The sequence below is a fragment of the Mya arenaria genome, chromosome 6 (genome assembly GCF_026914265.1).
Source record: "Mya arenaria isolate MELC-2E11 chromosome 6, ASM2691426v1".
NCBI lineage: Eukaryota > Metazoa > Mollusca > Bivalvia > Myida > Myidae > Mya > Mya arenaria.
The window spans coordinates 67,817,185-67,889,273 of record NC_069127.1 but is presented as its reverse complement, the minus strand read 5'-3'; the positions used below and the strand labels follow the sequence as shown (position 1 = coordinate 67,889,273).

Genomic DNA, 72,089 nt, shown 5'->3' with positions numbered 1-72,089 from the left:
GACGGACGGACGGACAGACAGACAGACAGATAAACCGAAAGACAGGCGGACAGACAGATAGACGGACAGACTGACCAACAGTTAGGAAAAACAGACAGTAAGCGAGTGTTCTTTGTTGGAGAAACACAATGCTCACAGTCTGCAACAAAGTGTATAATTAGAAAGGTTCCTGTTTGTCGTTATATAACGCCTTACAGAAAATTAAATGTATTCGCAATATACTATGGCTAAACTCATACGCAAATATATAATACATCTTTAGTATGTAACAGCAATCCCTGATTGGTTGAGAGTGTTAATTTTCCTTCTCAACAGTGTGTGTGTGTGTGTGTGTGTGTGTGTGTGTGTGTGTGTGCGTGCGTGCGTGCGCGCGCGCGTGTGTGTGTGGATAGAAATACCAACCAAATTAAAGTCAAAATGTGTCGGTACTTTAGCAAAAAATCTTCGCACTGTATTCAACAACCCAAATCTTAAAATCATATCAATATGTTCGTGTCATTTTGAAGAAAGTTTGTTAAAGGTAGTAACCAAAGTCATTTCCCTTCTCAAACTAAGTGTTTGTTCGTCAAACACACATCTATTTATAAAAGGAAATTTAAATATTGAACATTGGCAAATTGAGTCTTGAGAAAGTTACTTGTATACATAAATATGGCTTTAGTTCGAGCATTTGTTATCATTTTTCTGAAAAGACTTCAGGCTATATAAAGAAAATGTTGAATGCGATGCATTTTTAACTTAACATTATACTTGTAGTCTGTAGTGAGTTGAGCAAGTTGGCACGCACTGTACACTATTCAAAAGTGTATTCTTTGTTTTCATATGCATTTACTATCATATTGGAAAAGTAGCTTCTAGTTCCGTCCATTATGTATCGTGTGGATACATTACAACGCTATAAGCTGGGGATAGTGTGTTAGCTTATTTATACTTGCACTGTCCGTGCCCATTCGGCGAGTGCTCCGATCAGATTGTTAGTCATTTTTTTTTTTTTTGCATAGTGCACAGACAAATGTAACCGAGGTTAGCGCTACTCGGTTATTTGAAGTGCACCAGCGTATAGCACTGTCACACGGGACCCCAATTTAACGTCCCTTCCGGAAGACGATGAGTGGTGCGGCAGGAAATCGACCCTGCGACCCCTGTATTGACAGTCAAGTGTGTTACCACTAGACCACGGATCCGCCCCTATAAGCTGAAACACACGGTGCGTATTTCACGGTAAGCTGAACAATATGGTTCAAAACAGATATTGCATCTACAACAATAATTAACACTACGTGATTAAACGTATTGAAGGAACTCACGCTTCACGCTCGCAGGTAATCTCAATATTGTGTGTAATATCAATAATTATTACTCGTGTAGTGAGTGCAGTAACTAATATTCAAATAGCATCATATGAGGTTAAACGTATCATAATGGGCAGTTAAGTAAATATACCGTTTTCGTTATAAGTAAGCATCATTACGTCTGTCGACGTTTAAAACACAGATCAGATTGTCCTACCACGGCACTGGTATCCGAGCTACAAAGCGTTTCCAAAATATGCGCTTTTAGGAATTAATAGTTGTTTATATTGTTTTGATAAATAAAGAATAAAGTAAGTCATATACTATAGCATATTTAGACTTGTAATATTTCTATAGATTATGTAAGACAGATGATTATGTATGAAGTTGTTTTCATGAAGATATCAGTTTTTGTATAAACTTAACATGTACAAATAGAATAGTTCTGTGGCTTCTCCCTATTTCCTCCCAGAATTGAAATTGTCCCAGACATTTTAAGGTGAAACTCGGGTCAGGAATCAAAAGCCGAGCAAATCCGTATGAAAGCCAAGTGTTACAAATATACATAACTTAATAACTTGTGCAAATCAGGTTATAATAGACTTTGTTAATATTTGGAAAAGGATTACTACAGGTTTTATTTGACTTTTTCACTTTCGGTAGTGTTAAGATGAGGTCAACATTTTCATGCTATAGGAGGTTCGACAGTGTTTTGCTTTCCTTTAAACGTATCAACGAGGTTGATAGTACTTCATATATGCCTTGTGGTGATTTGTAGACATCTAAAAGTGAGAATAAAATGGGTTTTTTCACAGTTTTAAACGTTTAAATAGTGATTTGATATTTTTCACTGTTTTGAAATTTGAGCCCACTCTCACTTCCGAATACAACGTCAGCGTGCAACGGAATGGTACGCAGTTTTAAGGATGTCATTTTTAAATGACGTTACGATAGCATACAAATTGATGAGCTCCTTCTAAAAAACTACTGTTACCTGCCATTATATTTAATTTTTAGGCATGTATTAAACAGAAACAGGTGTTAGTTTCCGTGTTAGATCGCTATATATTTTACCTCGTGAACACCAAAAGGTAATATTTCCCTCGTGGCAAAGCCGTTAGTGAATATATATTACTATCTTACACAGAAAATGATACGTATCTTCTTTTTATTTTATAAGCACAGAGTTTCTGCAAGATGATGCTGGATCCGATGAGGATGATGAGTTGAATATTGCTCTGGTGGGAGAAGAGTGGGGTTGAGATATCGTAAATGGTTTAACCCCCAGTGTCCTCCTGTGTTCACTGATTGTTCAAATGTGGTAACCCCATTTATTGAAAATAAACCGCCATAGTTCTTTATTTTTCACCGAAACAAACGGCAATATATTAAGAAAAGTTGAAGTGGGCACTTGACGATTATATGGTGATAGTAACACTTTATGGCCGGGCCTCACTTTACCATTCAGTCCACTTAATACCCAGCATGGCTAATTAACTTATATAAGAATATTATAAGGAATTATGCATTTTCCGTGTCATGGAACTGAATACCAAAGAATAGGCTTACTTTCGCTTGACCAGGCGTCCCCTTGCTTTCTGGCAGAAACATATTGCTGAAAGTGTATAAATCACACTGATTTAACGTCAATTGTTGTGTGATTGTCATTTTGTGGACCAAGTTATTCTGTCGTTTAAAATAAGAGTTCCAGATTAAGGAACATGCAATTCCAAAAAGTCTGGAAATAATAACAATAACAAGTATTTTTGCATTCAACTATGATACATTGTGTTTAAGAGAATTTATACTGAAGTCAAGTACATGTTTGTCGATGTCAAGGGTGGAAATATCAAAATGATGAATAATTTTAACGCCAAACAAACTCAAGATTAAAATGCCTTTAAACGGCTAAAACATAACAAACATTTCAATATTTCATATTTATCATAGAAGTATTTGTTATACATTAATCCGATGGTTTGGCTTTTGGCGGAACAACCCTTTTGAAGTCGGCAATTGCGCCATTAATATGAATATCAGATAACCCGCTAGTTGACTCTTCTCAGTCCGTGTTTGTGGTTTAGAAATATATGAATCCGAGGGACAAATGTGTGTGGGTCATAGCCCTAAAGTCTCCAGAGAAATATGGGCATTAATAATGATATTTTGATTTAAACGCTTAAAGTGACACTCCTATTCAAAACCAATGCATACACATGTATACAAAACGTAAATTTTGAGTGATAAACCTTTAACTACTTACTAAATAATGCATTTATGGAAAAATGTTAATTACTGATAACAGGATTGTGTCCGTGTATTTAATAGCTTGAAACGCAAAAATATTAAATGATTGTTTTTTCGACATTTATTCATCATTTTTTTGTAAATTAAAGCATTTGTTTTAATTGTGGAAAATCTTATTTGGGGGAAAGAGTGCATCTTTCAACACTTAATTTTCTCCGGTTTCCCCCACAACACAAGACCACACCCTCGCGTAAAATCGGACCAACGAGAGTGATTAATATAATGTTGTAATAAATTGTTTCACAATCGTTGTAAAATAAATATGTTTAAACTATGTAGGTGGTGTGTAAATGAATTTCGTTAAATTGGATTAGTACAAATCATAAAATTTGTTCAGATTCATTTGAATGAAATGTTTTGAAATTTTTGTTTCATGTCAATGAAGCGGTGGATTTACACTTGAAGATAATGAAACAAAGTATTTCTTATCTACCGGATTTTTCTAAAACCTATCCTAATCTATTTAAGAAAATGCGTAAACCAAACGGTCACATACCGGGTGGTCAAATACACAACGAATGCTTGGCCTCAAATGAAACATGCATACAGTTATAAATACCAGATACATTAATACATAAATTAGCATGCAGTCGAACCCCGTTGGCTCGAATTCAAAGTGATCGGCGAAAATACCTCGAGCCTCGAAATATTCGAGCCAAGCCGGATTGTTTACCGTCAGTCTTAAGAAAACGGTCCTTTAAATCTAATTCGAGCCAACGAGGAGCTCGAGCAAAGCGAGGTTCGACTGTATGTGCAATGTTGATTATTACATTATATCGTGCTGCTTTTTGTTTATTCCATGCTTAAAATGTAAATCAGATAAAAACAACAACTTTAACAATATAATCAATAACGTATAATGGAAGGTGGTGAAATCGAATTAAACCTTTTAAGCATATATACCATAACAAAAGTACTAAACGTTTTTATTAAAAATAACCCTTTAATGTTTCTGTGGTCACACGGTCAGATTAGGAATTGATTTGCTCAGATTAATTACAAGTATTATGCAAAATCGTTTTCAAGTATTTAACCTTTACATTTTAATGTATTCTTTGAAGTAGTTAGTATATGGTTTTAAACATGTAAGTACAAAAGCCGATTGACTTATTTTGTCGCTGATGACTTGTTAATCTGCCAAGTGTTGTGTTTTAACGCCAAGACTTAAGAAGCTTAATATTAAACACAACGTTATAGCAGACCTTTTAAAGTCCATAAAAACAGAACCAATAGAGGATCAAAACTAAATTACTTTTACTTATGGCACCTGAATACATTATATCAATAAATCAACGGACACTACTGCGAACAGAACAGCCAGAACGTCTAGTAAAATCCATTTTCATATTCTTATATGAGAAATAAACGATGTGCCATTGTACTGGTTCTTTTCCCTTATATAATGGCTGATTTCGGTCGCTGCGTTTTTTTTCGCAGATGTAGGGAGAAAATGCGAAAACACAACCAGGGCGGGACGAAAATGCGCAAAATGCCGGGGTGAAAATGCGAGATGGCAGAAATCAGCAACCATACCATTCCTTGTTGATTCTGGTGTTTCGACGAATCATGCAAACAATATGGTCAACTTTAATCTATGATACCGCAGACCAACGCTTGTATCCTAGAATACTCTTAATGGCACCAACCCGTCAAGGCCGTGAGCTAACCCGACATAATTAACAGTTGTATTTGAACAAACGCATAGATCTTTATAGGGGCTGAAACTAAGAGAATCGATCCTATGATACGTCAATGAAGGTATGATTCGAGCAAGTTTCATAGCTGTTGTTCAAGAGGAAACGTCGTTAACGGCAGTTATTGGAAAACACACATAAAGCACGACAGACACCTTGTCTATCAGGCATGTTTGGGTTTTCGTCTTTGGAAAGTTTCTTGTAATAGCAGTAAGACAATATTGTATCACTTATCAATATGAAATTGAGGAGGAGGTCAATTGTAACCTTACGGATCATCTACAATTGATGAGAGCGGTATAAACTTATAGTAACGACCCTGGAATAGTAACATTTAAGCACATACTGGGGCGAATTTTAGGAGCTGAATGTTAACTTCATCTTTGTTGACATGTGTGATCTGCGGTATTTCTTATAAGATTTGAGACAACTGTTTCCGCTGTACATGCTTTATTTAAATATGTCCGAACATTATAAACTAGATCACCTTTTAGTATTTCAGATCGATACCAATAACAACGTTGTTAACTTAAACTTGTTTGATATAATTATATCCTAGCCCCTTAAATTAGTTCACCTTAAGAAGTTAACGACGATGTCATAAAGAACGTTGTTAACTTAAACAATGTTATGCACAACCGGCCTAATCTTGTGTTTTAAAACATGGATACTTGTGTAGTAATACTAATCGAGTAGAAAACGTCTACAGCTATATTCCTTTCTAAAACCCATGATGTCATCGCGTAACAGCGTGTGAAGGAGGAAGTGCTCAACAGTGTAATAAGAGGTTTCAATTAAACGTCGCTAACTCCGTCCAAAACTTCACACGAAACCAAGGTACTCGAAGCTAGGTCGTCGGACAAAACTTCCCTTATTCACCAGCTGCCAAACAGTCCTTGTTACAACCAAAGCCACCCGGACGAGGATTGTTAGGCGAAGCCAAGGAAGCTAAGTGCTTACAAATAGCCCTCTGCGGGACTACCCAGGGAGACAACATTGTCCCGTATTTATTTTGCTCAAATTGAGCCGAGCCGAAGTCAATCGCGACCGGCCGGTTTTAGAAATGCAAACCACTCGAGAAGTAATTAAAGAAAATAAAGTTAACTGACGTTGATAATTAGAGGTATCCGATTTGTTTGTTCAGTGAAATATCTGGCCTCTGAACTGGTGAATGTCAACACAAGATGACTGCAAGACTAACATTTGATACTGCTCTGCAAAAAAGGGCACGACTTCTGTCGGGTAAGTAGCCAGACAATTTGACCTCAAACAATTACTGCTTTGGTTAAACAACCATGACATATATACATATGTTAATTTGCCTTCTTGTCAACAGCCGTGGTCTTACTCCGATATTTAAGGGTTGTGCCTTGACTAAAAAATGGTTCTGGTGGAGGTCGAGCTCTCTTGGGTTACCACATCAAGTGATAATTTCGAATTCATCTCATGTAATCTATAAGATTTGATACCTTTAACCACTTTAAATATAGCTAGACAAACAATGAACTGGAATGCATTGAAAGTACAAGATCAACTCGTTTAATCACAAAGTTTACAATTGCTCTTTGTCTTTGATAAGTTAGAAAATAAATTTGCCCATCGTCAGACAGTTTCTAAGCACTTGTTATTTGTGTCCTCCTGCTAAGGGGCCGATAAAATATGCATGATCCTTTCCTGAACGTAGCGGATTACCTTGTCTGAGGCCTTTTGAAGAGGCAAAAGTGATTTGCACAATAGCTAAACAACTGACATTTATTCTTTTTCATTTGCCTTATCAGTTAATTGAGGTAATCAGAACAGACCGGTGTTTATTTGAGAACTTGTCAGTGTGTCACAACACAGTTCTACACAAGTGACATAAATGTTCTTTTTTGTTAAATCCCGGATTTATCACTGTCTTTGAGTACACAAACATTACAAGAACGTTGTGGTGGGTTTCGTACTTTTTGTTTCTTATTTCTGTCGTGAAAATCAGATCTCGACCAGCGTTTGATACATACACGAATCAGATAATCACTTTACAGGGATTGATGTAAAAGATATATGTTATAAATGAGAGCTTAAATTTACTTAGGGATTATCTGTTGAAAGTGAATGAAGAACTTTTATATGACACAGCCAAGTCTGACAAAGAGATGGTTAGGAATGATGACAACAAATGACTGATAAGACATTGGTAGAATGTCGTAAACTTGTTCATTTAATGACTTAGCAAGTGAACAGTACTTATATGTAAAATGGGTAATCGTTATAGAAATAAATTGCATTAAAATTGTCTGATGTGAAAGCGATGTCTCCATTTACATAGTCTAAAACGGGGTAGCACATGGATATGGAAGTGTGGTATTCATATGAAAAATATTATATGGGTAATTGTTACAGTGTGCTTAGCACGGTAATGAATGCAAGATTGAATACCCAGGGCGAATTCGGTCAAGTATTAACATACACCGCGTATAGTGGTTGCCCTGGACATAGTTGGATTATGAACATTTTAATAGTAAAAAGACCCATTTCGTCGGTAAAAAAAAATGTTTCAAAGTAATGTACATGTTCTTTTTATCTGATCCTTATCTGGCCCAACAGTAATTCGTTTGTCAGATTAAGTATTAAAAACGTAATAAATGAATACATACATGTTTGAACAACGTATATTTCGATAATATTTTTACCAATAGTTTTACAAATATAATAACATAATGCGAGAATGAATATCCAGTACGAATCTGGTCAAGTATTTACATATACCGCATATGGTGGGTCCCGCGTACATGATTGGTTTATGAAATAGTACACAAAAGACACATTTCGTCTGTAAAAAAAATGTTTCATGGAAATGTTCATGTTTTTATCTAATCCCTATCAAGCCTAACAGTAAGTCTTATGTCAGATGAAGTATTAGAAAAGATAAAAAAAAAAATTATCATTAAGTTTATTAATACACACATGTATAAACGACGTATACTTCGATGATACCTTTCTACCAATAGTTTTACGATAATAATAATGCAATGAAATCAGTTCAAACCAGCCGTGTTGGTCATTGAAAAAAAACATTACGACGCAAAGAGTGATTTGAACATCTGTGTGACCAGTACTAATTAGCTTACATTTAAAACGCAGGTGTTCATAATGTATTATATACTAAGTAAATCTAATTCCCATTTCTAGCCCTTGACACCTTTCAAGTTGTGGAGTCTATATAAACAACCTAAGCCATTGAGTCTAACAATGTCAAGATTGCATCCACTTCAACTATGGTCAGATGCCCTCCCATGCACTTGAGTAACAAATCTCTCCACATCAGCTTTTTAAACTGACCACTGTCCAGTCGCTCAGTGTGGTCCAGGGCATTTCTTCTTCACTGACCTTCAGCTTGGTTCATTAGGACCAGTACGGTTTTTCGGTCGACAACGGGTACTTTAGGGTCTGTAAAAAGCGTATTATAATGCTGAGCAAGATACCGATAAACGCGCAAACGATCTCTTATCTCTTTCTCATTGAATGAATTGGAGTCTCTGAAAGAACATATCTTCAGGCAATCTCTAAATGTGACATATGATCCGACCGATTCAAAAAATCAGTTCAATTAAAAGAAGTAATTAATGTAAGATGTCTGCATATTTGAAAGAAAGTCAAAATTCATAAGCTAATCGTGAGGCTACGAATGGTAAAATGCTTGAAAGTTAATTTACACAGGGAATCTTGTAATATGATCAGATCTTCAATTTAAACTTTCTGATTTTACGCCAAACAAATATTTAATATTGTTCGCGATACCATCTCGATTTTATACCTTGAAGCATTTTAAACTCCAAATGAGGAAACATGCTATGCGGATAAGAAGTGGATATGTTTTTCAGGTTTCGATGCACAACATTTGCAGAAGCATTTTATTACAAAACATTCGCCTAAAGGAACGGCGTTGTGTCCGTAATTAACCATGAAGTTTGAGGTGTCCGGGACCCATTGTTTAAAAGAATAATATCGGTGTCCGCTTCTCACCCAAGAGGTCGTGGATTCGATGCCCACCGTGGGTACTTTCTCATGGCATCTCAGAGAGGACACAGTGCTGGTTTCTACCCTGGAAACAGACTCGAGAGTAATTAATATCGGCTTTCAGCCGTCTTCACACCAATACAAAATGAATATGTATAAACTAAGATCTCATTCGATCTTAGTCGTAGGTGCCCTTAACACGTTTCACAAAGATCTCATTCGACCGTAGTCGTATTTGTCCGGTACCCGTTTCAATAAATGACATGACACTTGACATTAGACGTAGGTGTCCCGGTTCAATAAAGATCTCACCCTATATTATTAGTGGTAGTTGTCCGGGATCAATTTCGATAAAAGATCTCATTCGACGTTAGTCGTAGGTATCCGAGACCCGTTTCAATAAAGATCACACTCGACCTTAGTCGTAGGTCTCTCTTAGTCGTAGGTATCCGAGACCCGTTTTAATAAAGATCTCACTCGACCTTAGTCGTAGGTTTCCGAGACCCGTTTTAATAAAGATCTCACTCGACCTTTGTCGTAGGTATCCGAGACCCGTTTAATTAAGATCTCACTCGACCTTAGTCGTAAGTATCCGAGACCCGTTTCAATAAAGATCTCTCGACCTTAGTCGTAGGTATCATAGACCCGTTTCAATAAAGATCTCACTCGACCTTAGTCGTAAGTATCCGAGACCCGTTTCAATGAAGATCTCACTCGACCTTAGTCGTAGGTATCCGAGACCCGTTTCAATAAAGATCTCTCGACCTTAGTCGTAGGTATCATAGACCCGTTTCAATAAAGATCTCACTCGACCTTTGTCGTAGGTATCCGAGACCCGTTTTAATAAAGATCTCACTCGACCTAAGTCGTAGGTTTCCGGGACCCGTTTCAATAAAGATCTCACTCGACCTTTGTCGTAGGTATCCGGGACAGGTTCACTAAATATATCACTTGACATTGGTCGTAGGTGTCCCAGTTCAATAAAGATCACATTCTATATAAGTGATAGGTGTCCGGGACCCGTTCAATTAGTCGTAGGTGTCCGGGACTGGTTTCAATAAATATCTCACTTGACATAAGTCGTAGGTGTTCCGGTTCAATAAAGATCTCACACGATAATAGGTGTCCGGGCTCATTTTCAGAAAAGATTTCACTCGACCTTAGTCGTAGATGGCGGGACCCGTTTCAGTAAAGATCTTATTCGACCTTAGTTGTAGATGGCGGGACCCGTTTCAGTAAAGATCTTATTCGACCTTAGTTGTAGAGTGCGGGACCCGTTTCAGTAAAGATCTCATTCGACCTTAGTCGTAGATTGCGGGACCCGTTTCAGTAAAGATCTCATTCGACCTTAGTCGTAAAATCCGGTATCCGTTTCAGTAAAGATCTCATTCGACCTTAGTCGTAGATTCCGGAATCCGTTTCAGTAAATATCTCATTCAGTCTAAGTCGTAGATTGCGGGACCCGTTTCAGTTAAGATCTCGATCAACCGTTGGCGCAAATTAAAATTATCTTAGCTTCGTTGCTTCGCTACATAACTTAAGCAAATACAAACAAGTCAGCAAAGTTGAGAGAGAACAATCAGCGTGTTGCTTTTTTGGTGCGTGTATACCGTTTTAAAATTATTTTGCTTATGCACTACTTATTATGTCCCTGTATATTTCAATCTAACAAGGCAAACTTCAGATGGGATAAAATGCCATTTCTAGCGTCTCACGTATATTACAACCACATATAAACTGATTTCAAAGCTAATGACTTAAACAATAAATGGGCACGGCACGTTTCTCCGAAGACATTTCACTGTCTTTGAAGTAAAGGCATTGTGTTTTTTTCAAGGCATCAATATTTTAGGCCAACAGAAAATAGTTAATCTCTGTGACATTCATAAAAAATCTTCTCTCGGATTACAGACATTTGACTGAATTCAAAGTTTAAATACTATAAATTATGTGCATTACTCAGACTTAAACAAAATATTAATATGAAGTACACACGTCTGGGCGTTTGGCATTTAGTTATAACGTACCATCTGTAGTGCAGAAGCCTGTTTATCTAGTTTAGTATAACCAAGGTTATGTTGCCAGCTGTGTATGACTTTTCAAGGAGTTAAGTACTGGTTGAATCAGCATTCCTGTGGTTCTTCACAAGCTTAAAGATCTTATTCAAAATTAAAACTACAATGTAAACAAAAATGATTCCGCACACACACGCATATGTTTTAGTGTTGTACTTTCATTTTCACTTTAAGCCGCTGTAATCAGTATCCATCGTGTGACGATGCCGTTTACCGATAACTGTAGTCACCTTTAGAGTGTTTTCTGAAAACGAATTAAATAATTTATCACTAACTTGTATGAAAGATTTATGCTACTTTCGGAGATATGGTTTTTGTGCATATTTTTATTTTATTTTACAAACACAATCGGGTTAAGTTAATATAAAGTTAGTACTTTACACTGATTAATAACGTTTGCTAAAACAGATTATCACTTAAATGTACCAACTGAAACTGGTCATTGTTTTGCGTATATATATTAGTAGGTATTTGGCAGTGAAAATTAATTTTCATAAGTCACGCAATGAAATACTGATGTATTTTTTTCAAAGTAGTCACATTAACATACTGTTTATATATCTAAGCAAATGTTATAATCTTAAAAAATAGTTGAGAAATTTCGCAGTGCATGAATTTGGTTCTTTAATAACACTTAGTACGGAATTTGTTGACTTAATTTGAAGGCGTTCCGCACACTATTTAAAGCAAGCCTTGATGTCTGGTCATGTCTTGGCCTCCATGGTAGTTTCCGGCTGACCGCTCCGGACGAAGGTGATGTAAACTTGATAAATCACAATTATTTACCTAACACGCCAATTAAAGCTGTGACCTCTGTAACTTTTAGGCATTAATGCGCAAATTCGTACCAGCCGTAAAACGAAGCTACTTTTCCAAACATTACATACAGCTCTTTCTATTGTTCATCACTTCTGACCGCGGTCGTGTTTAATTTTGTTGGAATTCATATAAACACAAATACCAAAATCATGCCAGTAATCTGTTTGATACGAACACATTGATGATTTATATACATTATTCTTTTGTCACTTTCGTATAAGATCAGTCTGTAAGCCCTCTAGTTAGTGCTTAATAAGCCTTGCCACAGTAGTTGGTGGTGTACGGTTATTCGGGCACTACATCTTTCGCCCCATGAGGCAGGGTTCAAGCGACTTTGATCCACGGATTACTTAGCTTAATGATATGGTCATGAGAGTCCGAAATAATACAGTAGATAGGCCGCAAAAGTTCATACATTTATCTGTAAAGATAATTACAGAAAAGAAGAAGACTTTGTCATCAAAAACAAATATTTAGCTGGGAGCAAATCTTTATATACCGCCAGTGTACAGGTAAAAAGATTAATTTTGATTGTAAAAACTCTAATACACACTAAAAGCGATGGGTAAGAAGTGCCGCATCACTAGTGACTTCAAGTGACTTCTCCAAACTATCGGAGTATTGTTTTTAAATATTTGGTTAGGTGTTTCAAATTTTTCTTCATTCTTAAGAATCTTTTTAGGATATATCAACCAGCTTCAAGATGTATTTTGAATATGAATTCTTGCAAACTCTATAAGTGAGAGAGGGCATATCAATATCCGTACTTTAAGTAAATCAAGCAAAACCCTTTGGAAATCTAAGGTGAGGTATGAGATGTCCTTTATAACGTAGTGGAGACTTCACGAACCATGACATAACACCCGAATAAAAAGAACTTGAACGAAAATTTTAACGAAAAACCGAAATATACTATGCCGTTCGCTCATTCATAAGATGGCCCCATAATAGGAACTTCCTGTAGATCTGCTGGTATTTTATAAGGAGGAGATTCGCTTCCTTATGATGTTCGAAAGCAATGCGAGATGTGTGATCTACACTCAGCTACGACGATTCAAGTGTCTATATAGAGCTTAAAGTTCGTATTATGCATTAACATGCTAATTCGACCTACCGAGTTCGACTAACTCCGGTTAGTCGAATCAACTTGTTCATGCATGATATGAACTTTAAGCTTACAAATTAAAACGCTCTAAATCTTTTATTCCTATTCCAACGAAGGTGTCCACTCTCATGTTTAAAGACCGACGAATCCAGGAATTTTGAATGGCGACAATACACGAAGCCGTTTCTGAGGCAACAGTTTTACGCCGTGTAGGGAATACGATCATTACAGCTATTTTGGTTAAGTTTCAACACCATTGAAGTCATCATGGTCAAGCTAGGTGACAACAGCAGGAAGACCTTCGTCTATGGGTTAGACGTTACTGCTACAGTCTGGAAGTAGCATAAGCTGATGCAATTTTCCTTGTACGAAATAAGAACCTAGAAGATCACGTGCGGCCGTAACCAAAACACTAGACGCATGCTGAGAACAATATCACGGTTTTATGTTTAGTTGTTAGTTTAAAAATGTATTATATTGAAAACATATTCACAATAATGATTTTTTCTCAATGCATAACAATGCAATCAACAAATTAGCAAATAGATGACCATAATTTTAATTGAATCACAGCGTCGAGTGCTTGTTTAAGTTTTGCTCTCTTCATATTTTACATTGATATTGAATGGTTGCTAATATATAGATTTTTCAATCAAATTGAAGATCAGTTTAGACATATATCTTAATCAGAATTTCAATTATTGTAGCGTATCCTTTGACAAACCTTTAAAACAAATGGTCAATATTATGCTTGTTGGCAAGGCAATAGAAATATATTACTAATTGCAATGTTGTTGAACGTTCATTTGTGGTCATGTGTTCAAAGGAGTCTGTAAAAGGTACCATATTGTTTGGTGTTGTTGGCCTTGATCCTTGTGCATTTAAATACGTATCTTGGTTAACGTTTGGTTCACAAGGCTTGCATTAGTTAATTCTTTTTTACTTATTCAAGATTTAAAAAAAAAAACGTATTAAAGAATATAGGAATGTTTGTTTGTGTGTTTCTGCCGAAACCCCTTCTAGATTTGGTGAAGTTATTTGTGCAGATTCATAGCCAATAGACGCGTCCTTTTGAGTTTGTACGACTGAAGACCCTTTTCATTTTCCATACAATGTTCCTAGGTTAACGCTTTGGGAGCTGAACTCCATTACTTTAAAGGTGATGAGCTACTGTGTATTGGTGCGCGTTATGTGTTTTCTAGCATTGGCACAAATACTTTGGAATTGCCATACAAAATAGATTATGAAAGCCTCTTCGGTTATTAATATTTGATTTCAACTGCTTTCAAATTTGTTTTTATTGGAATTGCATCATTATCTGTAGAGGCGATGGAATAAGGTATAGTACAGCAAAACATATTGTGTTTGCCTTAACATAATAATTATTCTCAAAATTGACACAATGTTATACCGTATGCTTCTTGGGCGATCGCTTCAAACGTTAGTTATCGTCCTAGTCTTTCTTATTGACTTGACGAAGTCAAAATAAGCACATATATGATATTAGTACTTCGTGTACTTATTTGTAATGCGCTCATAGCAAACATCTAGATAGCATTGTTGTTTGTGTATTGTTGTTTTAGTTAATTTTGTCTTTTGATGTTTTTCCCCGATTATTTTATTGAAATCACAAACAAGTCCATGCTACACTTGCTCATATTAAATGCATTTAAGTTTACTCTGATGACATGTGCAACAAAAAATGGCAATTGAAAAAAGTAATCGACCCAGTTTGAGAGGCGTATGATCAGGAAAAAGTACGGGGATTTTAGGTTAGTAGATATTGATAAAAACAATTCTCAATGTTATCTAACATGAAAATATTATTAAAAACGCCGCGAAAAAAACCCAGAGAGCGACAAGAAGTTATTCACATTGATAAGGCGATGCTAAGATAGGATCAGGCCTAATTTATGAAACCATGGTCCTGAAATATTTAATATTCCAAAATGTACTTGCACTTACAAATATGGCTCGGTGTATGCTCTTGTAATATTTGTAGTAAGCGTAGACACACATATCCTTTAAAGTACGGTTACAAGTCAATAAATTATAATACAAACACGCGTTCTAGCGAAGACATTAAAGATTGTTTAGAGGCACAATCTAAATGAAACACAAACATACACTCATCAAGGGACGCACACCAACGCACTATAGAAATTAAACATCACAAAATAATTTTGAGTATACTTATTTATTTGGGGGTCACCGCCTTTGAGCACTTAGCGAAAGTTAGTACAATTAAGGCAATTGTAGGGCGCTTCTCGTTAAAATGCTACAACAGTTGAAAGACACATACTGTTATTTGCAAAATGTGTAGGTCGGTAATTGCAAAGAAGGTTATAGCAGTTGAAAACACATGAGTCACGTGAATCAACCAAAAAAGCAGGGTTTTTTGAGTACACGACTCTTGAAAATGTGTTACTTATCAACTCGATGTGATTGATATACGTGGACTACTTTGGAATACGGACTGGCACGGTTGCATACACTATTTCAAGTGAGAAAAACACAAATGGTTTACTTTTTTAATATACAGAAAGGCAGTTTGAACAACAGCATAAATTGGTAAAATCACTCAACTTAACTAAGCATCTGCGAAGGTAAAGAACTCGTTTCGTATGTGAGTGAAATTTATGACTTGATTATGTCCCTTTGTTTAGTGGGAATTGGAGCTAATGTTTTTAATAAACATACAGTTATGTATGCAAATGTTCGTGATTTAGACTGGATGAGAAAAGAAACTCATTTTGATGTTTAACAACACAGGGCAATGCGATTCTATTCAGGTCATGAAACGCCAAGCGTGATATGGGAAGCTAACACTGCAGTCTCCGTCTATTAGGAAGGCAACAGTTCCATACCCTTAAGAAAACAGATGGCACAAGACAATACAGTGTATCAGAAGTTCAATTGCAATCAATATGATTAAGAATAACAGTATAAAATTAAATTACAACTAAGTTAACTTGATATGATTAGTCATATCTTAAAACATGTCAAGTACATTTTTTTTTTATTTTGGTGTTTATTTAAACTATTTCAGTTAAAATAAATCTTAAATAACTTAGGTCATACCTTGTGTTTTACTTATACCATGTGTCAGTTCTGGGTTTTCTTAGGAGTGATTAAACTATTAAATTCAGAGGAGGTGAGCGAGCAAGCGAATAAGTGTCTCTAACAATTTCAATTTTTATATTATATTGTGAATAACATAACATTGTTTATTTTTAATTCGTATGATTTTTTAGTCGAGGGATTGGGGCAAATTATAGATCACTAGGAACCGTACAAGATCACGATTACAACATGTGGTTGTCAAAACTAATACAGGGTTAAAATAGTTGTATCGGTTGGAAAGTAATGATGGTCTAAACGAAATACAAGGAGAATATTTTACAGAAACGAAGCATTCACTGTATTAGGAACATATCAGTGTAAACCATGCGAAAACCGTTCAAACGTCTTCTCTATGTTACTTATTGGCCGAAACGATTCTAGATTATCATGTATGGCATCCCTTTAGTGGCGGTGCTGTCTTTTGGGGGTTATGGCTACTCCAGTTGGGTGTGTGTGTGTGTAGGGGAGGGGAGGGTAAGCCTACTTATACTCGCACTCGCGCCTTTTGCGTTCGGCGAGTGCTCCGATAAGATTGTTAGCCTTTTAGTTTTTTTGCACATATAGAATATGACGTCTATTTTTCGATTCCGATGAATATATGAAACATATTTGTACTACAACGTCTTATTTTACAAAGGAAGGGAATGTAATCTTGACAACGATCATGTTTTATAAGTTTACTTGACTGTGACCTATTTGTGATTTTACGTCTCTTGTTTAATGTAAACCATAAACACTAATGATCATACAAATTATTCGCCAAAGATCATAACGTATATAAACTGTTGTCTGCAGCTTAAAATATTCGAAAAGGAGGTTTACAAACGGGAAACGACGTGGGTCTATAAGTCACTAAGGTTAACATTGGAAATTGATAGATGGTACCGGAATAGGAATAGCTGCTCACTGTGTGAACATTGTTGCGGAAATCAACTCCATCATTCAGGAACATGAATTGTCCACCGGAACAAGATTCGCTGCTGAGTCAAGCTCCAAAGGTTTTGGGAGTACAGGTTTGTAGCTTTGCACGATTTTATTTTGCTCTTTAGTTTTTTTTTTAAATATATTCAATGATTTGTATAAAGCTGTACTAGCCACAATAATGCACGTATAGGGAACGTTTTTTTTTAAATTTGGATAATCATCAGACTCTAAAGCGGCTGTTTATATGGACTAAAAGCTGTACATGCCACCTTTTGCAAAGAAATCCTATTCAAAAAAATGTATTTCAAATCCAGCTTGGGTCACTTTACATTGTTAAAGGCCGGGGTAATAGTTTAAATGGCAGACAGTCGGGAAAATGACCAGCTTACTTGACAGCACAGAGCTGTCTGCTAGTATGTGTAGTTTGCCAATACATTTTTTCAAGTCAAGTAATATTTATTTATAAAGTCGGTTTTACAACATATAGAACACAAGCTCTAAAGAGCTTTTAAAGCAGACTTGGTTTTTATTTCAAATATACAAATAATCAACATACAAATATTGCTAAAATTTGCAAGATGATTAATGAAATGTATCATAAAACATTTCTTGTGAATTTTAAGTCTCTCAAACAGTTATAAATACTTTTTTTTGCTTTTAAATCTGTAGTTTAAAACCTTGAATGCCTTATACAGACGCTGAAAATGATTTTCTTATATAAAGCCCAATAAAAAATAAATAAAAAATAAAAAGCCTATCCTTCCTATTTTTGAAAAGGATTAAACCCTAACCAAACCCTTTTTAGGCTATACTACAGGTTTACTATCACAGAATGAGATTGTAACTGCCATAGGGTGGGAAACATCCGTTAGTTATCTGGGGTGATATATACTATCAAATGGCTTATTATAACATAATTTATGGAAGTATTGGTAAAGTTATATGTAACTTTATTTATCTAATCTCAAATGAGAAACCTAGGACAAATTCTTCTGTACAACTCTATCAGAATCATATAACACTTCAAGCCATGTGAATGTTAACAATCACAACTACTGACCAGAGCAGACCTCATTACCTGTTGCTGATGTTTAGCCCAACATGGTAATTTAAATGAAAGTTCTGAGTTATGGAAAATAGCCCAATGTTAAGCTCAACATATATGGTGTTCTCAGCTTGCAATTATTATTACTGTCAAATTATATAATCACAAAATTGTGATCCAGAGTGGGTTTGTTTGCTTGTCTTTATAGACTTTATTGCACCTGGGAAGCGGTTCAAAGTACTGTGGGAAGGAGCAATGCCTTATGTAATGCTCTGAAAAAAAAGGCTTGTGTGCCACCTAGGCAAAGATCATAATAGGTCCCGAAGAATAAAGAATCTGCTTTCAGTATGTTTCCAAAGAAGGGCAGGCTAGTATAAATCAAAGCGCGAGGCGCTGAAAGACTATCTACGGGCAAATATGTGAGTTGCAAATTTTATTTGAACTATGGGAATGGGTGAGGAGCTCATAAAGTGAAAAATGTGCCGACAGCGCTTGTGCCCACGCTGGGCGAAGAAACACACATATCTATATTTTTATGGCGTCTCGTGTCATTTTGTTTTTGTAAATGTCACTTCAATCGTCGTAATCCCCCATCCCCATGTATTTAGTGTTACAATGCATGCCCCATTTCAATCATTTCTAAAGGTCTTTCGTTGCTTTGATTAGATATCATACGATAGGAAAATACATCATATATATATATATATATATATATATATATATATATATATATATATATATATATATATATATATATATATATATAACATTTCTTTTTATTAACATACACGTTATGTTTAGGGAAAATCATTTTTTTACAAACAACTTCAGCAATAATTCCATTCCAAATGACGTATCCACATGTATTTGAAGTTACAGTAAATGCTCTTTTCAATCGCGTCTAAGGTTTTTCGGTGCTTTGATTAGATAGCATACGTAAGACAAATTTTATGAACTTACACGTTTTAATTCTTTAAGGAAAATGATTTTATTTTTACGAGCAACTTTAGCAATAATACCTTTTAAAATGCAGCGCTTATCAGATGGTCGTTTTCCCGCGGTGAGGACAAACATGTGGTCAGTTAATGTATATAGAAACTATCTTTAAAATATAGGTCAGTTAATGAAGTTGAAACTATTTTTAGATTATCGGAACTTGTCTGTTTTTATGAATGAGAATAGGATTGTGCTTTTAAGTTTATTGATAAATTTAATGTTATTTATGTTTAATGTAAGTACCTGTGTAGAAACAGTACTAGTGCTGTTATAAATGCTTCGTACTCTTTGGATGTTATACAGGTTTATTACGAACTACTTTGCTTCACTAAACGTATGCATGACTCACTGTCGTATCAGGGCATGTTTGCTTATATAAATTGAAAGCCTAATGTCTAAAACTATGCTAAGAATACACCGGAACGAAGCTTTTATGCAAAAATGAAAACATCTCATTAGAAATATAAACGCCTAAAATCATAGAATGAATAGTATCTTGTTATTGTGTAACAGGTAAATTACAATGTATAGTATTTGAAGCATTAGCAATGCGAAACCTGAGATACAACTATTTTAACACTAAGACAATAATTATATTTGTTTCTTATCTCATAAGTCAAATAAAAAAAATCACCATTACAAATAAGCGTGCTTCAGTGTCACGTCAGGTTTAAATAACAAATCCTGCAGGCGATGGGACACTTGCGGTCGGTAATAATTTCTGAAACATCATTGGCTAAACTAGAGTGAAAATCAATACTGTATGTTATCTTCCTACCAGAGCCTCCATTATCTTGACCCTCATTAATCTGATAAATATAACGATCTAAAAATAGTTATATTCTGCTAAAAATAAAACGCCGGGATACATTATTACAGCGCGGAAATAGCCAAACAAGCAAAAACTCATACTCGGACTGCAACACGACCAATCCATTTGTATGGTTTCGACGTCATTCTGCTAAACATAGAGCGCATTGAGACAAAAAATGGGTTAAAACGACATGAATAGAAGTAGTTCTTTGGAGTTTGTGGTCTTAAGACTACCTGCGCGCATGCGCAGATAGTCTAAAAATGTATTGAATCATTTAAATGTATACATTAGCTTGCTTGATCTTGATTACCGGACAAAAATCTACCTATTTATTCACTTGTCTATAGACAAATTAAGCTAATTAAAGGAATACCCCATGGCTGACAGGTGTTGTTGCTGAAATTGGCCTCTCTTTAAAGCTGCACTCTGACACATAAACTGTTTTGAGAACTATTTGATTTTTTTGTCTTGGAATGAGCCAATTTTTGCCTTAATATCTGCAAACCAATGATATAAGACTGCTGACAAAAGATCAGATCAAATATTCTTATATTACCATTCGATAAGTAATGTTTTCTGGCTTAATGCATTACTTAAGGTTTAAAAAAATGAATAAAACATCAATTTTTGAACTTAAGTATGAAAATCTTCATTCTGTTTTTTGTAAGCAGTCTTATATCATTAGTTTCCATGCAATTTCACATAAATTGGCTCATTCCAAAACATAAAAAGGAGAAAAAAGTTGTCAAAACCTTCAATCTGTGAGAATGCAACCTAAACTGGACCATTTGATTATATTACTTGCTTCAGTTGTAATATAGAACTCGAAAAACAACTAGTCTTTATTTCATTTATTTGAAGCGCCCGCTTTTTCAAGATAAAAAGCAAACACTAATATTTCTTTGAATTGTTGAAGAATGCGCCAGAATCACAGCACTCATCATATATCAAAGGAGGCAAACGTTTCTTGGCTCAACATGCAATGAAAATGGATTGCGAGGTCAAGATTGATATTAGGGAAGTCTTGCTGTTTACAGATTTTCAGGTAGTTAAGTGTTTTATGTTTTGTCCAACGATAGTCTGACCTAGTTAGGACTTTTAAAAAATAAAACGCTATAGATATAAACCTTCATTGATTCACAAAGCTTGTGCAAACAATAGTAAAGTAAATAAAACAGAAACTCAATTGTAAAACATTTTATAGATTTGATTCATCATGAAACAATTGAAAAGTATGGTTTTAAAAATGAAAAAAAGTTTTCTTTAAATCTGATTTAAGCTATGTGACAATGATGTGCAAGAGGCAAAAGAAAAGAAAGCCAAGCTTGTGAGGTCAGCTATTTGTGATGGAACAGCTACATCTCAGAAGGCTTTCTATTTCCATCTGCCAAAAGAGTCTGACCATAAAAACCACCCAGTTGGTGATATATGTTAATAAACGTCAGTTAGTGAAAACACAGTTTTTATTGAAAGCAACAATAAAATTGACATTTTGATAAAAATATGCTAGACATCAAAATAACTTACTCTCATACAAATACAATATATAAATACAAATTCAATACCTTATACAAAGGTAAAAGTTATAATTTAATGCTTTAAAGTTTAAAATAAACATTGTCAAGTACAAACATGCTGATTGATTTCATTTATTAGTCCTCAAATATTTGCAAATGGTAAATATAGACTTCTATGATATCATTTACAAATTTATGAATTACATTGGCTTGCATAGGCTGCTGGACTATCCGAGCCCATGGATAAAAGGGTTGTTGGAAAGATTTATAAGCTATTCCAAGAAGGCATAACTGATACCGAGAGTGTGAAGAAACACCTGAAGGAGTATGCCAGGACTTATGTCCACATGACACAAGTTCGGCCAACAAAAGTTTTTTTCCAGACAGCAAAAACATCCGAAACCACCTACTAAGGGCTAGGCAGAGCTTGGACCAGTCGCCTAATGACCTGGAGAATGTTGAAACTTATGTAAGAAAGAAACTATTTCAGAAATTTAAATTTGTCAAACAAACGACAGTCAATATATCAGTAATGACAAATTTGGAACGAAAACAATGGCATGAAAATTATAAATAAAGGTTACAGCTTTGACAGGAATTTTATGTTGATATCGGTAGTAATGTTGGCAGTGAAAAATAGTTTTCCTACCAATTATGTTGTACTATCTGCATTGATGATTCACCAGAGAAGAAAATGTGAAGCTGTCTTGAATCTTTAACATATAAATGTCTTTACCAAATTTAGCTGGAGAGCTGGAAAGAACTCTTATATGTATCTTATACACTTTATTTCTTACTAACTGTTAGACTGTGTCTTTTTCCTCGTCTGTATTTTTTTCTGAATTTATTTTAAATATAAATCAGAAGTTTTGTGCTGACAGCAAAAAAAATAATAGTGATTTATTCCTTTTTACTTCACAGAGTTACTGACTAATGAGCATGTATTGGAGGTGTGGAGGAAGAACTCATCAAATAAGATGCAATTGTTGAACTAAAGGCTAGATTTCCAGCCCTGAAATACAGAGATGATGACCATCTAAGAGTGAAGATTCTCCGTCTTGAACAGAAAGAAAAAAAGATAAGATGGGCTAAGAAGCATGAAGAAAACCGATCCTTTTTAAATACTACTTTTGCATTTGAGCAACCGAAAATACAACACACAAATCACCGAACAGTTACCTAAAATCAAATCTCAAATGAGCGTTGTTTGTCAGGAAAATAAGCAGATGAAAAGATTTCTTCATTGCATTGAAGAAGAAAAGGAAAACCTTGAAGGGCAAGTTTTGAATTCAGAGAGAAATTTTTTGATGAACTTACTTGAACTTACTAGCAATAAAGTGAAGGATATCTAAAGTAACATTTTAATGTTTAAGAAGGGCTCGATCACTACGCTCACTCTGCCAGGTCCGACCACTGCCACACATACGGTACACTATCCCTGCGTCAAATTTTTCGATGACAATGTTACAGCCAATGAGGTTGCTTTCTAAGCCAGTTAGAATACCTGAACTAAACATTTACATGAATAAGAAGGGCTCGTTTGCTAAGCTAACTCCGCCCATTATTCATCGTTTTTATTTTGATTAATGCCATCGAACTTCTTTGTATTACTAATTTTACAAATGCTTTCGTTTATATTCTTCCGAGATTATAAAAGAATAAATTAATCGAAATCATCACGAAATCATCAAGAACAGCCTTTTTCTAGAAATTCGTAAAATTAAAATGTTTTCAGCAGCTAGTTGGGCAGATAGACTCCATAAATTATTTGGATTTTATTTGAACCGTGGATATAACGGAAAATATCTTGGTTTTTGACGCACACAAAATATATTAAAGGTTGAATATGGCATCCTAAACAAACTTACAGTGCTTTGATTTTATGAACTATTTTGCAGATTCATGTTATCTTTAGAGCCGCTTTTTTCTGCTTGATAGGGACCTGTAAAATTCTACAAAGGTAATCATTTGGAAGAAAAGTTTAGCTTTATTCTTTTCTTTATTCCAAGTTTGAATACATGTATAATGATGCTTTTAAAAAAAATATGAAACTCTCATGTTCACATAGTTCTAGACCTTTTATTTGCTATAAAAGGCTGGGTGTGATGCTCATAGTATGAACAAGAAAAAAAGTTTGAAACCATAACGGCATTGTATTTTTGAAAAGTTTACATTAGGTACTCTGAATTGTATTCCTTCGTCTGCAGATAGAGTTGGGATCCCTTATCATGGAAGTACTTGGGGTTTAGCTATTCGTTTATTATTATTTGTTTTATTATAAGGTTTCCTGAAGTTATTGCATACTACGATAAGATTTACCTCTTGCGTTTTTACTTTATTCAGGATTGTTGGGACAAGAGTGAGTTTTTGCACGAAAACTGGTTGAAAAACCCAGTAAATGTACATTTTACTGACCGTTCCAAGGCGGTACTTAACAATCATTGATAAACATCAATCCTTAATAAACGCACATAGTGTTGTGGAATTTTGAGCTGTTGCTCCGTGTTTCTTGTTTGTGACACTGTATCTTTGCGGTTTACCCAGTGCCATCAAACGGGGTTTATGTTTAAATTTTTGGCAACTGAGCTTGTTCCTGTAGAAAAAGCATCGGCAACCAAATACGGTTTTAAAGATAACTTTGGATTTTTCTTTTAAGAAAATATTTCGCTGACTCCAATATTCATCTCAATCGAAAACGGTGTTGAGAACAATATTTAATCAGAAAAAAGGAAAAAAAAACATCTTTGTTTCTGACAATAACAGCATATCTCATGAATTACCCCAGACGAATCACTGTCAATCACCGACGTTTCGTTTTCGGCGACCTACAAGGTTCTTTAATATAGGATTTGACTGATTGTGAGAGTAAGGGTGTTTGTTTGATTTTAATATACAAATAGCAGTTTTTCAGTCTCTGCCCTACCTTCATGGACATGTGACATATGGTTTATGATGGGATACTGATTTATCATGCCGGGTCATTTCCAGCACTGCTTGTAGCACACCACTGCATGTTGCATACCTATAGATAGGTAAAATAAGTGATTTTTGAAACAAATATGCAAATGTTATACACCATTTTAAAGGGAATTATGAGAGAAAAACAATGGTGTAATCCATTTGATTCTATCACAATTGTAACTAAACTTACAAGCATTTGAATAACACTAACACGAGTTATTCGTCTGTCAGATATTACATTCTATTACAATTGTATATATAACAAGTTTCTGGTTCACATTTCTCCTTTAGATTAAAACAAATGTGCACATGTTGTATATATACCATTTTCACAGTGCATTTCAATATAAAAACCACTGTGTCATGTATTTGATTATAAAAAGTAGAACAACAATTACTAGTTGAGAGCGGCCAGTTCTAATTTCATGTGTATATACCATACAAAAGTCCAAATGTGGCATTCTTAAATATGTCTTTTCTGTTGGAATGTCCTTATTATAAATGACAAGTGATATGTCTAACCTTATAATATTTATAGTAGTATCTCTACCCAGCCCCTCTTGTAATCCTTCAGCAACTGATAGGTATAGACTGCTTCCGCCTCATCATCGTACACAACGTTAAAATATGACGGATACCCAGGAACCTACAGGAGAAAATATTTGACTTGTTGAAGAAAATTAGTTCAAGACAGATTTATAATATATATCATTTACTTATCCTAAATTTTAAATGTTGTTTTATAAGTTTAACCATCATATGTATATTTTAAGACTCATTCACAATGAAAGCATATGATAAAAAGTATGAGTATCTATAAATATATATATATATATATATATATAAATATGCGTTTAGGGTCCCGGTTACAGTAACACCATCACCACACACAGTAAGAGTAAAAAATAAAGTACATGCAGAATTGTTAGTTTTTCTACGGTGAATTAGAACATACAACAAGAATAAATATAGTCGTAAAGTATTGTCAGCTTTTGTCTTCAGTGATTTAGATTCCAAATTCCGACTTTTTAGTGTTGATGAACTAGTATACTATTATAAAATTGTTAGTTTAAAGTTACTTTAGTAAGAAATAAAGGTGACTGATTTCTTATGTTACTTCAGTATATTTCAAGTACATGGGAAAAGGTATAAGATGGCATAACTGTACAGTATAAGTTCAGATTAACCAGTTCGTCTGCCCTGTTTTTATCAGAATCTACAAATTTTTACAGCAGCTTCTGACAAGCATATGCAGACATATTTATATGTATCCGGCTTATGGAAGTAATATGTGGACAGTTCAGATGGTATCAGACAGTTAAGATGTTACCAGAGAGCAGATGCACAGGCTGATATGTATCTACACTGGTCACAAAAGCCAACTCGTACCTTTTCCCATGAATGGTTTTGTCTTGTTTCATTCATTAAAAACTTGTTTTAATTACTTAGATAAATAATTTCCTAGACTAGTACTGGTTCGTCAACCACATATGATTAAATGTTATGTCGATGTGATATAAATGAAATATTGTTGAAAATGGCGTAAACCCCAAATATGAGTCATACTTGTGATATAACTTTTCCATGGTACCATTTCTCACAACTGTCTTCATCAAACCTGTGACGTTTTCTCTTCTGTTGAAGAAGCTGTAATTCCGGTGGACTGTCCACTCTTTCATCAAGAATGAAGGCGTGCTGTACCAGTCTTTTGATATTAATTGTTAGCTCTTCAACAGTCAATTGTACCCTTTTGCCATCTTTTACTGTTGAGAAATTGAACAATGATGGATCACCTGGTTTTTGTTTCAAGATCTCTTTCCTGAAACGCAGCTGACTTTAGAGGGCATTCACTTTGCTGTTCTTGTTAAGATAGGTTGATAAGTGCAGGTCTACTTGCTCTTTAGATTGCCACAATCCGTGATAAACAATGTCACTTGTCATTTTTTCTTGTTCTTTCAGTTTCTTAGCAGCAGCTGCTTCATTAGCTCGTTTCTGCTCATTTAATTCTTCTACTCTTTTTGCCTCAATAATGTCACGTCTGATTTTGAATTTTTGTCTCAGTTCTCTCACTCCATGACGTGCCTTGTTCACTATTTCTCTTGCTTCCTCTTCCGATTTTGATTCCAGCCATTCACTTGTTTTGTTAGTGCTGAAAGTGATGTAGGCCTCGGAAGCCAGTGTGTCAATATGTGGTTTAAACCTTAATAGATTGTCATAATAGGCAAAACCTGTTCACTAAACTTGTTGTGCTTTTCCAGACTTTTACAAATTTCCTTCTGGTCCACAGCTGGAGCTGACAATTTACCATCTGGAAGAAAGTCAGCAAATTTTCGCTTCACATATTGTGAAAATGCTGGCAACACTACACTGAGGATAGCTTCACAGTCATTGTCATACAGACTTTCTTTCACTAGACACTCATAGACATAGTCTTCTTTAATCGGTATGTCCTTAAATGGTTTGCACTTGCCTGTCATGAAGTCCGTTATATTCATCGCTGCATCTCCCAAGCCCGTATAAAGCATTGTATAGTACCTGTTCATATCAAGGATGTGAATACTTTTGTCTTCAAGAATATTCCAAAGCGGTGTAGAGATGAACTTGGAGATGAGCCCCAATGCGTTGCATCCAGAAATATAAAGTGGCTGTTGCAGGTCGTGTAAAACAGATTTTGTAAGTCTATTCAAAGTGTAGCCTTTGAGAAAACTGACCATTTCTGAGTGTAACATATAGACTTGACCAGCATTATGGAAAAGAATATTAAATCTGTTTACTCTGTATGGCACAAGTTTTAAAGACCTCATGTGATGTTCTTGCAGGAATGTTCCTAAATGAGTCAAAAACTGGATATGACACCCAGATTTCTCGTCAGCTCCTCTAGCAAAGCTTTTACATGCAGTCCTGATTAATCTTGCTGTACCAGACTCACCTGGTTTTTTGAAGGAGGGGTCATGAATAGGTGGATTTTCATTGCAGATTTGGTTCTCTACCTCAATAACTGCTTTGTTTGATGTCTCTGCAAAATGGACTAATGAGTGTAAGCCACAGAAGAAATTCAAGAGAGTATCTATCGACTGTTTACTTGCTTCATCTAGTTGGTTGTAGTTTTCAACTGTGTAGGGTAACACTGTAGTTCTGTATTCCTGAAGTAGCTCGTTAAACTTTATTTCAGTGCTTGCACTGTCCGACATAGTAGGTCTTATATTCGTAAGGATTACCTTTGAAGTTTCACTGGCAGTGTCATTTGTTACATGGTCGATGTCTTCAAGTATTTCTTTAAATGTCTCTAGGGTATCTTTCCCAGATTTTGTTGTTAGATCCCGCAAACCGAGAGTAAAGTATCTACCTTCTTTATCGCGAACATGGTATCCACAAACTTTTTTCCCGTACTTTGACGTTTCATCTGTATATAAACTTGTATCTTTTGATTCTTTGACTACCTCTGCAATTTGTTTCTGAGATACAAGAAGTCTTTGTATATTCATATTGTGGATTGTAGATGGGCTTGGGACTTTGTTTAGCTGCTTACCAACTAATTTCAGTGTTGCATTTATTACAGGACCTACTTTTACTGCACTGACATGATTTTCAAGAAGTGTATACACACATGCATGGAGTTCAGTTGAATATCGGTTACTGACTTCATCATATACATAAATCTCCTGTTTTTTAAACTCATCATTTAAAATGTCTCTTAGCCAGTCATTTTCAGTCATACTGTCATCACGCTGTGTTTTATTGTCTTCATTTTCATGTATTAGATGGTCAAACTCTTTCGTCACATTAGCCAGTTCAGCATTTGCACGTTCACGTTGTTGCTGCAGCTTCTTAGACATAGTTTCCCAGTAATTTGCTTTGGACCGTATACGTTTCATTACCTCCGATTTGTTTTTTAGCTGCCTACGCAAACATCTGTTTGTTTTGGCAAGTTGTTGATTCTCTGTTTTCAAGGTTTTCAACTCATGTTTCAGTGTGTTTGTACTTTTACCTTTAACCACTTTGGCAGATAGTTTTTTTTTAGTTTCAACCAACTCAGTCAACAATTCAGATCTTTCACTTTGAGATTTGTGCAAGTCTTGTGCTATGGATGAAGCCACATTTTTAAGTACCTCAGCCTCTCCCTGTTAACGTTTAACATTTTCAGTATTTGAAATTTCACATTTCCTCTTCTTTGATGATACAGCTGGTTTTGGAAATACCACATCTTCATCACAAAATGCCAGATAAAGTACTGCCCCTTTACTAGTTTTTATACTCTTCTGATGCTGCCTATGCTTTTCATATATTCTATTGATAAGATTAAGAAATGACCTAGGATCAGCTAATGGTATCTTTTGTGTTTTGGCCTCTTCAAATAGCCATTCAGATGTAGCCTTCTTACCCTTCTCAAGATACGTGTTTACAATATCAATATGTTTTAGGGAATCCATTGTAGAAAATGGTAATTTACAGATAAACTGTTTTCAAAGATAACTATTACTGAAAGTTAACAAAAGTCTGGGTCGAAGACTCACATGCTGATAATGACTGTGGCATGTCAGGAGAATTAATTTCTGTGTTTTCAGTATCATCATCTGAATTTTCTTGTACATGTATTACTGTTTGTGGAAATGTTTGTGATAGCACATTTTCTGTATATACACAAATGCAACCCAGGGGTACAGTGTTAATATCAAATTCAGTTTGAGCACATTTCTCTGCACAAAATCCACCACTTTCCAGAGTTTGGCAATGACTGTCTACGTATACTGTTGTTAAATCATCTGCTAGAGTATTATCTTGGAAAAGGGAATGGCACTTTGATGATGCTGTTATGCTCTTATTAAAAAGTTTATTTCCCTTATTAAGCAATCCGGTCAAATCAGTTTGACATTCCTGGTTTTGTCTCTACAAGTTGGAAGAAATAAGCTAGTAAGCAAGCGAGTACATATCAAGTTTGGTCAGTGTTTTCCCAAGCTATTTAGGCATATATCCTTTCCGCTACCTGAGCCGCCTAATGCAGACCCAAAATTCGGGTGTCCACATTACCTCTATCATACACCGGCGAACTACCACAGCAGTGTAAACCGTACTCAAATTTTCGGCTTCTGACTACCGCTATCGTACAGCGTGGGAATACCGCTTATTTTTATAATCTTGTACATGTTTTGCTAAAAGCAGAGACTTAAATCTCCCGATTAAAATGCGTTAGCAATTAGGTAAAATGTTTATCAATTTCGAAACAGTATAAATTTATAACACAATTAAAGAAATTAATTACAAACATTATATAGTACATAAAATTATATAACATAACACCCTTATAAATCAAGTTTGCATTTTACGAATTAGTGACATATACATTATCCCTAATTAGGTAATGTTCTAGTAAAAATGTACATTTTTCCTTTTACTTAAACCCTTTGATAGACACATTAATACAATAAAATGCATTTTATTGGTTTTATTATGTAACGGCAATTAAATATTCACTTATTAATATATATGACATTTCGGCATAACTACGCTCTGGTTGACTTCGGAAAAACACAAAACTCTCATTAATACACTACGGATATGATGAATTTTGAACAAATGTAGGAATAACCGTAGACGTGTGTTGTATTAATTTGATTGAAGACAATCATCAGTAGGTAAACGCACATGCAAAACAGCGCAATGGTAATCCTGTGATATGTAGGTTGTGGTATTTTTCATCTTCGGTATTGGCTACTTTTTAATGTTTATAAAACTACTATAGGCGAGTTTTGTAGACAGGAATTACTTCTTTGAACAATTTGTTAAGTACATAAAGGATAATATTATGCATTAATACACTCTGGTAGTTCTAGTACAAACATTTCAGGTATATGTATTTCAAAATTGCCGGAGACGTTTAATGTTATGATCAATCTTGGAATTATACCACGTGTGCATGCATAGATACACTATGGCAGTTTTAACTTTTGTAGTAACTCGATATTAATGTCTGTTGTTTTCCTCATAAATACACAACGGCTATTATTGGATATTTCTCAAACAGCAATTTTGTAATACAGTAGTAGAAAAAGGTTTTCCAAAATATTTCAAAAGTATAATGCTTAAAAAGATGTTTGTAAGGCAACGTTGCGAAATGTTTTTATTATTTCAATCATATTATGCATGTGTGTGCTTGAATCGGAGTAAATTGAAAAAATCCACATAAACACTCTCTGGAATGCCATGTGTGGCTAAACCATGTATGTATAAATACGCTATTTTAGCCGTGCTTAATTTAAATGCACACATCACATTATCACAGTTTTCCAGGCACGTGTCATTCTATGTAAAATTCAGTAATAAAACAAAAAGTGAAAATTATGATTTAAGAAGTGGTGTAACAATGTTTGTGTCTCTAGTTCATTGTTGTTTGGGTCCTTGACGTGTACACCTTAACAGGGCCTATTTTTTACTGTTCAACTAATGGGCTTGTCCCTGTAGTATTCATTATATTATACATATTTTTGTTATTTTAGTATTTATACATGCATAGAGCGATTACAAAACAATATGTTTTTCATCAAATAAATCAGAAAGGAATTAAAATAACAATTCTCTATCATGATATTTTACACACATGTTCATTCATTTCCTATATAAATGTATACTTATAGGACTAAAATCCAAATACGGATTCACAATTCATTCGTACATCAAGGTTATAAAATGTATAGATCAATTATATACATCATAGGAACTTGAGGAATACATAGGGATAAAATTAAACACGACGAAAATCAATAATGATAATACTTTTTCTCCAATCAACAAAGAACACATGTACATAATTATATAATAGAAAAACATAGACCAAAACATAAATCAAAGAATTTGGCTGTAACTATTATATTGCTAAAAATATCGCAAGATTTGTCACGGGAAACAACACCAGTATAATCACAGCATGCGATTAACGAAACGGCAACAGAGTCTAGTGGAGTTTCTGGTGCAATGCAATATCATCGGTCTGTAAAAAGAAATCACATATTGATGAATATTTGTTATAAAGACACGTTGTTAGCGACAATTGCACGGTATATGTGTAATTTCGAAAAATATGTCCTCATTTTAAGCATGAAATGTTTAATCCTATAAAAAACATTAAAACAAACATTATTCGTCCCTTCAGGAACAAAATGTTGACATTTATTTTATAAACATTAGAATTATACTCATGCAAGCTGACTCTGCACTGCACATTGCCAAAGAGGTCAAGTTGAAATATGTCGCTTGTTTGTTTGGATTTCCTTATACGTGTGCTATTCCCGCCGATAAGTTGTTCTGCAACCTAAAAACAGAAACATAAAACACTAAACAGCTGATTGATTTTAAAAGATGTTGTTCATGTTTCATTTTGGTGGTACATGCAACGATCAATATGTTATTAAACCTGATTATGGTTACTATTTAACATTCTACAGCATGTTTGTAATATACTGTAAAAAAGTATTACCATTCTCTCAAACAGCTTATAGGTAGCCGGAGGGTTGAAGCTTTATACATGATGAATCACAAGCGAGATGTCCACGGCAAACCACACACATTAGGTCCACAAATAAGCACTTTGTGTTGGTACACTGTAAATGTTCACTGTCTACAACACCCATTTTCTTTTTTAATTATAAAATAAATTTGATGCATGTTTTTCCCACTTTCCTTTTGTATTTACTTCTTCCGCCAAAACCTTGTTCTGTCGGCTATTTATTATAGGATTGAAACATGTCATCGGGTTGCACACACGTTTTGATTATTCCCATGCAGTGGACATAAGCTTCCGGTCCGCAATATTTCATGCCATGTGTTCCCTTCTGCTGAGCATCCTAACTTTGCCATCTCTTTTCGTGGACTGATTTTGCGATTGACCAATATGTCCTTCCGGTGTTTAATGCGTGACACGAAAGTATAGATTTTTTTCCAAACGCCAGAGGAACTGATGTTTTAAACTTGTCGGCAAATACAACATGATCATCTTGTGATGTTTTCTCTTCAGTTCTCTACAACTGTTTGAGTCAACCCTACTTCTATCTTTCGACTTAAGTACGCCTGGTAATTCCTGAGATACCCCATGACACACGGAGCACCAACGATTCTTGAATGGTGACCGTGACCTTTGATCATTGTTTCATCGACAGATATGTATTGGTGCATGTTGTATTAAGTAATGCTCCTTTCCCATACAACATTCATAACAGGGGTCAATGTGGTTCCAACCTTGATGCGACCTTGTGATATTTGTCCGGTTGGTTTATTGTCTATTGCAGTGGTTTTCATGGCAACTGTGACAGCTATTTTGTAATGGATGTTCTGTTGATATATTTGCAGTCACTATGGTTTCCATGATAACTTTAAAGCGATCACGTAATAGATGTCCGGTTGGATTTATAAGAAAGTTATAGCATATATGTCAACAGTTTTAAAAGGAAGTGTAACTAGCGTTAAATGACCTTCAAAGGCAACGTCGCCTTTGAAATGGGTTGTGTTATGTTGATTACGTATTATGTTTATACAGTAAAATACCGCTGCGTAGTTTTGCATACTTCTAGATTCAAGAACGCTACCAAAGTGCACTTAAGTGACTGATTTAGTTTAATTCAAACATGAAATGTCTACCTTATCGAAGTTAACACACAGTCCGTAAAACAAATATCACAGTAAAACCACTGCGCAGTTTTGCTCATTTCTTAAATTTAACAGTGATACCACAGCGTACTTCTGATACAAGAGGAAAAGCATAAGAATGCGGTTTTATTAAAGCAAATTTACAAATGCCAGAGGCGAATAATGTTGAATGACGATTTTTAAAGAAATACCGTTGCTTATTTTTGCATGGTTATTATATTTGAAAGAAATTCCGTAGTGTAGTAACTGTTTCTAAGACAAAGTACCATAGCGTATTAATGCTGTTTTTAAAATTCACAATCCTTCTTATTTTAATGAAAAACGTACCACAAACTTGTGGAAAATGTGCATTTTGCGGCTGTGGAACTGGACGTACCTACTTTTTTGGTACGTTTCAGTCGTCTACAGTATTCCTACAGTAAAACAGTAGCGGTAACCAGCACCCTTGAAAAATTGGTCTGCATTAGGCGGCTACGGTAGCGCGTCGATGTACGGTAGCGGTATTCGAAAGGATATGGCTCACAATGCCTGTCTGCTGAAAATATCCTTTGGGCCTCAAAAGTAGATTCAGTACGATGCAACTTGCCTTCAAATTTTTCTTAGGAAAACACTGGTCAAGATTGAGGTGTAGATACATGTGGCTAAGTATATACATATATTAAGCGGCCACTCAAAAATGAAGCATACATGGTCTTTAGTACAGGTGGTCGCTTAATGCAGAATGAATGTAATGCAGACAGCTCTCAAAAGAGTTCTGCATTAAACCGACCACCTGCCATTAATAGTCGCTTTGATACCTTATTTGATGGCCGTTCAAGACAGGTGTAACTGTAATTACAACCAGCGTCTGGTGATTTAGGATCTCATTGCATCTGCGTATAGTTTATACTGAGGTGATCCTGTACATATGCACAGTCTCGCCAGAGCATTCACTATTATTACGACATCAGAAGTGTAGCCCTACTACTTGTATGCCAATGTACCCTTAAATGAACGGGAAAGTCAATAAGACCCAAAAAAAACAGATGTGGCTATAAAAGAAATCTTCCACCAGGTACTACTATAACTACAGTTTTGATATGATTTTGCATTCTACAACATATACAAGCATGCACCACAAGCGGATAGTAGACAATTATGTCTCCCCCTCTCTGGGGGAGACATATTGTTTTTGCCCTGTCCGTCAGTCCGGTAGTCCGTCAGTCCGTCCGTACGTCACACTTCGTTTCCGATCGATAACTGGAAAACCGCATGACCTAGGATCACCAAACTTGGTAGGGAGGTTGGTCGTGAGGTGTAGAGGATCCCTATTGTTTTGGGGGTCACTAGGTCAAAGGTCAAGGTCGCGGCGACCCCCAATATAAAAAACATTTCTGCTCAAAATCTTGAGAACGGTTTGACCTAGGTTCACCAAACTTGGTAGGGAGGTTGGTCATGAGGTGTAGAAGATCCCTATTGTTTTTGGGGTCACTAGGTCAAAGGTCAAGGTCGCGGCGACCCCCAATGTAAAAAACATTTCCGCTCAATATCTTGAGAATGGTTTGACCTAGGTTCACCAAACTTGGTAGGGAGGTTGATCATGAGGTTTAGAAAACTCCTATATTTTGGGGGGTCACAAGGTCAAAGGTCAACGTCGCTGTGACCTCTAATGTAAAAAAATATTTCCGTGCAATATCAGGAGAATGCTTTGATCTAGGTTCACCAAACTTTGAAGTGAGGTTGGTCATGATGTCTAGATGATCCCAATTGTTTTGGGGGTAACAAGGTCAATAGTCAAGGTCGTGGTGACCTTCCATGTAAAAATCATTTGCGTGTAATATCTTTATGTCTCCCCCATTCATGGGGAGACATATTGTTTTTGCCCTGTCCGTCAGTCAGTCCATCAGTCTGTCAGTCAGTCAGTCAGTACGTCACACTTCGTTTCCGCCCAATAACTATAGAACTCTTAGACCCAGGAACTTCATACTTGGTATGCTAGTTGGTCATGACTAGTAGATGACCCCTATTGAATTTGGGGTCACTAGGTCAAAGATCAGGGTCAACGTGACCTTGAGGTGAAGAAACGGTTTCCACTCAATAACTAAAGATCCTTTGGGTCCAGGAACTTCATACTTGGTATGCTAGTTGTTCATGACTATTAGATGACTCCTATTGATTTTGAGATCAAAAGGTCAAAGGTCAAGGTTACCTTCAGGTAAAAAATGTTATGTTGGCAGTGACCTTAAGCTTAAAAATGGTTTCTGCTCAATAACTTAAGAAAGCTTGTATCCAGGAACTTCATAGTTGTTCATGACTAGTAGATGACTCCTATTGATTTTGAGATCAGTAGGTTAATGGTCAAGGTCACCGTGACCTTGAGGTGAAGAAACTGTTTCCGCTCAATAACTAGAGAACGCTTGCAACCAGGAATTTCATACTTGGTATGCTAGTTGGTCATGACTAGAAGATGACCCATATTGATTTTGAGATCACTAGGTCAAAGGTCAAGGTTGCCATGACCTTGAAGTGAAGAAAAAGTTTCCGCTCAATAACTAAAGATCCTTTGGTTTCAGGAACTTCATACTTGGTAAGCTAGTTGTTCATGACTAGAAGATGACCCCTATTGATTTTCAGATCAAAAGGTCAAAGGTCAAGGTTACCTTCAGGTAAAAAATGATACGTTGGCGGTGACCTTAAGCTTAAAAATGGTTTCTGCTCAATAACTTAAGAACGCTTGTACCCAGGAACTTCATTCTTGGTACGCTAGTCGGTCATGACTAGTAGATGACCCCTATTGATTTTGAGATCAGTAGGTCAAAGGTCAAGGTTGCCATGACCTTGAGTTGAAGAAATGGTTACCGCTCAGTAACTAAAGAACACTTGCACCCAAGAACTTAATACTTGGTATGCAAGTTGGTTATGTAGATGATCCCTATTGATGTTGTGATCAGTAGGTAAAAGGTCATGGTCACGATGACTGTGAGCTGAAAAATGGTTTCCGATCAATAATTGAATAACGCTTGCGCCCAGGAACTTCATACAATGCAAACTTCGTTTACATTTTCCATGATTAATCAACAACACTTTCTTCTCTTCACTATTTAATATAATCGAATAAACCAAACTTCACTGTTGGTTTGTCTCCAGTCCAAAGTTACAAATTTCATGTCCATCATTTATTTTTTCTCAGCTACGACCACACAATAGGGGAGACAAGCGCTTTTTCAAAAAAGCAATCTCTAGTTATGTTAGTAGACAATTATGTGCGAAATCTTAAAGAAGTGTTTCACATTTATTAATAATTTTTAATGTAGCTGTGATTTGAGCAACATATCTATACTTAACCATTTCCTTCATAAACTAACTTTAACTTTTTCCTTCATATAAACACTTTTTTACTCCTTTGCAAACATAGTAGACCCAGATCAGCTGTCTGATCAGGGTCTACTATGTTTGCTTACTGAATATTTAAACACTGTTTTTATACTTATAACTATATCAATAAAAGTCATTGTTTTGTTTTGTCACTATAAACACGGTAAATTAAATAATCACTGTAGGCGGAGTCTTGAACAAATATTCTTTAGGGAAAAAGGTTAAGGCATTATTACATAAATCATCAGTAATAGGTGAATTATGTTTTAAATGAGATAGTATGGTGTAAAGGGTTAAAACAAGGATAAAAAGACAAAATTAGTTTTCGCAGCACAACTGGAAAAGGACAACACAAATATTTGACCATTAGTCGAACATTTTTCAGCTCTGATCTCTTAATATTTGTAGTTTTTGGTAATTATCATAAAATTCTTCAAAGTAAGAAATCTTTTAAAATTTCAATAGCCGTTTCAAATTCATTGTTGTCAACTTATGGCTAAGGCTATGCATTTGCAAGCTACATGCTAATTGTGTTTTATAAAAAAAATGTTACATACCAAAGGTCTGTAGTCTGATACAACAGTTACTCGTCTCACTCGTCGTCTCTTAAATATGGGGCTTGCCTGTAAAAAATAAAAGGAATTCATCTCAATATTGGTATTTACACACATGAACACAGAATAACTGACCACTGCTATGTAACTAAGCCGCAGCGGGGAAAGAGGACCAGGGGTAGAGTGTCGGACTCCGGATATAAAGGTCATGGGTTCGAATCCCACCCGGTGCGAGAATTTATCACGACTTTTTCAAGCGCCACAGTACTGGTTCTAATATAACTTAAAAGTTGTAAACACTTGCTTTCTAATTGACGTAAAATAATTAGGTTTAAATTAATATATCTAAAACAACATTGAAATCAGTCAAGCAAACAAAGATAATTTTATGACCATAAAAATAATGCCGTAAATGTGGTTTTACCTTTTGGAATACATTTCGTAATATGAGCTAACTTAAATGAAAAAAAATACTAACTGAAGGTACACTGTCTGCATCAAACAGGTCAGGGCTGTTTGAAAACAGGTCAGGGCTGTTTGGTGGCACTGAAAACAGGTCTGGGCTGTATGGTTCAGGGCTGTTAGGTGGCGATGAAAATAGGCCAGGGCTGTTTGGTGGCAATGAAAACAGGTCAGGGCTGTTTGGTGGCAACGTCGAGCTTCCAGAACTTGGTGGCAACGTCGAGCTTCCACTTGATACTATTAGAATTGGTGAACAATTTATGTCATCATCTGACATAACGGATAATTCAGTAACTGAAAGTACAAAAAAGTAAGGTCAGTAGACTGAAAAGAGTTACAAATGCTGATATGGGTCAATGGTGAGTAATTAATTGACCCTTTCTATTATAAACACACTTTCAATGCACTTAGACTAACACAATCTTCAGTTAAATGACAAATATGAGTCATTATGACTTTTATTGCTGAATTTGTAGGTAATATACAATGTGAAACCCCATTAAATTTAGTGACCCACTTTCTTTTAATTTGTTTATTTCCTGTTTTTTTCTTCAATATATGTTCTTTTCTAAGTATATCGGCATTTCTTAATCAAGTATTCGTCTAGTATCAAGTTGTTAATTGCTTTAATTTACCGCTAATCCGCTTGAGATGTTTATTTAAAAAAAAACGAAAGTGAAAGTAATTTTTGCTTGTCATGTAACAACAAGAACACCGATCGATTGCGATTTTAAGCGTCCAGAAGACGCAAATTATTTAAAACATTGCGTGAACGGATGTATTTGTACGTATAGAAAAACGTAGATATAATATACTCACTGAGAAATTCTCAAATAGTCAATAAATTCAGTAGAAATGAGTTTTCCATGCGTTTTCGGATAAACGGAAGTGAATAACGAATTACGTCCCTTGAGACAAGGGACGTAATTCATTATGGCATAGGCTGTGCGCACCTGCTGAGGCTATCGGTGGGTGATTTTAAGTGTAAATCGGCAGCCTGCGGCAAAACCGGGGGCAGAGTTTGTGATTTAGTCGTAAAGAATAATGCTGTTAGATCAGTTATGTACTATGCCATGCCATGCCGAATGTGCCGATCAGAAGTAAAAACTATTTGAAAATTTCCTTTTTTTTAATTGCTTGTTTTTAAGAAGGAATCGTTTTAAAAACAACAAAAACAATAGTTTCCCCAATTGAGGCCCCTCTTAACTTTGGAAAACACCCTTCGTCATCAAGTTATATTCTTAGAATGCGACAAAAAAATAGACCATATTTAGCGCATGTGATCTTCCACTTTTGTCAAAATGGCGGATGTTTAACTCGGGCGTCTGCAATTCTTAACCGGTCAGATTGGCTTTATTACGATTTGTATTTTGTTTGAACTTGATGTAATTACGAAATATAAACATTTATGTTAGTAATGTTGTGGATAAAAACTATATTGACCATTCAAAAAGACGAATTATAAGCACTTAAACTGGGTCGGTTTACAATGGTGACAGATCTATGATCGATAAAGTACTATTACTTGCGGTACCTACTATAGATAATGAAATAAGTATATACACTACATGAGACTTAGGTGTAAGGTGTATTGTACAAAAAAACATCAGAAGCATTCTTCAATATATATTTCAAATTAGGTTTTATCCAGTGTGTAATGGCCGGCTCATCTTCACGCAAGTATTTCTTTTTTGAACGCCTGTCTATAATCATATCTAAAACATTCACACATGCCTACTGCAATACACTTTTATTTATACTTTATTAACAGAATCTATTATATAAAAAAGACTGTAAATCACACAAATATCATTTCCTTGAAATAAAAAAAAGAATCTAATAATGGTACAGTAATTGGCTATTTAAAACAACAAAAACTGATGCTGCTGATAACATTCCTTGTTAGAGACATAAAGATAATACTATTTTTACCTATGATGAAAAATTATGTAAGATTATACAAGGTGCTTTGTGGTTAACAAAGGCAAGGGGTACACTTCTTTTTTCAAGAAGCACACCCGCGCTTCATTAATATATTCTTTATTGAAAACATAAACCTTTACCTTCAAAATAGCCAAGCATCCCTTTACGCCTTTAGTCGTCTCATTGCACTTTCAATGCTGTGAAAATTCATGAGTGTTCCTGATTTATTTAGTTCATAAACTATTAATACATTATTTTTAGTGCAAACCATTTGTGTGATTATTCATGAAAAAATTCTTGGAACTTCCGTTCACGAACAGTACAAAAGCTGAAAGGCTGGCATTTAAAAGTTGATGATTTCTTCAAGTACTATTTCTATGCCAAATTATCAGCCAGCGATAGTGCTTGACGTGCTCTTAAACAATTTGATGTACTGTGTATCAACCATAAGCTAATGTTGACAGACAAAAAATGATCTTCATTGGTCAAGATTAGCTCTGAAAGCCAAGGTTAACCAAAACGTAAGTGATCAGGCAAATAAGAGGAAATATCATTTATACCGCTGCAAACTATGACAATAGGGCATGTAAGTCACGTCATGTGACCTCTGAGAATTAACGAGAGTTTGCACTTCCGGGTACAAACAAACTACAATATGGCGCTATCAATTTTGTACTGGTCGAGATACGTCGACGGTCATGTGAAGCTTACAAGAAAAAGTGAAGCAGCGGTAGAAAGCGGGAGAGTATAACGATTTTCCATCGATGAACTGAGAGTGATACAGGCAAATGTTCAGGCATCCATGAGAGATACGTCGTATTCTGTCCAGGTAAAAAAACATCATTTTGTGTATTACGCATTACTGTACAGTCAACAAAAAATCGATTCAATCCGGTTCATAGTGCCTGCTGCCTTGGTTAATATCCCGGAACTGTTACTTTCAAACAAAAATGTGTGGAGAACTACGTTTTAAATAATAACAAGTATTTATTGATGACTATAGTGATGTATTACATATCTTCTCTTCTGTCCGTCTTAGGGTTGAAAACGTTGAGTTTGTGGGTGAAGTACACCTGTCCATTCATGTATATATATGATTACCCTTATGCATCTATAAAATATTGTGTATTTATCAAATATTTACTTTTTTATTGTTCATCGACATATTTAAATATAGATGAAAACATATTTGACAGAGGACAGACAAAACCACTGGGGGCAGAACAAACTATTTGTAAGCTTTCCTATCCAATATATATATATCAAGAGTGAATGTATATAATCTCGCTCTCTCTCACTCTCTCTCTCTCTCTCTATGTATAAAAATTAATATACATATATATATATATATATATATATATATATATATATATATATATATATATATATATATATATATATATATATATATATGCTAGGAAAACTTAAAAAAAAGTTGCTTCTGCCCCCTGTGGACAAAACATGTATAATGTTGTACATGTATCCTAATGATTTATATTGTACTTGATGTTATGGTTGCAAAGCTCACTTAGACTTTATTTTTTGGTTTTCACTGTTTTCATTTAGTAATGCTAAATATATAGTATGTATTACATTTATAGTAGGCTCTTCTGTGTTTTTCCCCCAGATATTCCTAGAGCAAGAAAACAATGGTGCAGTGCAGTCTACACGTTGCCAATGCCCTATGGCTGAGTATAAATGCCATCATGTAGCAGCAGTCTTGTTGTTTGGGTAAATATTTTAATCACTTTTGTCCAGTTGTGATATATATTTTGAATATAATTAAATTTTTATCCGAAATATCCATATGTACACATAAAAAGCTCTTAACTTTCAATGATATTATTATTTGCTATAGCTGGGACAAATACAGATTATTTTACTCTAAGGCTATATGAACATTACTAATTGAGACTAAAAATACATTTTTACTGTTGAACGGAAATCATAGCAGTGATTTATCATTTTGATGTACAATAATATGTCTCCAATAGTAAAATAACTGCTTCTTAAATGTTGTTCAAATGTGGTCATCATTTGTACATTTGTTTGCAGGTACAAGAGAGCTAGCAAAACAGATATAAAATGCAGTTGGCTCAAACATCCGAAGTCAGCACCTCCAAAGACTACAGTTACAATGACTGACTTATATCCCCCAAGGCAACAAGAGTACAGGTAAAAATATTATAATTACATTATTAATATGAAATGCTAACATAAATTTTATTTATAAACTAGAACAATTAAGATTAAATACCACGATTTGCAGATACTGCCTGACCCATCAGTCATGTTTGGTATGATTTGAGCACGACTGGTAAAAAACTTGCCTAATTTACAACAGCAAAGAACCAAGTTGACAAAAAAAATCTTTGGTCTGGTAAAAGCTTTAAGTCTGGATCGATGTCTGTTGAACAATATTTTTATCCAGGGCTCTTAAGAGGACTGTCACAGCAGACGACAGATCATTTCTATATAACTGCCTAGGGCAGATAGGGCGTTTCACAGGTTGCGAAATTGTTGGAGTTAAATGTTGATTTTTGTTACTGTTTTACAGTTGGGATTGAATAATATGTCTGTTCATTGACGTTGTCATTTTTATTATTTACCATATTTTTATACTTTCATTTGTTTCTTCTGATAAAAAATGTTCTGCATTCAAAATATTTGGTCTGAACTTTGATAAAATTTTCTGAAATTGCAAATGACAAATTCTGAAATTGCAAATGACAAAATAATAATGTTTAGTATAATAATTAAATTAATATTGATAAACAAGGATCTTGTAAAATAATGATGTATACCTATTCACACGATTGTGCATTGTATGCATGTTATTTATGTAATAGTTAACTTTTGCAATTAATGAAATTTATTGTTTACTATCTACTTGTAGCTTTACACTGGATTCTGTTGGAGGAACCCAAGCCGCCACAACTTCCATTACCACTGATTGAAGATGTGTTAGTAAGCCCTGGGTACCTTTCATCACAAGATCCACGCACATATTTTAGGCGATCACTTGTTCTGTCCCAGGAGAAGATAACCCAGATAGCCTTCATGACAACCGGGCAGAGGGAAAACTCCCTTTGGGCAGCCGCCAGAAAGCTCCGATTCACTGCCTCCAACTTTGGACAAATAATTGCTGCTTCCAAACGCAATCGGTAAAGCTATGGATGATAAACTAAGCAATAGGTCTCTTGTAAAACTATCTTTATTATTATTTTTCCCTTTTATCCAAGCATTATGATAGCAATATACCTTTTATTCAGTTATATACAACTGTTAATAACATGTGTGATGTCACTTTAGTATGATAATGTATTTACAGATTATGTGCATCCCTGAAGAAACGGCTACTGAGCGCCTACAATCTTCAGAAGAGGGCGCCTATCAAGTGGGGAATAACTCATGAGAAAAATGGGTTAGATGCATATTGCAGAACTGGAGGGGTGACATTGGTACAAACTGGTAAATATTTTAAATGTCTTTTTTTCTGATTCATGAAAAATATCCAATGATACTTATTATTGAAAATGCTTAATGCTGAAAGGTACCATAAAGTTTTGTACATTTTAATGTGATTTGGTACCTAATGACACCAACCAGTTACTGCATGTTAATATATTACACAATGCACAAATGATAATGTGATATGAATATTTAATTTCAAAATTGGATTCAACTTAATCCGTGTTACAAAGCTCATGTCAATGTACATTTTAAGTTCCCACCACTTTTCTTTGACCTTCATGTATATTACATTTGTATTGAGATGAAAATGATTATAATACTGTTAATGGTGCTTGCTATATTCAAGAATCACTAGACTATGTATTATTGCCGAGAATGTTTGATTGTAAAGTATTGAAGTGAAATATTTGTAATTTGCTGATAAATAAACAAGTAGAGATTTAACTCTCTGTGTAATGCATCAACCTTGTTATCAAGAGGTTTGTGATTTGAGCCCCAGTATGGGTACATTCATTAATTGACCAGTGTCGTTAAACCATATTGTAGCTGATGACTGTTTACGTGTATCTAATATTGTACAGGCATTTGGCTTCATGAATCAGGCATCCTTGGGGCTTCACCTGACGGGTTTGTTCAAGGAGATTATTGTGGCCGCGTTCACCTCCAAGATAAGGAACAGCCAGTAATGTCACCAGACATCATCGAGGTGAAGTGCCCTTTTTCTGCCAAGGACATGACTATTACGGAGGCATGCCATTCAAACAAAGACTTCTACCTAGGTATTTTCACTCATTTTATTCTATAAGATGATTTTCAATATAAGTGCAAAATAATAATTTTATCTCTGGATTGTTGACACAGAAAAAGGTGGACATAAACTGTAAACACATATCACAAACTGTTAACTTGATTTATCTTATCGCTTGATGGAAGATGTTGATGCTGCTTGCTTATACCATTATGTTTCAGTTAACTATCAACTACTATTATTTATTTAACTTAAAGCTGCTCTGTCACAGATTGATTTTTTTGAATTATTTTAGTTTTGTCTTGGAATGAGCCAATTTTTGCATAAATGCCAGGAAACGAGTGATGTAAGACTGCTGCCAAAAGAGCTGATCGCATCTTTCATATTTACGTTTTCAAAATTAATGTACTTTGGCTAAAAGCATTAAAATTGCTCGAAGAGAAATGAAATTTTCGGCAGTTTTCGATCCAATTGAGATCTGTTCTATAGTGAGTTACCTCTTATGACTGAATTGAAGGCATTGATTCCAAAATCAGCTGATTCTGAGACCAAAATAGAGGTCAAAACTGTCAGTCTGTGAGAGTGCAGCTTTAAGTGATCATTTTAAATGAAAATGAAACAAGCATTTTTTGTTCATAAGACATGATCAAAAGACGACTTTGTTTTTTTCCAGACCTATCTCCAGATGGCAGGATGTGCTTGAAACGCTCACATGACTACTGGCACCAAATTCAGGGACAGCTTCATATTACTGGCATTCAGTGTTGTGATTTCGTTGTTTGGACAACGAAAGACATGCAAATTGTTAGAATATTAAAAGACAATTCTTGGGCAATTAATATGTCTTCTATGATTGATTTTTTACGTGTTGACATTTTCACCATCTCTTAAATGAAGATATACTTTATTGAGTTTATTTTCTTCATGAAAATGATGAATGTACTAATGTAATAGCTGACACTGAAAATGGACCATTGTCAGAGTTTGACACTGCCATTATAAAAGATAAGAGATTGAGTAGTGTGTATCACATTCAATGTTAACTATCAAACACTGCTTCAACAAACTTCTGTCATCTTTGAAAACTATTTTAAAGTTTGAAAATTTGTTAATTGAATCAATTATTTTAAACAAAAGGGAAGTCCTGCGATCATTACAGAAACTCTTTTTGTACAAAAAAGCCGGATCACATGGCGTATGCACAATTGACCTCAATTCTCGTTTTAAATTTGACCTTATGCACAGAAATTTGGTGTGTTATATTTGTTTGTCATAAATATAATACCGTTGTTTTAAATTTCATACAGGTGGTGTTTGATTATCATTAAAACAGTATTATATTGACGTAAATATGAAGGTATGTAAAATAGATACACAGAGCTCATATAATAGTACACGACATAATGTACCAAAAATGAAACAGATGGATCTTTAATCGATAATATGAACATGCACAGTCTTTCTTAATTTACAAAAGGTAACAATTAGCAAAGACAAAGATGATATATGAATGCTGAATTTTCTGAATCACTATATTTCCGCTTGACATTGCTTGCGTATACGACAAACCATACATAGACGCGTTCACACTTCTTGTTGATTACATTTGGTGAAACTAAATTGGCCTCTCGTATCAAAAAGCGTCTTGTACGCTTGTTGATTTGTCTCTATCCTTACATAAGCAAGGTGTAGACAGCGTCATTGAATTTAACTCAGATCCTTACAGAAAATCACACAATTTACATACAAAAAGAATGAACACAAAAAGTAAGTAAATAGTTAGAAAAAAAATGAACATGACAATCATATCAGAAAAAGTGTTTATATCAGATAAATGTCATTGAACGAAGGAAGTATAAGACTGTTTAATAATGCCTGACAAATTTAGGAGAATTTTGCATCCATAACTTTCTGGTTATACAAGATGAGTTTTAAATGTCGATATATATGAAACTGTAAACAGACATGTCGCCGTAGAATGAAAAGTGTATGATTTATACAAGTTAAAATTCCAAGATGCTATCATTGGTGTTGCCCAGTTTTCTAATCATGACATCTAATATCGTAGATATCGCCTCCCGATATTCGTGAGTTGTTCGTACATATCTGAATAAACAAACAATACAAACCATTTAAAAAAACAAACAATTAATGTGTAAGCCATATCAATCAAATATGTTTTATTACTTTAAAGGCAGCACGCACGAAAGTGTCTCATCTCTGCTGAGTACTTATATAAAACAAAAAGTTTACGTGTAAATGTTTCGCATATCATCAACTGTCAAGAAAACCTTGACGAACACCTTTCTCTCTCGTTACTCTGGTAAATAACATTCGGAACTCCTCGGCCATTTTTATCGAAAACAACCTCGGATGTATGCCGGTAAATCAGCAGAAGTAGTTCGTAAAATTTATATTTAAATCATTAATTGAATGAAGTGTTTTAGCTTGATTGATCTAGGTTTAAATTGATTGCCAGTGAAGTATAATTGCGAACATAATTAAGATTCCCAAAACTTAAGTCATTAAGTTTAACCGCTAACTTAAATTTCACGCGATCTACTTGCAGCGGTCCTAAACATACCGAGTTCTGAGTATGTATACCGTCGATATACATTCGAGGTTGTTTACGATGAAAATGGCCGAGGATTTCTGAGTGGGGTTAATAAAACTGGCACAACTCCAGTTCCGAACCTGTCGGTGGAGTATCAAATTAACGAACATATCCCCGTTATATCAATATAACCACAAAAAATACACCAGGGTTTCAACTGGCCTATTTCATACTTTGTCTTTCCTAAACGGTAAAAAAATAAAATGATTATAATCGAGTAGATTTTTCAAGTGCATGCGCAGTGGTTTTACTGAACCTTTTAGCCAGAGTGACCCAAGTTGGTACCGCTAAAACGGTAGAAGTGCTAGCCTAAACAGGAGGACATTTTCCCTATTTCACAGACTACGTTTAATTGGGTGCATTTGTACAAAAGTAGAAATCAATGTAATCATGCGCAGACAGACCCACGATAAGCATGTCGTAGGTAAGTTTATTCCAAGTATAAATATTATCAATGGCAAATTGTTTAAGACATTTTTTTGGAAACGAGTGTATTAAAATAACATAAAACATTCGTGTGACAGCTGATGATTGACTGAATAGAAAGATAAAAAGTTAATTTAAGATAATTTATGCTTGCTTTTGTTAAACTTCATGGCATTATAAGCTGCTAACAGGCGACCAAAGACGATTGATCACGATTCACTGAATCATTTTTTCACTGTTTTAGTAAAATCGAAGAAAATTATCTACGATAAGCTAGGGATCAGCAAATTTTTACTTCGCTTTCTGCTGCGATGCTTGAGACATTAATGTATCAGCAATGTAAACAGACATTCGTGGGTTCGCAGCATCGCTGTGTCATACCGAAGAGATAGATTCCGATCGTCGAATGTCGTAACATACGTCATTATCGGGGCATTTCAAACGAATTGTCAAAATACACATGAAAGGCATCGTGAATGCGCCTCGACATATTCGATTAGTTCAAACAATTTGTGAGCCATACCAAACATATGGACAGCGCAAGATCGCGACATATTTGCTTTGTTCTACATAGATATTTTAAATCCAGCCCAACTGTCCCGAAACCTTAATCAACAAGACACCACTCAACACGATATAAGCAGTATCTCGTACATGCGTGCAATGTGTGTAACTTAAAGTGGTTAACTTACGTTCATCCGCATCTTCATAATTTCTATCCGAGGTTATACAAGCCTTCAGACACTCGTGGATAAAGATGAACTGGTCCTGGATATAAAATTTGGCATTGTAAGATATGGTCTCATTTAAAATAACCCTAACAGTCACGTACAATAAACTGGACACACTTTTTAATAATGGGCATTCAAATTAATTGCACATCCATAGCTTAATAATTATCAGTCTGTACCATGTAAACTGCACCTTAGGTTCCTCATATGTAACTTGAGCTTGAATACGCACAGGAAGTGGTGACTAAACATACACAAACCTTCACTTACCTCAGCTTTGACCAAGTTGCCACAGATGTTCCACCACTAATAGTTTAGACAAAACAATCACATTCGTTCACTTACCTCAGCCTTGCCAACGTTGCCACAGATGTTCCACCACTAAAAGTTTAGACAAAACAATCACATTTGTTCACTTACCTCAGCCTTGACCAAGTTGCCTCAGATGTTCCACCACTAAAAGTTTAGACAAAACAATCACATTTGTTCACTTACCTCAGCCTTGACCAAGTTGCCACAGATGTTCCACCACTAAAAGTTTAGACAAAACAATCACATTTGTTCACTTACCTCAGCCTTGACCAAGTTGCCTCAGATGTTCCACCACAAAAAGTTTAGACAAAACAATCACATTCGTTCACTCACCTCAGTTTGGATCAAGTTGCCACAGATGTTCCACCACTAATAGTTTGGACAAAACAATCACATTTGTTCACTTACCTCAGCCTTGACCAAGTTGCCTCAGATGTTCCACCACTAATAGTTTGGACAAAACAATCACATTCGTTCACTTACCTCAGCCTTGACCAAGTTGTCTCAGATGTTCCACCACTAATAGTTTAGACAAAACAAGCACACTCGTTCACTCACCTCAATTATGACCAAGTTGCCTCAGATGTTCCACCACGAAAGGTTTAGACAAAACAAGCACATTCGTTCACTCACCTCAATTATGACCAAGATGCCTCAGATGTTCCACCACGAAAGGTTTAGACAAAACAAGCACACTCGTTCACTCACCTCAATTATGACCAAGATGCCTCAGATGTTCCACCACGAAAGGTTTAGACAAAACAAGCACACTCGTTCACTCACCTCAATTATGACCAAGATGCCTCAGATGTTCTACCACGAAAGGTTTAGACAAAACAAGCACACTCGTTCACTCACCTCAATTATGACCAAGATGCCTCAGATGTTCCACCACGAAAGGTTTAGACAAAACAAGCACACTCGTTCACTCACCTCAATTATGACCAAGTTGTCTCAGATGTTCCACCACTAATAGTTTAGACAAAACAAGCACACTCGTTCACTCACCTCAATTATGACCAAGTTGCCTCAGATGTTCCACCACGAAAGGTTTAGACAAAACAAGCACACTCGTTCACTCACCTCAATTATGACCAAGTTGCCTCAGATGTTCCACCACGAAAGGTTTAGACAAAACAAGCACATTCGTTCACTCACCTCAATTATGACCAAGATGCCTCAGATGTTCCACCACGAAAGGTTTAGACAAAACAAGCACACTCGTTCACTCACCTCAATTATGACCAAGATGCCTCAGATGTTCCACCACGAAAGGTTTAGACAAAACAAGCACATTCGTTCACTCACCTCAATTATGACCAAGTTGCCTCAGATGTTCCACCACGAAAGGTTTAGACAAAACAAGCACACTCGTTCACTCACCTCAATTATGACCAAGTTGCCTCAGATGTTCCACCACGAAAGGTTTAGACAAAACAAGCACACTCGTTCACTCACCTCAATTATGACCAAGATGCCTCAGATGTTCCACCACGAAAGGTTTAGACAAAACAAGCACACTCATTCACTCACCTCAATTATGACCAAGATGCCTCAGATGTTCCACCACGAAAGGTTTAGACAAAACAAGCACACTCGTTCACTCACCTCAATTATGACCAAGTTGCCTCAGATGTTCCACCACGAAAGGTTTAGACAAAACAAGCACATTCGTTCACTCACCTCAGTTTGGACCATGTTAACTCAAAAGTTCCACCACGGAGAGTATATACAGAACAAGCACATAACTTACACGACTCAGTTTGGACCACGTTACCCCAGTTGCTTCACCAAGGGAGGTATGGCCCAAAACAAGCCTATGCATTAGCCCACATCAAACCATGTTGCATTGGTCTAAGTGAATAGACAGACTAATCACGTAAACCCACCTCAGTTTGGACCATGTTGCAACGATGGTTCTTCATATCAAGCACGAATTTGTATACGTCTATGTCGTCATGGTGACGTATGTGCTGCAGTAGGTGGTCCACAACGATAAACGTCCCCGTCCGACCTACACCAGCGCTACATTTAAGAGTTATAGATCGGAATTATATGACTCTTAATAAAAATGTGAATGTTGAATTTTAGAATATATATTTCAACTTTACACTTGTGTTTGACCAATGAAAAACTGTTTTCGAAGGTGACAATGGTTAAATAATGATAATGTACCAATAACATGATCGCCATAAGGAAGATCATTATTTAAAAAAAACTGCAATATTTAGAACAAAAAAAAACAACAAAACAAAATAAGCTATACACTGAATCATGTTTTGGGGAAGTCATGCATAATGTCGGTAGTGAGGGTTGAAGAACGTAATGATCTTTGAGAAAGATCGTGCAGATAAATGCACCTCAGAAGCATAAACAGGAAATTGACACTTTTAATATACAATCCCAGCCCACCTGCAGTGCACAACCATTGGCCCCCTGTGCCTTGTGCCACGTTGACGCTTATTGTGATCTTTCACCGCCTCCACAAACTCCAGGAGCATTTCCGGAAACTCAGGGCAGCCCATATCTGGCCACTTCAGATAAGCAAACTGACAGACAGAACGCCGTTCCCCGTTCTGAAAGAAGAGCAAACGCGTTGTTGACAAGCGGGGAAACAAAGCAACCGTATATGCACTGCAATTATAATTTAAATGTTCATATTTCAATAACGAATGATACAATTGTAGGCTGCTCAACCGAAGTCATTCGTGCTTTCTGGCAAAAACTTGTATCGATGCATTTTTCAACTAAACCAGGTTATACAGCATGCCAATAAAACCAATTAAGATGGTGTTGGTTAGGAAAAATGGGAGAGCTATACGCGATTAAACATTTTCTTTAATTTCCAGTTTAAATTAATTCCGTGTAATAACAAAATTCCCCAAGAGTGCCGCTACGGACCCGAAGTCAGGCCATTAAAGGTCATAGAAGCGCATTAACTTCCTTCTTTTACTTATCGGTCAATTGTACAGTTTTTGTTTTAGTAGCTTGTAGTACTTTATATAGTACGTTTATATCAAATTTACTTGTTTAATGACATCATCTGAATATCTAATAAATTGAAAATATTTTTATTCAGGTCAAGTCAAGACAAATTTAGCAACATGCAAACGTCCATCCAAATAAATTATTATTTTTTTAAAGTTCACAGAAGTCGTTTATCATAATTATTGTGAGGCTCCTATAAAAATCAAGTTCGAAAACAAACGTATCACAGCTGAAACATAGTTCTTCAAATGGTGAATCCAAGAACTCACTAATTTTATTTCGAAGATTCTGAGCATGTAGTCGGAGAGGTTGGACTCTGATGCCACTGAGACAAGCATGTCCCCGTAATACACCGGCTTCTTCACATCCGGCCAGTACTTGCCACACTTGATCTGCAATAACACGAATATTTAGATCTATTTTACTAATGCAAACATTAAATCGTCAAGGCACCACGCTCATACATATAACAAAAAAGTGCTTAGAATGGTAGTTTTGATTATGCTTTTAAAGCAGCAAAGGGCAGATGATTTTATAAACAGAAAAAATAATGAGTTAGTGATACTCTTCTTTTGTATTGTAAATGTGATAACATAATGAGTGCTTGTGTGAGTGGAAAGAGAATTGCCAAATAAGGCGCCAAAATTTAAACAATACTAATATTTTCTGTTGTTTTGTTCATTTTTTAAAGATTGTATGACTTAATGATTATTACTTAATGATCAACGAGAAAGAAAGAATTGATTTAAATAAATAAATATAGTATGTTTTTAAAGAAAACTGAGGTAGCTACCTTTTATTTCTTCCATGTGTTTGAAGTGGTGTAACGTTATCTTATTGTGAAATTTAATTTATTACATTAGCCAATGGGCAGAAAATATTTTTGTTTACCGAAATATGTTTAAGCATTGTTGAATGAAACATGTATACAAAATAATTCCTGTGATTGTACTGAATATATGTAAAATTAACCACTGAATAGCAGTTTTCTGTCCTTTATTCAAATTAATGTGTTGTGATTATTTTTAGCCTCTGTCGGTATATGTTATTTTCGATTTAAAGGAGCACATTGACACATCATACGGCAACTTTGTGTAAATTTGTTACTCTTCCGTTTTCCACAAGCTTCGTCAGCATAACAATCGTGTCCACATTTTGCTCCCACACCATTTGCCAGAAATCGTCGAAGGTCGCCTGCATCGGACCCTGGGTGGCAATATACTCGCGTGGGGATGTGTAGCCCTATGATTAATTACAGTCATATGAAAATTCTTTCGAGTATAAGTTTAACCTCACTTCATAAACATACCAATATATAATGTAATTAATCCATATGAAATCAGGCGTCACGTACCGGAATGTAATTGGCATTTATATAGTCAGATCCCCCAACATTGTCTGACGCTCGAAGTTTTACTCGCGAGTGGTCGTCTAAAAGTAAAACAATAGAACACTCAGGCCCCTATTTCTAATGAAGTCTTAAGCATTTTAAGGCCAGTAGTTTTTTTAATGTAGACAAATTACATACTTAAAAAAAAAAAAAATTTATCGATATTATCATACAGATAATTTTCTTTAAATGCCTCAGAACTCTTCAATATAATACTATTACACAAATTATACAAAACCAAAAATGGTTTCATTAGGATGATAAGTTATATGTAACGATATAAAATTTAAGAAACTTGGGCTTAGGACAAGCACAGTAGTCTTAATAAATCCGAGGCCCTCTTTACAGACTCAAGTTTTAAGAACTAACAAATACATAACAAGAGACATGTCGCTACTACACAGTTAACATTAAAAACATATCAAAATATCGTCATAAGTTAGTGTAACGGTAACTGTATGGTATGACCAGTGAAAACGTAGAAAAAGTAGGACCTCTTTTGGGGTTCGGGCTTATTTGCAGTCTCCCAAACCCACATTTGCCCCGACATTAATCAATTAAAGCAAATCTAAAATAATACATAAGTTATAGCCGCGTGATTTAAAAATAGTATTATACAATCATATCAATCATGACTTACATATCTAAATCAATAGTTAAGGAAAACCTAAAACTAAAACTTCAGAGAGTGACATACTTACATGGAATACTGTTTGTGTATCGATTTTTCGCTCGGCAGTTCCGAGATTTAGCAACTGTACAAGGGTGTTTAGGGCTCGGTTCCTTAATATTCTAGTTACATATGAAACAAAGGTGTTGTAAAAACAATATGCATAACAATAAGTGTCCTGGTAATCCTAAAAATTGGCACCTTGTGCTTTATATGTTTGGAAAAAGTAACTATACGCAAACCAGACGCTTGTAGTAGATATTTATGTTCTAACGATAATTTAAACAAGCAAATTCGTTGAATTGATATCCTCCGCCTGATCAGGCAAAGACGATAATATCAAACTTAAGTGTTGGTGAAAAATTCCAACATACACATGAACAAAGCCTGATCAAACAATGCGATTATTTGGTTCTTCAAAGATAACATCAAAGGGAACATTCTGACCATTGTTTGAACAAAGCCTTACAAATCAATGGCAATATTGTTTTCTGAACATGAGTTTTCAAAGATTTGACCTTCTGTCCTAGTTTTTGACCTCATCTGACCAAGTTTCAAATTAGTCAATGATTTCATGAAGTAAATTAATTTGATCACGTTTCATAAATATTGAATCAGATATATTTCCTTTGGTATACAGGCATGCTTTTTCTACTATTCTACCCCATGTGCCCCACCTTTACATACAATGATACTTCATATAGGATAAACTACTGTCCAAGTTTGAACATTATCCGACAAATCATTGCCATGATATGGTTCAAGACAAAATACATGCGCCTAATATTAATTTGATCTTGTGACCTAGTTATAAACCAATGTGATCCTGTTTAAAACTCAGTGAGATTTTATGAAGGGTAACCTTCAGTCCCAGTTTAAAAAAAAATATCTTTCAAATTATAACCATGAAATTGTCTCAGACAAAACCACATAGTTTTTAATGATAACTCATGACTCAGTTTTAATTGTCTAAGAGTATATCTAGGGAAACAATCTGATTAAGGCTGAAGACGAGTGGACTAAAAATAATGCCCTTAGTGTGTTGGAAAAGTTAAAATATAATCTAACCGATCCCTTCCATGATACGATTTCGATTACATAGGCGCAGACACAAGCTATTAAGTTTGACCAAGTGACCTAATTTATTTTATCGCAAGCCTTAAATTGAACCAAAACCAATGCCTGTAGTGTCGTCCAACGATGTTTTAAGATTTGACATACATTTTGACCCAATGTGACCCACTTTTACAAGAATTCGAGATTGCATAATTGGTAACGATCTGATCAATTTTGAACATTACCCGAACAAGTCCTACTAAGTATTGTTTCGGACAGAAAACTATCAGGGCCGATGGAATTTCAGACCAGCAACGCTAAACGATATCCCTTTCCTTAAACTATCGGCTCGGCAATGGATAATTAATATCGATTAATAAGACTATTTGGAACAGTACTTCTATTAAATGGTTGATTCAAGGCAAACTCATAGAAAGTCTAATGTTTGTAATTTAGAGTCTCGTATGAATATTATATTCGAATTTGCAGTGTGCAACATGATAAATGTTTGTTATTCAAATAGAGGATGGTGTAAAAGCAACCTTGTAAGCATCAGCAAAGAGAAGATCACTGTACTTGTGCATTTCTTCAACAAAGGCTCGAAACTCAGTCAGTTTTACCGGACCTTGTCTGAAACGAGAGACTCATTGACAGTCTTCTCAATTATAAGTATCAACACAGCCATTTCGGTCTTAAGTCGATACTTTGCTCGACATAAAATACTGTTGTAGTTCAATAAATAAACAGTGCATTAGTGAAACATCTGTATAAATCAAAGTTACCGACTCTAGTCCAAAACATTCTATTGTGTGACTTAAATTCATTCATTTTAAATGTTGAACGAGTTTGATCAAAATGAATATCTGATCAAGAATTTTATCGGGTAAACTAGTACAATACAAATTCTAAAACGAATGTCTACATTAAGAAGCAAAATAATCGCAAAGATACATTACAAGTAAACAGCTTCTGTTTGTTCATTCGTGTGCATTGTCCTCATTTCAACGAATCGATCACTGGAAGTATGTGTTATGCTTTCTGTTTCCTTTTTGAAACAGCTGTAAAGTGACATATCTTCTGATGGATATCATATCATTAAACACACACAAAATATTCATAGAGTTTGTCGTATGCAAAAGTTACTAAAAACTACAGACACAAGCACAATAGTAAAACTTTTAAACATAAACCCGATTTAATGGCACTTGGTAAACGCCAAAACATAGAACACAAACACAAAAAATCACAAACAAGAATATGAAAACACAGCACAAAACTGCACTGTGCATATATATATATATATATATATATATATATATATATATATATATATATATATATATATACTATATATAAAAAACTAGGTATGTTTATCAAGGATTGTTAGGTATCGCCTTGGAACGGCAGTTAAATGTAAATCAAAAGCCAGACATTCATTAACAGTGTGCCGTTTCTTCAAACTGAATGGTTAAGATTGGTGTTGTAGTGTTGCAACTTGTCTAAATAATTTATATGGGAGGTAAATGTTGCTGCTTTTAAAATGTTCAGTATACATGCATTACACATTTAGGAATAACTTACGCTGCGTTTCTCTTTCTCATAAAGAATATCACCAATACAATCACCAGCTCAATAACCGCTGACACCGCTCCGCCCACAAGTGCCCCCGTCATATTAGTCGATACACCTAGAGATTGCACAGTCGTTGTGATATTTGTGAAGACAAAATAAGTATACCAACATTCATACAGATTAATGCCAAAATGGCATCGCATTGAGTTTTAATGGTGTTATTCTTCAATTTTATCAATTAAAATAATGAAAAATGTGCACTAGTATGGATTTACTGTTGTAAAAATGCCTGAATTTAATAAAACTAAAGAAAACATAATTGAATATCTAATACTAGCACATTATATTTTTTACTTCAGAAACTGTTCTTTGAATGAAATAATAGGTCACTATTTTAAATAGTTGAATTACTTTAAATATATGCTGAATGAAATATTAAATAAGCCGTTTCACTTAAAAATAACTACATTATTATGCCTTGCTTTTGACGAAATGAAATTGATATAAAAGACGTATGTTTATATGTTTAAAATAGAGGAAACATGCATAGAACGTTCTTCACAGTCATAAAACTTTGAAAGTAAGGAAAGTATTGACACCATAGATCCAAACATAGTTATAATATGTCTTTGTTCTTACAACACATCACTGGTTACGCATACTTGATGTGATCCTAAGGTCTATTTAAGTTGAGAAGTACATGCATATGTTTATACCGTTACAAAACAAGATAGCTATGCATTGTATGTTGTGTTCCCTTCATACTATAATCATATATGATCAGATACATTTGTTTTTAAACGTCGAAAACATATCTATAGTTTTGAGCAATACTATGTGTTTCTAAATTTATATAAAAAACTACAGACACAAGCCCAGTAGCCAAGGTTTAAACATGAACCCCGTTTAATGGCACATGGTAAACGCCAACGCCATAGAACAAAAAAACAATCACTAACAAAAAACATAGAACAACAGCACAAAACTACACTTAAAAGTAAATTTACTTGGGATTTAAACCAGTTTTTGTGCACTCTCATGCAGAAACGAAGCTTTGCCGTCATTCATTCTACTGTTAAATGATTAAGATTTTCCTTAATTCATATATGAATAAAGCATTCATTTGCATAGCGATTGTTAATTCATTCAGTTTAGACATATCGTCAGGTATTAAAAGTTCCCGTTATTTTACATTTACTGGCTGTAAGACAAGTGACACAAACAAATCCAATTATTTTCGGTAAATTGCCTCTACCAATGAGGAAATAAACTAGTTTCCAAGTTGGTTTTTCCCTAGTTATTTAAGTAAAGGTCAATCTCAGAACGAGGTTGCTCATCCTACGGAAAGACCCGCCATCGGCGCATAACGCCAATTTACCAGAAATCCATCTGAGTTTACGTTGATTACAATACATGAATGCAGAGGAACCTAAATTTAAAGTGTTTTTTTTTCATTGTTCATAAAGTATTACTTTTTGTCTTTCTGAAATAAGGATTTTCAAAGGTGAGATCCAGTGTCCGCCGCGCGTAGTGGTTACGACAAAGTAGAGCTAAAATATCCCGGCTATTACTATACTTTTAATAGATGTATTTTGGTAATCGAATATTAGAATATTCGTTCGAAAGATTTACCGATTAAAGCGAATATCAATTTTGTCATTCGTTTGCATCCCTAGTTTAAATGGTTGTCGATTATTTTGATGCAGACATGTCTTAACAAAATGGAAAATTATCAACGACTATCTCTTGCAAAACATGTGACAGAGCCAACTTCCGAAATTTGGAATAATGGAGAATGCCAACGTTATCTTGTTGACAAGAGTAAAATGGCAAACCCAATTGATTATGAAATCAATGTCGAACATTATAACGGACCAAAGAAGGCTGACATGCCAGTTGAAGTATCATTAAAGAAAATAATGCCCTTGAAGGTAGTAGAAGGAATGGCAAGATAAATAAGACGAGTAAAGCATACAAGGAGTCAAAACAAAGCATTATGCTTGCAAGAATCACCATCTGATCTAGGCACAATAAAAGCAGCTTTAAAACAAGCCCCGCTTATTGCCACCAGGTGCGGTCAAGAGTACACAATATTTACGGAAGATTTACAACTGTACAAAGTAGTTCTATGGTCAAACCCAGATCAGTACACCGATGCTTTTTCTACGTTTGGGGGGATGCATACGCTTATGAGTTGTGTATGAAGCGTGGAAACTCTTATGGAAGAGAGTAGAAATGTTGAAATCTGCATTCGGTTGGGTTTTGAAGAATGGGTATTTGGTTTTGGGTTTTTGGGTATTATCGGGAAAGATATTCCCACAAAATATACGAGCCATACGTATGATTTCAGAAAATCTTCTGGGTGAATTATTCTAAGTTGAAATAAAGACAACAATAAGATTGTTGCAGTGATGTCATCTGAAATTGGAACATGCAAATTATGGATAAACTGCATTATAATAACTTATTAAGACGGTGTGAATCATTATACTTTAACATATAAGAGAACATGACTGGGGTCTGCAAGTAAAAATAAAGTCCATGATTCCCTATTTCTTTGTGTGCATAACGCTTGATATTGCCTCTTCGATTTACGATATATGGAGTCGATGCCTGGTTCATGAATGGAAAACTAGCCCCTGATAATGTTCTTAGAATGATAAAGTGTTACTTTGAGTCACAGTCCATGCAAACTCGATGATCTTTTTTTCATATAAGTAAAATCAAATCCGTGTAAAGGAGGGATGTAGTGGCCAATTAGAGCCCAGTATTGATAAACCCGCCTCTGTGTATGATAAGCCCGCCTCTTGCAAACAGTTGCATGTATGTTGATAGTTCAGTTTCTGATTTGACAAGATCGTGTGCGTATGAGTATGAATGTAATAAAGCTATATTAAACCATCCCGTTTCAGGTAGGCTATATACATTACACTGACAACACTGCGCGGATGTCTTGTTTTGCAACTGTCAAGTAAAACTGTTGAAAAACATAAGCTCTAATTACGCTTAATCAGTATAAACAAATATATCAATTCATACCATATAATATACTGTTAATTTAAATAAAGAAAATGCCATAGTTTTTTATACATATGTAAACAGTTGTGCACGTTTTACTTACTGTGTTTATTTCAGATTGTTATTGCGGCCATTTTGGACGCTATCTTAGTATATCTGTGACTATGTATTATTATTTAACACATGTATTGCAACAAGAGCTGTCACAGAGACAGCGCGCTTGACTATTCCGCTGCTTTTCGGTGTATGGATTGAAAAGTTTTGGCGAAACATGCATGGATCACTGTAAGATTAGATTACAATACAATACATGATGTGCGGATATATTTACATAAATTGAATGGAAAATATACGAGGTTGTACGCAAACTTTAACGTAAATTCTAAGTCGAAAAAGGAGCATGCTTTTGTCAAAATTCTTGATAGAGTTACCTCCTCCTGTGTATAGGTTTGGGGCATGATGGTGAACAAGTGTGAAATGTTTCAAAGCCATAGGTCAATGGACTTTGAAGATATTTGAGGTGGTACGCAAATTTTAACATAAGTGGTTATGCCGAAGCCGACGCCGACGCCCGGGTGAGTAGGATAGCTCTCCTTATTCTTCGAATAGTCGAGCTATAAATTATATCAATCCTAGAATCTGGTATTTGCAACAAAATATAATGAATTAGTCAGTTTTGTTTGTTTAGGGGCCATATTGCACGCCATGATGGCCTTAATATGGTGTGAAATATCATAGAATTCATCGTTTTATACTCAGAAGGCATATCGAGACGAAAGTCTCCGTAATATTCAAATTACCTGTTTCCAGCGGCTTCGAGTATAAGGATTCACTACAGCCGTAGTCCGTACAAACAAAGGATTTTACTCTGAAAGAAGCACAATCGCACTTGTGAATAATGACGCATATCGCGACCGGCGACAAGTATACTTCTAAAAATATACCTGCCTAGGGCTTATCATTGATGAATTATAATAAACAACCAACGACCCCCCCCCCCCCCTTAATTTTGATGTCACCTTCTTCTTGGCGTACTTAAGAATGGATAGTTCAGCAACTCATTTGCTATGAAATGGATGGTTTTTTGCGCTCTTGGTACAAAATCCGGCTCAAAACGGTATCCGCAAAGGATCTATTTATAAACCTTCCGTATTTACCCGATTATGATATTGCAAAAAATATACTGTTATTGTTACTCCAGTCATCGATTAAAGTTTTAGTATTCATGGAAACAACGGAATCCCGGAATGAGGCATAATACGAGGATGAAAATTTCAGGTATTTAATTTTAAACAGTTTATTTTCTATGATCTAATAATAAACGATATAATTAGTTTAAACTCGCATACGCCAAGGCGGAAATCTGAACGTATTAACATCTTATGATGGCATTTGACTATAAAAAAGCTTTATACTTGAAAATGGGTCCGACTGGTAAAGGTCCATTGCAATATTCCTTTGTAGTAAAAGAACCATTGCATACGTCATTTCCAATGACAAATATGTTCGATTCTTCTGTTGCACAACGGTTACGCCGATTCCATGGAAAAAAAGTAAAAGTATGTTTGAGCATAGAGATTCATAACATTATCCATTTAATGAATCGCTGAAAAGTTTAACTTCCTCATATGTTTCATTACTTGGTCTCAAAAATGTACTTATCAATATATCGAGGTGTAAACGCGAACAGGTTCAATCTTCGTCTTTTTTAATGTCACTTAGATCCTTTTGCATTCACCTCTCGATATGATTGTATGTTTAGCTACCGTTTGTGCAAGATGGCTTCCAATTCGGCTTTGTGACAATATATGGCGGAATACTGTTTAAGCCGTATACTTGAAACCAGTTCTTGTATTCGTCATCGATCTTCTTTTGAAAGTCGTCTCTTGAACCAGCAAACGCTGTATCTAACATGCAAAACAATGGAATTTGAATGAGTAAAGCATAGCATACATGTAATGAACGATATGCTATAAAACATACTTATAAAGCATGGGCTTGACTTAATTAGTGTATGTGATTGGTTAACTTTAAGAACACTTTATAGCCAAACAACTACCAGTCTAATTAAACTGATTTGTTAAACTATTCCTACCATTGCTCTTAATAAAAATGTCTGTAAGTTAAAATAAGCAATGGAAAAACAGACATGTTTAGTGAAATAGTTCGTGTTTTCCTTTGTGAACGGATATATTACGAATTGAGGCGTTGTTATTAATGTCAGTTCCTGAATTGTGTGCCTTTTTTAGGTTTCGCAATGGGGTTTATAACAAAATCGTTATATCAGAAATAAAACAAGTATGAAAGGCTGTTTCTACATAAAAACATATTGATGAAAACTTGATTTGATATGCCGTTAACCTGTAGCTGCCTCATCTGCTTCTGCAACTACAATGCCCCACTTGGTTGATGGTCCGTTACTGCTATTGCAGAGAAACTGTGCGAGTGGAAGAATTACTGTTATCTGCTTCTTGTTATTGTCAACAGACATCGATGCAATTTGCATCAATAGTTCCTTGCTTTCGTCAACTTTTATCGGAGCTGTAAAAGAGTAGTACTGGGCAGTTGCCTAATTCCGGATCAATTTTGAAGTTTTCTTAAACTATTGTCATAATTACTGAACATAAGTGCATAAAATTTTAATAGAAAAATGTTGGGTACTATATCAACCAAAATGGAAAAAGAATAAAAGAAAAAACAATTAATTATAATATAATATTCAGTACGAAATAAGGGCATAAACGACGTCCAAAAACCTGCATTCAGTGCCTAAATATTCGGATTTTTTCAAAGAACAAAGTAAACATTATCAAGTCAATACAAATATTTAAATGCTACTTAAATGAACATCATGTATTAAATGTTTAACCTGTATATAAATTTTATACTTCTCCGAAGTAGTTGTATGTGTATTTTTGGCGAATCCGAACTACTAATTTGTCCGAATTAGCATACTTTTGAAAGTACGAATCTGCTTCATTTTTGCTTTATTTTCATATCAAATGCTGCACAACACAAAACAATGACATCGTCAATTTATTTACTTTATATGTAATTGGCATTGTATTTCGTGATTGACGATAAGTCATAAACATCCTATATATAGGTCTAGTGTTTAAAGATAACCCTGTCGAACCTCAATATTAAAGCTCGCGCTGTGTGACGTCATCCCCCACGTGACTAAATATTGACATTTAGGAAAGCGAAAGTTTAGAGGTATTTATTTTGGGGTTATACTGTAATAGCTGCAGTTTTGTGTTGTTTCTGTTGGTATGGAGGTCAGGTGCGTAGACTGTGATTATTCTATATTGATCACGGTCGCCGAAACGCTTTTTAAACGATTTCCGAATATATAGGCAAATCCGGAATTAGGCAACTGCCCAGTATGGTTTCCATGCGTACTATAAAACTCTTTTAAAATTATGATATATGGGCCAAGTTGTTCAAAACACTCGTTAAATTACTTACGCTTACGCTTACTTGTTAGCGTAAAATCATCAATGTCAACGTTAACTAACGACATTAGCGTTATCCTGTTAATCAAATTCCTCTTGATGTAAGCGTTAGCTAATGCTGATGTAACGCTTACGTGTTGGCGTTAACATCAGCGTTAAGCTCACTTCCTGTTTGTATTTTCATAATCCTTGTGGTAAAAATACAATTAAGCTTACCCCGTTCACTTGAATGGTTAATCCACTTAAAATGTTAAACTGTTATATCTTAGTCACAGGAAATGGTGTATTTCATAATTCATTTCATCACTTTGCTCAAGTTTAGTCAAGATTAAATAATAATGATATAAAAATTAAGGATACGGTTTTTTGTAAACCAAACGTTATACGTAAAGGTATCCAGTATAAAACATGATATATACACATGTATATCTATATATTCCAAAATTCTACAACTGCTTCTAAAAATGCGTTATTGATTTTTCATGAAAGTCAAGGCCATGTTTTAACCACAACGAAAAAATTGGGGAAAAATGATTTTAGGTTACATTACACTAAATATTCACGTTTACTGAATTACTTGACCTTAACTAGGATATTACCTGAGCGTTTTTAATACCGTTCATTTAAAAAATAAAATAATTTTACTACTGTGATTCATATGCAATAGTTATGCTTATTTGTAATTTGAGATAAACAGTTAACCTGTTAATTGAAGTGAAACAGGTTGATCCATAAAAGGAGCGATTTATCAGTGGGGACAAGCGTCCGACCGTTTCTAATTTACCGACTTATCTGTGTCGTAATTTCAAGCGTTCAGATGATGTAAACAGTGGAAGAAAATATTATTTAATTACATGAATTAGATTTAAAACTGTACATGTAATGGCTTCCTCCGCTTATGGTAAACTACCGATATGGAAATAGGAAAGTGAGTTGGTCTCCCACACTTTGATAGTGCATTTGTGGAAGCCCAATCTGTCATCATGGATATATTTCACCTCAGGATCATTTATGCAGGTAAATATTCTGCAAGTAATTATTTGGTAACCATATTCATTTCATAGCCTGTTTACAATTACTGATTCAGTTTGGTACTGTAAATAAATGTGTAGGTAACATAGAAACATGTACTTGAAAACACTGCGCTTATTGTATCAAATGTTTCGACAGGTGGTTGAGGATTCAACTTGCAGTGACCAGTCAGAGTCAGGGACAGTATATTCGACATATCTAATTAATTCACCACCTCTGACCAAACACACTTGCTCGCTCCCGAACTGATATCGCTTCTGACCATTATGTTTTACGTTGAAAGTCTTCGCGAGCAGCAGTACAATTGATTCAATCCCATATATATCAAAAGAGTAGCGGCATCGCATTTCTAAGTCATCACTTTTCATGTGGATCGAAAGAAATAGTTTAATCCTCTCGTTTCTTCTGTTGTTGAGAAAAGCCTTTACTGTCTCAGCCATTTTTAACCTCGACTGACTATTTAACGTTGATTCTAACGTTGGTCCAGATCAACGTTAGAAGAGCCGTTAAGTTAACGCCTACTTTATCGCGGGAAGCGTAAGTGTTAAGTTTAAACAACTCATTTTTTGTCATTGTTAAAGTTAACGTTCATTTTAACGTTGACAGCGTAACATTTAACGATGGTAGTTAACGTTAAATCCTTAACGAGAGTTGTGAACAACCGGGCCAAGATATATCAAATTGATAATTCATTTTGATAAGGCTAGTTAATATCTTACTGTTGACCGTTGACATATTCTATTTGAGATGGCTCAGCATTTACACTGCTCTTACAATGAATAAACAAGCATTCATAATTACTATGTCATTTAAACCAGTGAGTTAAGACTTGAGTAATCAGTGAATTAAATTAGTGTTTAATTCTTTGGTTGTCTGGTTTCATTGTTTAACGAACTAAATCAATTTATGGAAAACCTGATTTACATATTGTAACTACTCTTCAGGGAATAAATATGTTCACAATTATTCGTTATCTCGATCTCGACGTGTCGGCATAATTTTATCACTGTTCTAGCACATAAACATTTGTTACATTCATAAACATTGTATAAATGATAAAAAAATGGTATGGAGCACTTTATTTAAATACAAATAAGCTCGTACGAAAGGATCTCATTCATACTTATGCATATGTATCTTTACCTCCAGGGTTCACAGTAATCTCTTTATGGACAGCTGCACCGGAGCCTACACTTGTACTAGCTTGTATCTGTAATGGTTTATAATAGTTAGGGGATTTAGGGCAGTGAACATAACGAACTAACAAATAAATCACATAAACAGAGCTACAAGCAGAAATTCCTTTGCAAAAAACGATTTAATAATCAAGGTCCGATCAAACTCAAAGTGCGTAAAAGAGACAAACGTTTGACAGAAATTTTAAACCTATTTATCAATCATCGGCTGTGAAACTAGTTGTGCAACCACACACTAATTACTTTCTTTCGCAAGATATAGCGCGAGAACGTAGCTTAGTATTATCGGAAAATATGCTTAAACAAACGTACCGACACATTGTAGCTACCAATTACATTGTAGTATACCGTCTTGCTTGTTGTGTTTGGATCAACATGTACCTCAATCTAAAAAACAAAGGTGGTCAAATAATATTAAATGATGTGTGCTTTATACCACTACTAAATGTGTTTTCTAATGCGAATCCCGATTTATATTTCATCTGCCTTGACTTTGAAGGTTTTCCGCAATGTAAACAAATACATACGAAAAGTGTAAGAGAAAAAAATAAATAGAATAAAAGTTTATATACGTATACTATATGTAAAAGCTTACTTGCCTTTTCACTTTGATAGTGAATTACAAATCCTGTAAGGACGCCGTTTAATTCCCGCTCAGCAGGCATTTTCCAGTCAATATGAAAGTTCCGTTCCTTCAACACGTTCTCTTCCGGTGTAACATCGAACTGCGCCACTGGTCCAGGAACTACGTTGTTTATCAATGATTATTACATCTACGAGCTAAACGTTGCTATGAAAAGCCTTACTTATTTATCGTATAGCTATTTAAACAATAACATATTGAAGTATTATCTGAATGTATATTTTTTTACAAATACACACTCATAAATATTAAATACTCACCGGCCTCTGCAGTTCGAAATGTTTTCTTTTCTGAGCTTTCTATTAATTCGTCATGACCTTCCTCAAACGTAATTGCTTCAACGACGATGTCGTATTCCCAGTAAGCGTCAAGACCAGGCACATTGCATTCGGTCGCCAGCGTGTCTGCAACATATAAATATACTTTTGAAATAGCATTCGTTGTTCTCAGAACAAATATATATATATTACAATACTACACACTTAAAAGTAAACATAATAGTCCTCTCTGATACTTGTTTTACATATCACTGAATGTGTTTACTAACGTTTGTTTATATAATGAATACATTGATTGCAACTTACCTGTCCAATAACCAACACTAGTTGTGCACGACTGAATTATGATGGAACCATTAACTGAATCGTTTATATGTACTTTGTACTTAGTTGGACCATTAAAATGGTCGGCCTTTTCCCATTCAATCAGAAGAGATGACGAGGTTTTATTTTTTGTGGAAACTTTGATTGGTTTCTCTGGATCTTCAAAATATAAGTGTTAATTACATTTAAATAACAAAACATTGACATCGAAATAAGAATGATGCTTGGTTAAAATAACAAATTTGAATGAAATAACCACTGTAAGAATAATGTAAGGAATGGAAGTATCATTGTACAATCTGTTGTAATGATAAAAGACATTCCAATTCAATATCAGTCAATAAACAATGACAGCTATGGGGACTATCAAATTTTGGGGTTGAAGGTGTCGAGCAATTTTTCTTTACAACGTCTTACATCAAACACGTGATTGGATGCAATTTTTTTTAAATTCCTTTCATTTATTAATGTCCAATCAAAAAATTAACATTTACTAAGATGCGATTATACATGAAATGTCGTTTTTAAATTACAAGCCAGGACCCTTCATACCCCATTTTGGTAGTAAGGTTATGCCATTAACTTACAGTCAATTTTTGTCCGGAACGAAACATTCGACATTTCGCCATCACCTGCGCTATTCAAAGCATACACTTCAACCTTGTAGTTTCTGTATGGAAACAATGGAGATATGGACGTTGACTCGTTGGCTACATCTATTTTGTATTCTTTAGTATACGAACTTTCTTCTTGTCCTTCTGATAACAATTTTGTTATTGTAACTAAATATCCTGTAAGTATTCCGTTTGCAAAACAAGGCTTTGTCCAGGACACGCCAACACTTTTTGAAAACACATCTCGGTAATTAAGGTATTGCACTGATCCAGGGTCTATTAAATAAATAATAATTAAAGATGTATTCATTATAAGTTAAGTAACGAAAGCTACTTTTCTTCCTGACTTCTAATACCAGGTGGACCCGAATTTGTAGTTCAATTTCATTTCCAGAATGACCTAAGCATATTCAACTAAAATAGCAAATGTTATATCTTTACATACTTGTCTCCTTTGTCCTAACTGATATTAAATCAGACGGTTTTCCTGTGGCAATTGCATTAGTTGCTTCTACTGTAAGATTGTATTGCCAATATGCATGCAGCCCGTTCTGAGTGAACTTTGTTACCGGATCTAATTCGACACCATAACTATGCCTTTGCAGAGGGCCGAAACCTCCGCAAACTTGTTCATAGTAAGCAGCCTTAATAGTGTAATTAAGCACAATGCCATTGCGTTCTATGGGAGGACTCCATTGAAGAGTGAGCGAGTCGTGGGTCATGCTTGCATTGAGTTCCACTGGCTGACCGGGAACTTTAAGTAAGTACAAAAGAAAATGTTTTATTAACTAAACATCACATTGTTATGTATTTAACTTTTCTTATTCAATATATATATCAAGTTTTCGTCAATTTTAAAACAATAGAGGTTAACATACGACAATTTATAGATGAATATGTCATATAATATAATAACAGAAAGAACAACATAATTATGTGTCTGTAATATATACAAAATATTTTTATCTTAATTTATATATCTACACATAATTGGTTATGTCTTATATTCAATTATTGCAGGACAATTATGATCGTAGTATAGCTGTACCGTCTTCACGTGTCTTAAACATAATTGTCGAAACACTTCCTGGTTTAGTCGTGTAAACAACAACATTCGCTGTGTAATCTCGGAATGGGTGAAGCTGTTGGATATTCCAAGACAAAGTTACGTCTGTTTTAGAGAACATTTCAGAATGTGATTTGTTACACGTGTCTGGAACCTGAAAAGTATATTGGAGAACTATACTTTTTATTTTATTTTTAATAGTCATGTATTCGTGTTCAGTCATATTAGACCTGATGCTAATAGATTGAAACCACCAGACATATTATCGGTAAATGTTTAGTTGTAGGACAATTAAACCACGAGAAACACAAATGAGATAATTTGATCAGACCTGTTATTTCAGGTATACGGTATTTGTTGTGATGATTTTCTGTGAAAACAAACATTTCGTCACCAGGGAATAACAAAAGTTTTGATATCACGTCAAAATGCGTTATTGTATGACACAATATCTAAATATAGGGTCAAATCACTGGAGCACTGCGAGTTTTAGTTAATATGTTATGATAGCGTACATAATCTAGCTTCGTATTTGTTGGTAGTTTTTCGATCAAATCTTATTTCATTTTTCATCAGACGTTTACATTGTCTTCATATTATTTATTTCCCTAAGATAAAAGTTGTATCATTTTGCAATTGTATCTTTTGGTTAAAATATTTCTGTTTATCACATCAACTTTGAATAACTTTGGTATGGCAAACTATATTTTTTGCTAAAAGCAAATATGTTTTCTATAACATACTTGAATATACCGGCAGGATAGTTAGTATTTATTATTTTATCATCCTTGTTTTGTTGTTATTTGCGCTGAATGTGCAGTTCAATTTTGAAATACATATTGATTTTCAAGTAAGTGTTTATTTGAAAGGACTTTATATTTTACCAAATGCATACCAATAGTTCAATCAACACACTGTATATATATAGTAAGTATACTTTTTTTGCATTCTATGTAGTATGTCAAAATATCATTAACATGCACAACTTACCAAATTTGAAGCATTTGGCGGAGATCCGTCACAGTCCTTACACTTGTACGTACTCAATTGTTCACATGTCTCTGTTTCATTGTTAAGGACCCAAATATCATATCTTCGAAGAATACCATTTCTTTTATTGGGCTCTTGCAACTCAATTGTGCTTGTTCTTGATGTCAAATATGTGTTTTCTATCGACTCTGGGATTTCCGGAGCTGAAATTAATTAAGTCTATTTATTTTATATGTCTAGGCTGAATAAGGCAATGTATATACATTGTATACCTAAGCAACCATGTCGCTTATATGTCGTAAAATTGAAGTTTACAACATCAACTTTTAGCTGCTAGGCTTGTCCTTGTAGTTTACATTGTATAACAATTAACAAGCAAAATTTAATCTATTTATCTCTTCTAAAGAATCGACATTTACAGCTGGTCTCCCAGACATAATTAACAGTTCTTTTTTCAGAACGTCGATTTTGAAAATCATACACGTACAATTGAAACTACAAGGATAGGCCCAGTGGCTAAAATTGTAACGAGGCCGCTGTTAAAAAGCACACACTTCAAGGACAAACGAAGGCCTAAGCATTGTATATTGGTCGAAGTAAAATATGATGATTGCGATCACACCATATTGGTCAAAACTAAAAACAGGGAATATATCTTAACAGCTAGTGTTATGTTTTATTTTATTGTAAATTATTTATTTTAAACGCCGTCCAGTCAATATATCTAATTTTTGAGGGCCATTCCATAAACATGTAGACTTTCTTATGTAACAAATTATGATTATGACGTCGTCTCTAACTTTCTGGTGAAAATATAAACAAAGGTATTATCTTAAGTAACCTACTAGATATAACACATTTACTAAATGGTGTGAAAAGCATTTACCAAATGTTGTTTTGATGATTGTTTTAACAATGAAATGCTAAGACAGAGGGCACATTTTAAATAGTGTTGTAAACGATTCGTGATTTAACATGTATGCATATGTATGCTGCTTCCAAACTTAATGCATTTATGTATTAAGGCAAAAAGAAAAAAGAAAAAAACAAATCTGATACAAACTGTCTGAGAATCAAGATTTTATTATCGAAATGAGTTACAGAAAAGGATGACGTCGGAATAGGGACGGACCAAATATGTTTTGTATTTTCATAAAAAAACCTCGTTTCTGCAAAGTGTTTTGTTCAATGGTGTATTAAAATACATGCACGAGTAGAAATGCCACACATTATTCGTTTAATGTTGAACTTTGAACCCGCTTTTTTATATCTGAAAAAACACAACCCCAAGCTCAAATTGAAAAACATAAACTATCGACGTTATCGCAGATAATAAACATGCTGTGCAAACGTGCTAAGACACATTGAAAGGAACTGTACTATTGGTTTATTTTGTGCCAGTTATATTTTTAAGACATCAACAGGCATTTTTTTCAATTAAAAGTAACATAACAAAACTATATTTATTTAAGCTGTTTTGCACATGTGACACGTGATTTGACGTCACTGGGTTGCGACAGAATAAAGCATTTTACGTCACAATTTCAGACAATTATTGACAAGGAAATAATATTTTAGACGTATACACATGACGTTTATGACATGTACCATTATAAGAATCGGTTTATTTAAATTGCACACGAATTTATATGTGTCATTGTTTGGCCATTAACAAGTTAGAGTTACAGCAATTATGATTTGTTGTGAGTATTGAAAGGATGATTAAAATAACCGAAAAACGGAATAATTCCAATCAAGTAACACATACGGGTTGTATGGACGGTTAAATATTTTGATTTAATTGATAAATGTTTATTAAGTGAGTGTTGTTATTATTTCCCATTTTCTTTTTCTTAAAGTTTGACTCAAAACGTGTAAATTAATTAATTATTAACCAAATTGGTGAATAGGAGAAATATGATAATGCATTTTCTTACGACATCTATCCCCGGAAGATATATCACAATTGCCAAGTTTAAAATATTTCGAAAACAATGAGTAATAAATTCAATTTGTAAATATTTTTAACCGAATATTTACTGAAACTGAGGTTACAATCTAGTGTAAAGGTTTTTATTCTTACGAAATGAAGGTGCAATTAAATAAAAAGAACAGCAACAATCTCATTAAATATCAGAAACATACCCATACAGTACACTCGTACCTTCTTCCAATGTGCTGTTTGAAATAACTTTGAAAACATCCATTGCTTGGAGAAAAGCGTTGTCATAGTTAATTATATATGCCGTAATCGTAAGATTGCAAAACGTTCCTGGATCAAGATTGGAAACAGTAGCTGATAACAACTTGACATTTTGAGTATGATCTTTTTCCATACTTGTGCCAATATTTGGGCTTTCACAATTCCATTGTAGTTCGTATCCGTCCGTATATGCTGGGGGTTTGTTCCAGACAACAGAGAGAGTTGAATAAGTTACCACACCCACGTCTATTTCGTCCGCCTTTACTGGATTAGGTTCTAAAATATTTTAAATACAAATTATAAATAGTTTCAGTTATTGTCACGATGCCACTTTTCTGAACAGGTACCACGTATTGAGCAAATATGGGAACCAAAGAAAACCTATAAAACTTCTTTCACGCATTAGTGTAAACAGATGGTAGTTAGATTATTTGTACAATTAAAATAAAATACACAAACAGTCTTACACGTTGAAGTTCCAGCATGCAGATGTACATGTGTGTTGTTGTTTTTTAGCATGCCGACATACTTTAGTACCGAACAATCGAAAGCAGGTATCGTCATATCTTCTTTTAGACATGTCATGTTAAATTAATGCGCTTGTGTTTAAAATGGGACGTTTGTTTTATGCCGTATAAAGTAATGCGAATTAGAATACCTCTTTATTTAAATTCATCAAAAGATTGCAACCTTAATGTAAATTTAGAGGAAAGCCAAAGAAAGTATTTGCGAGGAACCGAGGGAATAGGTTTTACAGATAATAACGCCAAAAAGCAAAATGTTGACTTAAACTTTACCTACAACCTGGAGTCAACAAATACCAATCCCAGATGAAAGCAATGTTCAAAATATCTAGTATAGTAAAGTATATATAGGTTTATCAGTAAACGGTTACTGTTTTGAAACTTGCTAAGCTATTGTATTAAAAATACAATTTTAACTATCAAATCTGAGATTATGACATACACCTAACGGTTACAGTTTGCGTATAATCAAAATATTGTTTTTGATTCGATTTGTATTGCCTGTGAAGAGAATTATAAAAAAGTAAAATCACACTTGTCGGGACTTTAAACTTTCAAACCTTACAGCGCTTTCATTAACATTATTACGTGTCATATTTTTCTTTATGTTAAATAAATATAGAATAATGTATTGTTTAAATATCTCAGGGTAATTATCTTGGTTTCTCCAAAATATAGAATTCCTTATTTATTTATTTTTCGCTGTTATACTTCTTTCCTTTATCTGATGACGGATCATTTAGATATTTAGAAAGTGTGTTGCTTTTTTGGTGTGTGTGTGTGTGTGGGGGGGGGGGTCTTGTTTAAGACTCAGTAAATATAAAAACATACTTACAAATACTCTGTTTACTTACTCGTATATGTCTCGATTTCTTTAAATCGTTCACTTTCAATATCATTCCAAACAGTATAAACTTTCAGGGAGTAATTTTGACCAGCTTGTAAGTTTGAAATATTAATGGTTCTAGGCTGGTTGACATCTATCTGATAGCAATTCGATGTATTCAATTTTATGCAGTACTTATCAATTTTTAGTTCTGTATTTCCAGTTACATTCAATTCAATCAAAGTTTCCTCTACATACTCCAAATGCACTCTTGGAGGTACAGGAGCTGAAATGACATGTCAGTTAAATGAAACAGAATAAGAAAATAGATATGGAAC

At 34.8% G+C, this 72,089-nt stretch overlaps 2 protein-coding genes, 1 long non-coding RNA gene and 1 pseudogene across 3 annotated transcripts; 1 reads left to right on the top strand and 3 right to left on the bottom strand.

Moving 5' to 3' along the window:
• The first annotated feature begins 40,223 nt into the window (after nucleotides 1-40,223).
• On the top strand, nucleotides 40,224-44,714 carry LOC128237990 (uncharacterized; annotated as a pseudogene).
• A 1,113-nt stretch (nucleotides 44,715-45,827) lies between these two features.
• Nucleotides 45,828-54,838, bottom strand: LOC128237989 (receptor-type tyrosine-protein phosphatase O-like). Its single transcript, XM_052953564.1, has 10 exons — nucleotides 54,810-54,838; nucleotides 54,553-54,640; nucleotides 52,986-53,076; nucleotides 52,249-52,325; nucleotides 52,002-52,136; nucleotides 51,164-51,286; nucleotides 50,319-50,482; nucleotides 49,796-49,931; nucleotides 47,556-47,631; nucleotides 45,828-45,929 (listed from the first exon to the last, which is right to left on the bottom strand). Exons 1-10 carry the CDS (start codon nucleotides 54,836-54,838, stop codon nucleotides 45,880-45,882), a joined length of 969 nt encoding a protein of 322 aa, XP_052809524.1. The 3' UTR covers nucleotides 45,828-45,879.
• A 143-nt stretch (nucleotides 54,839-54,981) lies between these two features.
• On the bottom strand, nucleotides 54,982-59,455 carry LOC128239197 (uncharacterized). The gene is made up of 3 exons (XR_008261837.1): nucleotides 59,401-59,455; nucleotides 55,592-55,697; nucleotides 54,982-55,068 (listed from the first exon to the last, which is right to left on the bottom strand). It is a non-coding gene; the product is annotated as an uncharacterized LOC128239197 (long non-coding RNA).
• A 903-nt stretch (nucleotides 59,456-60,358) lies between these two features.
• Nucleotides 60,359-65,295, bottom strand: LOC128237988 (uncharacterized). Its single transcript, XM_052953563.1, has 6 exons — nucleotides 65,187-65,295; nucleotides 64,883-65,028; nucleotides 64,596-64,670; nucleotides 64,231-64,297; nucleotides 60,962-61,141; nucleotides 60,359-60,507 (listed from the first exon to the last, which is right to left on the bottom strand). Exons 2-6 carry the CDS (start codon nucleotides 64,946-64,948, stop codon nucleotides 60,359-60,361), a joined length of 537 nt encoding a protein of 178 aa, XP_052809523.1. The 5' UTR covers nucleotides 64,949-65,028; nucleotides 65,187-65,295.
• Nucleotides 65,296-72,089: the final 6,794 nt, after the last annotated feature.

Coding starts and splice junctions, on each gene's coding strand:
- LOC128237988 (XM_052953563.1), bottom strand. CDS start 64,948: ATGCCTGCTGAGCGGGAATTAAACGGCGTCCTTACAGGATTTGTAATT. Junction 64,671..64,882: donor TTCACTATCAAAGTGAAAAG/GCAAGTAAGCTT, acceptor TTTGTTTTTTAG/ATTGAGGTACATGTTGATCC. Junction 60,508..60,961: donor AGCAGATGAGGCAGCTACAG/GTTAACGGCATA, acceptor TTTGCATGTTAG/ATACAGCGTTTGCTGGTTCA.
- LOC128237989 (XM_052953564.1), bottom strand. CDS start 54,838: ATGAATGAATTTAAGTCACACAATAGAAT. Junction 53,077..54,552: donor TCTTTGCTGATGCTTACAAG/GTTGCTTTTACA, acceptor ATATGTAACTAG/AATATTAAGGAACCGAGCCC. Junction 45,930..47,555: donor TTATGAAGATGCGGATGAAC/GTAAGTTAACCA, acceptor TTGTTTATTCAG/ATATGTACGAACAACTCACG.